This window comes from Hippoglossus hippoglossus, chromosome 10 (assembly GCF_009819705.1).
Source record: "Hippoglossus hippoglossus isolate fHipHip1 chromosome 10, fHipHip1.pri, whole genome shotgun sequence".
Taxonomy (NCBI): domain Eukaryota; kingdom Metazoa; phylum Chordata; class Actinopteri; order Pleuronectiformes; family Pleuronectidae; genus Hippoglossus; species Hippoglossus hippoglossus.
The window spans coordinates 24,027,987-24,092,355 of NC_047160.1; the positions used below are offsets into that span (position 1 = coordinate 24,027,987).

Genomic DNA, 64,369 nt, shown 5'->3' on the forward strand with positions numbered 1-64,369 from the left:
ATTTCCTTTTCTATTGAGGTAGTGGTTTTAAATCTTGCTAGCTGTTTGTCCGACAGCAGGATTACGCAAAAACTGCAGAATGGATTTACAAGAAACTTGGTGGAGCGATGGTAGATCGGACATGATCTAGATCGGTTCCATTTTCACTGGTTTCTCAGGGAATAGTTCGTAGATCTGGGTGATATGGCATATTTAAGGGATTGAAAACTATGAGTTTGGCCAATTTGGTGGAGATTGGTTGAATTTAAGATATGATCTCAATGTTTTCTAGATAGGAAACATTTACTCCATTAACATGAAACAAACGCACGACCACGACAACCAGGAGTCCTGTTGTCACCTTGGACCAGGACTCAACCTGGAAGATTTAAACTTTTACTGCATGATGAGACAAATTCAAATATGAGGACTGATACTTCAGAGCAAAGTCTAGACAAGACTCTGTCACGTCCAACGCACTTGTACGACATATTTAATCCTTGTTTGCTGATCTCCAGAGTCTGCATGTTCCCTTTCAGCGCGGAGCCAGGACTGCTCAGCAAACAAGGACTAAACCAACGTGACTCATTATTCAAAGACGTCATAGCACGAGTCCAGCTGCCTGACGGACGAGTGACAAAAACATCTGATGCAAAACCAAAGATGTTACTTCTAAATAAAAAGCCCAATGAACCCGGGCTGATTGAAAATTAGGTCGTGTTTACTCCAAACAAGACGCGTCCATTGACGAAGAAAAGCCAAACATCGGCGTCATCGTGTCGTCAAGTCTCCCTCAGAATGAGCCTCAAACACACAACACAACGTGGCCTCGGCCGGGCTGCTGAGGGATTTATCCCCAGATCTCCCCCCCATCTCTAAACAAACATTAAAGTGCGCTCGGCAGACTGTTGCCTCTCGCGTGGAGGGAGAGACAAGCCTAAGCACATGGTGGAGGTGAAACACTGGCAACCCAGGGTTTTTTTTATCACGCCGTCTCCTTCTCTTCAAAGAGATAGCACGAAAACGGATATGTTTGAAAGTTCAAAACGTCTGGAGCCCATCTCCACCGAGGACGCTTCCATCTGAGATGCACTTTTTTTCCCTTATCTCCGTCTCACACACACACACACACACACAGACAGACGGGGTTAGACAAACACACAAATAAGGAAGAGACACGCACGTTGGCTGAAGCTAACTTCCATTCGCGGTTAATTTCCTCGTACAATCACAGAGGCATGACATGGAGATAAAGGGCCATTCCGTCATTGTTTTTACTCTGGTGATTAGAGGTGAAACTACTCGGGGGAGCCACATTTTCATTTCTTTTGCCTTTATCTCCAATCTGACTGCACAGTAAACATCCAGATCTCACATATAAAAAACTGAATAAAAACAGGGGCTATCGTTTATCTCCCCACCTCGTGTGTGTGTGTGTGTGTGTGTGTGTGTGTGTGTGTGTGTGTGTGTGTGTGTGTGTGTGTGTGTGTGTGTGTTGGGCCTCGTTCTGCATGAGCTGCATCCTGTCTTACGTGTTTGCAGTGGTCAGTCGACATTATAGCTTTGTCTATGCCAGCTCTTTTGGAATAATCAGAGCAAACACACTTACGTAACATTGCACGTTCCACTTTCTGGAGTTTTTTTTGGGGGGGGGGGGGGGGTTTAATGTTTTGCTTTTTTCTCCCCTGTTCAAAGTTTAGTTTTGGTAGTTTGTTCTGATTCCTGAGAGGATTAAGGGCCGAGGAGGTGCCACCTTGTTCATCCTGATTTGTGAATATGAGCTATTCAAATAGAATTTAATCGATTGATGAATAATGTCGTTAAAATGTGAAAAATGCTTTGGTTATTACTGTTTTATCTGCTGAGCTGATGGTTCCTGCAGGAGAAGGTGAACGTGAAACAAAAGGAAAATAGAAATATGCAACAGATAAAATTATATCTGTCCCCAAAAGGTCAAATCTGTAGCCATCCAGTGGTTTCTGTTAAAAATTATAAATCTTTTTTGTAACCTGTTAAACACACAATACAAATGACTGGTTTGTTTGAGGAAGAGGAGGATGAGAGATGATGCCTCCTCTTCTTCTCTCTCTCGTTTCTCACATCATAACGAGGCTGCTGCGGAATTATTTAAAAATAACCAGCACGTGCATTGTGCGCGGACACGTCATCCCAATAATCAGCTTTTAAGGGCGCAGGAGCGCGCGCACTGCGTCTCATAGGAAATTTTACTGATGAAAATAAAATAATAAACCTGAGTCTTTAAACCTCCAGGATGAAAATATCAGTTTCACAAAAAAACCGAAGCTGCTGCTCGAAGTCCAGATTGAAAACAAACAGGTTTTAATTTGTGTTTTTTCCAGATTGTCTGATTCGGATGAAGATTAATTCAGGAACAAGTGATGCGTCTCAGATTAGTTTCCTCACTTAAGACTTATTTATTGTCCGCATTGAAATCTATTAATGGGATTTAATTAAGATAAGATAAAACTTTATTGATCGGCAGACCGGAGAAATCCCGGGATTGCACTTTCTCCTTTTTTCTTGTCGCTGCAGCGCCTCTGTGATATTAAGGCTGAGAGCTCGAACATTTTTCAGTACAGATTATTTTTAACATGCACGTTTGGTACTTTTCCACATTGTTCATTTCTACATTATTGATTATCGACATCTCCAATAAGTCTTTTGTACTTTTGTTACTGTTTATTTTTCCATTTATGTTCGGTCTAACACATCATGGGCCTTTTTCTGAATAACAAAATGCCTTATTAGCGCGTATTACTATTTATTAATTGAATTAAAGCACGTGGTTTAATATTTTAGAGACCCTGAACACAACCGTCACCCGTCATGAGCACAAAGCTGCACAGTGACACACGTAAAAAAACACTCACATGCACAAAAAGGGAGTAAAACCAAGGAGTAAACATACCTGTAGCTGGAAATAGAGAACCAGAATATGTAAACACCTAAGTGGAGAGAGAAGAGGAGAGAAGGGAGGAGGGGAGTGAATCACACAGGCAATTACATGAAGTATAAACGCAGCCTACCTGAATGACAGCAATGCGCAAATATGAGGCTTTTGGCGACTTCTATTGGTAAGAATGTATGTTTTTATGCGCAAAGAAAGGGCGCAGACGTGGGACACTTACAGGTATATGAACCTCGAAGGCAGCAGAGACATCTTGACTCGCAGAAATACACCTGAAATACACCTGCTTCCACAGATTTAGGGCCCCGGCGAAGGTTGGCGAAATCGCCCCCCTCTCGCTCGCGTTCGCTCCCCTTGCGCGTCCTTTACGCACAAAGCTCCGGGGGTAAGTAGCAGATTGAATCCCAGTGTAAGGATAGATCGCCGGCGTGCAGGAGCAGAGTCACGGAGTGCAACATTAGGTGCTTCCTTGTTGGGTTGGAATTATCCAGAAGATTATTTTTTTTGTGTTCTCCTCCGCTCCTCGGAATCCGTGTCCGTGTGTCGGTGCCAAGCGCGCAGAGGATTCAGAGTTCGACCTCTCCAAAAGAAAAACAAAAAAAAAAGAAACCCTGCGTCCAAAGAAATATCCTCCGGGTTTTGCGCGCACCTATCGAGCTGTGCCGCAATCCTCCAAACCCGCAGCTCCGGAGATCACAAGCCCCTCGGCTCCGTCCGTACCTGCGGGGGACGCACACACCTTGCACGGGTCATTTTTATTCTACGCCAAGTGCTACGGGAGGGTAAATACAAAAAAAAAGAAGTAAATGCGGTGTGGATAAATAAAAAAAAAAGAAACGCCCTTCCACCAGAAACAAGTCGCTAAAAAGTGGACAAACAGACGTATCCAAGCATTTTAAAGAAAAAGTGGTGTTTCTGTGCGGAAATCTCAGCGGCAGCAGCGGATCCCTGGAGAGGCTTTTTGAGGGGGTGCTGCTGGTGATGGCGCAGCAGTGCCTGTCAGTGGTGTTTGTGCGTCTGTGACTTGAGATTTGGGCACAGAGAGGCTTTTTTGTTGTTGGTGGGTGGAAACATGTCAGCGGTTTGCACCTGATAGGGTAATCGTGCAGAGACCATCAGCCCGGAGAGGGTTTGCTCCTCTCGGTGGGCAAAGCGCTGCGCAGAGCAACGAGAAGAGAGAGAGAGAGGAGCTCAAAAGAAAGTTTGGACGAGGATTTAAAAGTTGTTGTCTGACGTGGATGTGAAAGTTCTCGCATCTATTTGGAGACTTTTTATTTGTTCATTCGTTCATTTAAGAGCTTTTTTAAAAAAAATGAATTCAACCTTTGCGTAAAACCATATTTGACTCTCTTTTTTTGTTTAATTGCTCCAGGGGCTTGTTCCACGTCATAATAAATAATACCAATGAAGTCGTAATAATAATTATTATTATGACGTGGTTGCCGTCAGTGGCGAGCAAACGGAGGTGCAGTGTTGTAACAGCCACAGAAACTGCCTCCCTCCGCTGCGCTTGTTAAACTGCACCTGGTTTGTGGATTGGCCCCGGATCTCCCAGACAGCATTCAAATGCAGGTTGTTGTCGACCCCGATTTTTTTTCAATAATGTGCTATAACTTATCCCGCATTTAAATGAAAGAGAGGTGTGAATGTGTTTACGAGCGCTTCAGAGCTGAGGGCAGTAAAGTGAGCCCACATCCCTGCTGCCATTAAAAAAAAAAAAAAAAAAGAGAGAAGAAGGAAAAACAGAAAACCTTTGTGGTTCCTCTTTATTGTGCCATTAAAACGGGATCCTCGACATTCCTGCCCCATTGATATTCAAAATGATCCTAAATGATTACATACATAACTTCCCATGTTGGGGATTTCAAAGGGCCTCCCGCTGGGAGCTGAGTGGGAAATGAAAAGCAATGTTTAAACTAAGAGCCTCCTTGCTCCTGATCAACATCAGGCAAACAGACAAGCAAATAAACAACTAATCAATTGTGCTACGGGGGGAAAATACAAAAAAAAAATCTGCGGCTTTCATTGGGAGCATCTGAGTGTGTGTGATTTAGGACAAGTTGAGTAACAAAGCTTTTATCTCTCCCGCGTGTACAAATGTGGATAAAGTGGGTTGATGTGGGTTTACCCAGTGATTCATGGCTGCCTGCCGAACAAGAAGGCTTGATCCTGTCAACCACAGTGCACTTTAATAATCCCTGCAACACTGCTCACGTATAATATCAGTTAAAGCATGACTAATTTAGCCTTGTCTGCCTCAGGGCGGGAAATCACAGCAAAAAATGGAGCAAATAGTAATTATCCACAAAGATAATTTGAAGATTTCTCTTGCAAGTGCACGGGGCTTTGGGTCTGTTTGATCACGTAAGGCTTACACAAGCCGCTGATAAAGATTTCCCTGAGAGGCCCAAACAGAGGCACCTGACAACTGATTTAAAGAAAAGCAGGACGATAAACAGCAATTACAGCAGCGACTGTGGCAGAGCCAGAGCTGCGGAGTCACTCATCGCCTCTTAAGCACATGTTTGTGTCGAACTTCTCGGAGCATGGCTGTGAATACACAAACTGAAGGGGAAGAGAGAGCAGCAGCAGCAGCAGCAGGTTTGGATGTGGACACCTGTGAGTCAGGAGGAGGAGGAGGAGGAAACCTAGAGCTGCTGGTGGCGAACGGGAAGGCCCCTGTTCTTCTTCTTTTGTCAGTTGATCAGTGTTGAGAGCGAAGGACATAAGTAACGGCTCCGAGGCAACTTAATGATGAGTCTGCCAAAGAAACCAACACCCGGGAGGCAGAGGGGAAAGATTTATTGGAGACGTGCAGAATCATACGACTCTTTCTGTCGTTGCTACACGTGATTTAAAGACACTAAAGGATTCATAACGACCTACTAAGTTCCCCCGTTGAAAATAAAGAGCCGCACTTTATGAATCCATATCTAACTCAAAGGAAACCACCTCTTGCATGTGGAGAATGAAATGATTCCTTAATGGTCATCCATCCCTTCTTGAAACCCTGTCTTTTTAAAGTTATTAATCTTTCTGAGACGCACAACAAAAGTAGTTTCAGTTACATTCATCTGTAATTTAAGGGTGAGGCGGCAAAACCTCATAAATCGGAGCAACCAGGATCCAAAGCAGTCGAGTGCAGACGTCCACCAAGACCCAACAGTTCCCTTAAACTCAATGGAGCTGCACCAAGTGCCATTTATTTAATGTACTGTTGTTATTTAAATTCATAAAGCAGCAGCACAGCTCATCTGTATGCTTCATCAAAAGGCACGTGTTAAACAAAACTCCTGATCTAGATTCATGCCAAAGTTTAAAAGGTTATTTCCCATCCTTCCACCACAGGTTTAGTTGAAATCCATTTCCTAGTTTTTGTGTTATCATGCTGACAAACCCACAAACCAACAAACCAAACAGGCAAGTGTGAACACATAACCTCCCCTGCATGGAAAAATAAAGATAGAAATATAAATACTTATTTTCTTTCTCAATTTGGGTGAAATGACGGATTTTATGTATCTGGCAAAGTCAATTTTCGCACCATCAGTGAAATGAGTTGTTTCTGATATAAATTGCTTCCTGACACTATTGGAACGAAAGTCGCCTGATTAAAAAAAAGTGACAATCTATCAAACGCAGGCCGCCGCTGGTCGAGCGTAACGAGAGCAGCTTTATGAATGGGGAGAGCTGTTTCCTTCCAGTTTCTGTGGCTCGGAGGAGGGTGGGGAAGGGAGGGGTGGGGTGAGAGGGTGGGGGGGGGGGGGTGGGGGGGGGGGGGGGGGGGGGCACTCAAGAGTTGGGATAAGGTTACCCACAGAGATTAGCTGACAAGAGCGAAGGAGTGAGAAAAACAAGCGAGCGAGTTAAAGGTCTTAGTTTACCTGGCTCGCGGTGCCTGGCAGCCAATGAAAGTGCTTTGAAAACCACAGATTCAGATTCTCTCTCTCTCTCTTGCAGCCACGTGAGCGAGATCCATTCGAATTGTGACGGAAAACCAGTTCCACCTTGAAGTCGAGCGCTGCAACGTGGCGAAGGCATTTATTTACACTCTTCTCAGGCCCTTTTTTTTTTAATTCAAGCATGGCCGCCTCCGTGCAGCTTTGCGTGTCTGTCCGCGGCGACGGGACTGTGGGAATGTCACCGGGGATATCTCATTGAAGCCGGAGGAGGAGGCATCTGAAGGCGGGCGAGCGCTCAGCGGTTCAAAGGGCCCTACCAGGCATTTAGGACTCGACAAAGGAACTTGGCAGATCAGTAAGTGAAGCCCAGTGTACTACATTAGTGTCAGGACCCCCTCCGCGTCCCTCCCACTTTGCACTTTCATCTCTGACACGGACATATTGACTTAAAGGAAAGGAGGGGTGCCAGGGCCGCGAGGGAGGGGTGGGCAGTTGTGGTGTGTGTTGAGGGGGGGGGGGGGGGGGGGGGGTACATGTGTCCCATTCAACTCCCAAGGTGAGACGACTGATGCGGAGGGGTGACCGCCGACTCAAACGAGCCACCCAGAAGCCCTTTATTTTAACTGGAAGTCACAGGCCGACAAGCATGTGAGACCTGAACAGGACGGCCCTCTTCCTCTCATCTTACTGAAATCACCCTCACTCCATTAGTGCACGCTGACCCCCCCCCGCCCCCCCACCTCTCCAAACACACACTCACATCCCTTTTCACGCCGCCCAGCCGTGCCCCTCTGAGGGCTACCGAAGTCTAACGGCTAACATGGGCCCCGGGTCGCAACAGGGTCGCGACACCTTGACATTGTGGAAGGTGACAGAGAGAGGAGCCAGAGGAGGGAGGAGGGAGGGGGGGGGTAGCTCCAGCCTGGTTGCTACCTCGCAGACCTTTCAAGTATCACCTGAAGCAGAGGGAGGAGGAGGAGGTGGAGGAGGTGGAGGTGGAGGAGGAGGAGGAGAAGCGGGAAGCGTTTGAGTAATTTGTCCCGCGCCACACGTTGTTTGCATGGAGTCATTAAGGACCATTTAGGGTTTTGCCTTGAAGGGAAGGGTGAAAATTAAAGCGTCGCTCTTCAACAAATCATCGCCGAGCGCCGCGGTACATGCTGGACGTATTAATGACTCCATTAAGTGCAGTCGTCTGTTTGACGCTAATGATGATTTGCCCCGTCGCAGTCCAGCGCGGAGCCCGGGTCCAAAAAACAAAAACAAAAAACTAACGCGGCTCTCTTGTTGCTAGTCGCAAACACATGCAACAACTTTATGTGACTACATGCATCACTGAACGACTCATGCCTGGATGAATTCTTTGGCCGCCGCTCAGTGCGGAGAGAAAAACGCCAGAATGTGTCACAGCGCCGCAGCTGAACAACAATCAGCCGACAGACCCCATGTGTTCCAAGTTTCTGGCCCGTGTCTGACAGATAAACGTCAACTCCCTTGGACGAGCAGAGGTAATCAGAAAGTCTTGTTTCTCTTTTGCTATAAACAATAAGAGAGCCGTAATGACATAATGGAGCTGGGTGGACTTGGTGCTGAAACTTTGAGAAGTAAAATGATGTAAGTCTGGGTTTTTTTTTGTTGTTCTTTCTTCCTCCCTGAATTGTTTGACCCATAATTGTTTTCTTGGACGGACACGATGACCAGAGGAAGGGCCCGGTTGTTCGCAATGTGGCATGAAATTGCAGCGAGACGCACAAACTGTCCCACAAACAAGACGTGTGATTATCAAACGCGCCTATGGGTGCATAGGGTTTCAGTTTATAGATCTCATCAGTGACACAAAGGCTCAGAGCAAATGAACTGAAGTCGGCTTGAAAGCAGCTTTGAGAAGGTGACGCTGTGGAATCAAACGCGAGCCGAGGCCCACCGAGCGTGTGACCCGGACTCACCCACTTAATGTGATGAGGAACTGTGGTTTTGACTTGTTACCTTCATGTTTGGGGTGAGAAGTACTAAGTGAGTGTTCAAAGCGGAAAACCTGTCAGGCTAATGTTCCTCTGATTACTGTGCCGTCTGTAAACGGTTCCCCGGGTGCAAGTGGGCTTTTATGTGCTTGTCGTGGCGACGTGTGACATTTGGACTAGAAACTAAGATCGTTTTCAAAAACAAGGAAATTGAAATGAATCGTTGTGTAAAACAACTATAAACCTCTGCAGCCAGTCCTGTTGTCCTTGATGTTTATTTATATCTAAATCTGTTTTATATTCAAAACAGATTTTCCTCACGCACGTGTTTAAGGTCAGATTTCTGAACGACAGCAGCATGACACAGCTTTCTGGCTGCATCCATACGAATACGTTTTTTGTTTGATCAATTATAATCTCTGCCCAGATTGGCCTACATGTGCGTGCAGGTGCAAACAGGAAGCAGATTTTCCGCTTGGCAGCCAGTTACTAACTTAGAGAAAACACTGTGAACAGGAAACAACAATTGTGAGAAGTAAGATGAGAGATTTCTTATCTTGTAGCAACGACGAGGTGGAACTGTTAGTGCTGGTTGTTTGGGGTTGTTGGCTACTTGCAGGCGAACGTGGGCGTCTCCGAGGCCAAACTTCTCCATGTTAGGTTCTAAAAAACTCCGGAGTTGAGTGGACGGCCGGCGTAAACGTAGCAGCAGTGATGTGTTTTAAATCTAAACCGTAGTCGGAGAAATGCAGGAAACAGCAGCAAAGACCAAACCCGCTGTTACCTCGCATGCAACATAACGTAGCACAGGTGTAATAATAAGTTAGTAGCTAGTATTCCTTACAAAACATTATTACAAACAGAAATACTTTATTTAAGAACAATTTAATTTGCTCTTCTTGGGTTCAAGGCAACAGCTGAAACCGGGAGCCTGCGTTTCATCTTCGCACGACCGAGATCTGGAGCCGAGTTAATCAGTCGGAGTATAAAACTTCCTTTACAATTTAAGTTCAAGACTAAGTTGCAGCGGAGTGCAGCTGCCGCCGACGCGTCCTCCTTTTTTCTTTTTTTTTTTTTTTTCAGTCACGAAAGGTCCCAGTTGGAGTGGAGTCCCTCCTTGATCTGTCTCTGCTCTAGTAAGCTAGCCTGAACCTGCAGTTCCACTCATCCTAATCGCTGAGCCCAATCCATTCCCCTGTCTAGCACCTCTTCAGAGGCCGCTCGCCCCCTTTGTTCTGACAATACACAAACGACCATTCAAATGGAGGGACTCTGTAATCAGTGAAATACTAGCCTCTGGGCTTTGTAGCATAGAGAAGAAAAAAAAAAAGAGGGAGGGAGCGAGGGGAGCGACACAGAAAGAGAAGAGCGAGAGAGAGAGAGAGAGAAAATCCATCCATGACCAATCAACTCTAACTACCTGTCTGGCTTTTAGCTGCAGATGTTATTTGGGAGGAGAAGAGGGGAAAAATGTGCCCATTCCAGATGTAAGATGTTCATACAAAAGGGAAGGCAGGCTGGTACCTCCACCCGCCGAGCGAGAGGCCGGACCCCCCCCCCCCCCCCACACCCCTCCACACCCATCCAGCTTTGATATGGCTGATGTTGTTTTTGCACCGTTTCCTTCAAACAAGTATGCGATGCGTTGCGTCAGCTCGCACTAAATTTAGACAGTACGAGAGATAAAATAAAGTATGATTGATGCAGACTCGCTGTCAAAGCACGCTGAGGTCTCACAGGATCGTGTGCCTCACCTGGGGTTTCTGGATCACGTGTACAGGTCAAAACAACGGGTAGAAATATTCATATCAGTGAGTTTTTTTTATTGGCTATAATCCATCTGTGGAAAATCAAAGAAACTTTAAAAAGCTTGTATATAGACTGTGTGTTGTTTATGTTTGTTTGACTTTATGATAAGAAAATGATGTAAACCAAGGAATTATGTATATTTTTATATATACAGTGCATTTGTATCTGTGAGATGAACGAGACAGTGGAATAATGTGTTACCTTCGCCACGAGGTTATGTTTTCACCCTAATCCATTGGTTTGTCAGCAGGAATACACAAAAACTACTTTATGGATTTCCATCAAACTTGGAGAAAGGACACTGAAGAAATTCTTAAAATTTTTGGGGCAAATCCAGGAAGTTTTTTTTTATGTTTTACCGATTTCTCAGTGAACAAATCATTTATCTTGAGAGACAAAGATCAGGCAAATTCAGTGGACTGATATTTATGATATTATGGAGCCAAATAAGAATCTGGATGGAGTGAGTGGCATTCTAGTTGTGTATTCGGTTTATTTTGTTTCAGGCTACACAACAGTTGTGTTTAGGGACTTTCACCTGCAAGAGAACAGGTTTCTTTCTTTACCACTCCTGTCATTTTCAGTTGTATGATGATTGAACATTGTCTGGTGATGTATAAATGAAATAATAATAAAGTGACATTCATTTAAACCCACCACGATATTGACGATATGATGATATTTCATGAATATCGGTGTTTCTGCTTGTGGACAAACTCCTGAACAGGCTCAGACGGTGTCGATGCATCGAGCTGTCAGAGAACAAACCGAGCTCTCAGTTGAGTTTAAAGTCATTTTCTAACTTGTCACATTAATGACGTGTGCCCCATATCTCTCAGAGTGAGCAAACAGCCAGGACCGGTTCAGTCATCTCCCCAGGGGTGGTGGCCACTTCTCATTACCTGGAAGGATGAATAAAGATAATATGAAATAAAAAAGCCAAACAAGCAGCCAAACTACACTAAAAACAAACAGGTAAATCAGGTTAAATCCAGTGTGTTGTCGGTGGATTTGTGTTGCAGGTCAAGAAAATGCATTGGATCAACCCAAATGAAGAGTGGGATGTTTTGAATCATCAGCTGTGAGTCACTCCTCCTCTGCTCTCCTGAGAAAACTCATTTTGAATCTTACAGGAAAAGTAACAGTGGTTGTGGTTCCTGGTGTTTTCAGAGGCGCAGGGATATCACACTCTTCTTTTCTATACGTGTGTTTTCTATCCCGTCTTTTACCTGCCAACTCTACACTGCACTTCATCAGGTCTATAAATACATTTCACCTGCCTGGCCCGTCCAGACAGACACGTCCTTACTGCCCCGTGTCCCGTGGGCAGAGAGAAAACCTACCAATTGGTATAATTGTAATCTTTCTTTAATTACAATCTGGAAACCGGCTGGAGAAGCACATTGACATGCGAGGGGGGGGGGATGGCGTCTCGGAGCTTGGGGACTAAAGTCGTCACAGATACGAGCTTGTTGAAGTTCAGGGATCTGACAGATTGTCTTGTTAGACTTCAGAGGTTTGAGTGACGCCTGTCTGTCAAACATCTGGTTAGTGAAGTGCAGCGTGAGGAAGCCGTCGCTGATCTTTAAGTGTGACAGAGAGAAATGTGTATTCAGTGACGTGAACTCACCACCAGGTAACTGACTCCATTTTAAAGATATTTTTGTTTTAAACGCAATAAGTGAATACATTATTTGTTTTGTATCTGTATCTTCAACAATCCTGTTACACTTTACTCGCTGCTTGTGTATTGGGCATCTGGGGATGACATCTGTCAGTGTGTGTGGCGCCCCCTGTGGCTGCAGCAGACAAAGGGCTGAATGATCAAACGAGTTTGTTACACATCAGTGATCAATGATTTCTTTGAATTATCGATGTTTTCTTCAGGACAAACTGAGCAGAGCCGACATTCGTTCATCCGACTCCCACTGGCGTCCTCCCTCGGGCTGAGATGTGGTGTCGGTGGCTTCATCGTCTCTTTGAGGAGGGACAAGGAGAAGGGACAAGGAGAAGGGACAAGGAGAAGGGACAAGGAGAAGGGACATACTCGTGTTCATACACCAGACCTGCCTGTATACTTATAACTGTCTATATATGCTTATAGATGTGTATTTGTACTTCAATATCTCCTTATACATAATGCACACATTTCTACACATCCTCATGCAATTTATTCAAGTACATTTCTCTATAGATTCCCATCTGTAGTCCAAGGTGCATTTTATATTATGCAGATATTCTCTATATATTTTATTCTATTTTCACGTGTTCTCTTGCCGTGGGATCAATAAAGTTGATCTCATCTCATCTTATCCCATCAAACTGATAAAGTCAACAGAACAACAGATTCACAGATCAACATTTTGCACCCGAAAAAATATAAGAAAAGAAAACAGAGGCCAGAATCAGCATCACGTAAACTGGAGGTAAGTTGGAAATTAAATTCAAAATGTTCTCATGTTTATTCGGCCTCTGAACGTCCAGTGCCATAGAGAAGCCATATGTATATATTTATAAATGACTGCAGTATCCTTAATGTTTTACACAAACATGGGTAAACACTGTTGTAGCTTCAGACTGGACTTTAAAAGATTTACATCTTTATTTTAGCTTCATAAACTCCTGTCTGAAGGTTTGAATCTAACACCTTTTTGAAAGTCGTTTAGCGTCACTCAAGCGTTGAACAAGAACGAACTCTTGCTGCAGACTATTTGAGATATTTACGAGGTTGCCACGCGCTCCTCTCGGTTCCACTCTCGAGTCAAATGGAATTCACTTGTGCTCCGTATCAGCGTTTCAAAAAGAACACCTCGTGCTGATTGCGATGAGCTTTGTGATGGAGAGACACGTCCGAATGTTGCAGAAACAAACTCAACGTTGAGTCATTTAGAAGCTGGCAACTCACGGGGGAATGTTTGGAATACCATGTCCTCACGTGGAAAAACACTGAGGTGCAAAATGAGATTATTAATCTTAGATGAAATATTAAGGGCTGAGATAGAAACAGATGGTCCAATATACTTTTAAAACAAGTTAAGTGAACATATTTTGCGAGTTTAATCGAACAGAGACGAACACGTGGAGGTGACGCCACCGAATAAAGTCGACATTAGTTCCATTTCACAACGTCTGATTCGTCAAACTCCCCCGGACCTGAGCTGATTCCTCTCAGGAGCCTCTCCTCTGCACCGGGGGAGAGAGGCTGGGAGTTTGTGGGCAGAGGAATGCAGCTCACATCTTTGCCATAGCAGCCGTAGAGGTAATGCGCTCGCGTGTTGGCGCTTGTCGAGGTGAGCGCACCTCCCTCCTTCTGTATTAATAATCGCATGTCCTATTGCTGTACCAACTGGGCTGTGTTTTACTGGGCCAGGGTTTGCTTACGGGAAGATAGATGATGAACTCCCCCACCTCTTCCTCTAATTTGCACAATTACTTCCCCCCCCCCACCCCCTACGTCTGTTTCACTGAAGTGTTCCCGATCCCCGACTGCTCAACCCTCACCACGTATTCCCAAACGTCAGGACTTCAGCTAATAAAGACGTGAATTCAAAAGGGGAAACAAATAAAAACTACAACGTAGAGCGAGGACCTGAGTGAGATATACTGACGTCTTGGAATGTGACTGGAAAAGTTAAAAATAGCCTCGCTCACGATAAAGCCACGGAGTTCACAAATCCTGACAGGAAAAGATTTGACTGTCTTCTCTTTCTTTTTTGTCAAGAAAAATGTTTACATAAGCGCATCATCCACGACAATTGACTTATACATCGAAGGAATTGTTATTAAGATACAGACGACTGTCAAAATCCAGCCGTGAAAGAGAAAATCGCTGGTGATGACAATGATGGCTTCCTTTCCGTCTAATATAAACATACCAGCGTGATCACTTTTTCCCCCAGGGCAAAGTCATTGTTCCATTTTGAAAGCTCCCTGTGAATGCCTGAAATGTTCCCTTGATATTTTTTCCCTCTGCTCGTTTATTTGCTTGTATCCAGGTGATGTGCCAACCTGTCACATCAAGCACAGATGGCCTTATTTCCTCAGAGCAAAGGTCAAAACAATCGTCATGGGAGGGATGGGTGTGTCGGTGTGTGTGTGTGTGTGTGGGGGTGGGGGGGGGGATCGATAAACCTCCCTCAGTAGTTTTACTTTGACGTGTTAAGTACAAACTACCCGAGGAAGCAGATTTTGTCGACAACGTGCTAATTCAAACATGCCTCTGACAAAGAATTTGGCAGAAATGTTCTGAGACGCATCATTTTTACATTTGAAAACACAACATTTTTGTCCGACTACATCACAAACTGTGGCTGCAGAGAAAAGAATCCTCCTTTTTTTCATGTTTTATTTGTGTATCAGATTAAATTCATGTGGACGTGAAGACACTGACCATGACGTCTCTATTCCGTAGATAATAAAGGTTAAAATCCAACTCGACTCTCACTGCTACTTGGGACCACCAAGCTGCAAACTGGACCAGTGCATCTTGTCCCAACACGTCTGCATTACCAGCAGCACTTATCCCCAGTTACACAGTATTGACCACATGCATATTATGAGGTATTATCACATGTTAACAGCACCTGTTGTTGTGTTCTTTCCAAAAACTAGACGCGCAGATGTGTTTAAAATCACACATCCCTTTGGGTCGTGAGAAAAAAAAAAAAAAAGAGGGCGGAAATGTACATGCCTGCAGAGACATGACCTTACATTTCTTTCCACCAGAGAAGAGCCATGAAAATATTATCTTCAATTTGAAGTTCTGCAGGTAAATCCTAGAAAGACAAGGCCAGAGCCTCCGACTCTGTAAATCAACAGCTAACAAATAGTTGTCCACAGTTTAAAAAGAAGCCTGATATTAGAAAGTAATAAGGTTTACATAAAATAAAACTATTAATAACATTCGCTGAGTGTAAAAAGTTGGATAAAGCACAAACAACATCACAAACAAAATATGTTAAAATGCAACTATTACAATTTGTTGTAACTAATATGAGGAATGACTAAAGGTGATAAGATAAGATTTATTGTAATAACTGTTAAGTTAAAGGTAGAATATTAAAGTGAGATCAAGGATTTACAGGAAGCCAATGTAATGAAATAAAATTAATTAATCTTCTCGTCTTGGTTAATATCCTGTGTGCTGCAGTGTTTCATACAAGTTGCAATTTACTATTAGTTGATTTAGTTGAGCCCGAAAAACAAATGAGACGAGATGAAGTGTTTCAGCATCAGCGATGGAAAAGAACGTGACATATCTTGGTCATATTTGTAATATTATGTTTTAAAGAAAAGTCGGATCAAGTATGACACACATCTTAATAATTCTAGGATGTAGCGTAACATTTCTTGTGTTTTTCGAGCTTCACCAGCTGATGAAGGGGGTCACGCTTAACAGAGATGTAAAGCTGAGTATCGTCTGCATAGCAAAGGAAACATAGCTTGTAATAATAGATCACTGTACCAGAGACAACACGTGAATAGAGAAAGGAATAAGACCAAGCACAGATCCCTGTGGCACGCCTGACCTTAGCATGGTCTGATGAATAGATGTTGTGAAATGTAAACTGTCCGAGCAAATGGGTTCAGACGTCCTCTGGAGATTGTCGGAGTCAGACGGGTTGACAAGAGGAAAATGTCTGAGTCATTCAGATGAGGGGAGGAGCTTGTGTAGAGCAGCAGGAGGCGGGACATGACAAATAAAATCAGCTGCAGGAATCACCTTTTTTTTTTGTAAAATTAAAAAATCCCCATTATTAAAACACTATATAAAATGCATATGCAACTTGCATAAGAAGTCAATTGACATAAAAAGATTGGTATTAATCCGGTTTGTGGATTCATGCAGAGCAGCCATGCCCCCACTTATTCTTGATTCATGTGGCACTTGTGTAAACTGGTGCAATTTGGAGCCGATGCCTCATTCGGGATTACAAAATCTTTCGGTTTCAGCCAAGATTTCACATAAGCCCAGAATCAAGACTTATGGTCATTTGTCTTGTCACGGATAAGCAGCGATTTAGCAGAAAGTGATCTAATGTTAAATAAAGACTCAAGTATTCTCAAAGGTGCATTACTTTAAACACACAACAATTAGAGTAGTCGTACTTGCCATCTCTGCTTTTAGCTATCACAACTGGAGCAGGGGAAAAAACGCAGGCTGGGCTCTTACGAGTGGAGTGATATAGTAAGTCTGACAGTAGTGTTAACATTCCCCGAGGGCAGTTTTAAGAACAGTGTAGGATGAGGTTGCATAATCTGCGCCTGAAATTCACGGAAAAGAGTGGCTGGTGTTTGAGAGGGATGTTCTGACACTTCCAAGACGTCTGGAGAGAAGCGTGTGGAGTAACGCTCTTGGCAGCAGCACCAGTGACTGTATCGAGTGAAAATTTGTAGCTTAATTGATACTAGTTGCTACAAGCCGTGCGAACAAAGGCATGATGAAGTGGGGCATACGCACGTCTGAATTCTAATGTGGATTTGAGGGTTTGTGTCCTCGAGCATATCCGAACAAACGTCAAGATTTTTTGAATAATTGATTGAACCACAATGGGCTGTAATCTCCACTCTTTACTCTTGTAGCACGACAGAGCAATGTTTTAATGAGCGTCTCCGCAAATGACAAATGTTTATATACGTTTAGACGACGTCTCCACGTTAGAATATGTCAGTGTTGCCATCTTGCACTGGTCTGTAATGAAATGTATAGCATTAAATAACTAATTAAACCCAAGTTAATGAGAAATGAACACTTTAACATGTATCAATGTGAAAGGAAATACCTAAATATATACCGTGTACCCAAATTGAACCCATGGCCTAGTTAATAAAGGATTTTCTTATCTTAAACCAAACTATATTACTCAGGATTACGTTTCAATTCAAATCACAACATACATTATTACAAGGCATCTACCATAGTAAGGTTGAGACATTCTCATATGGATTCTGTGTGTTATTGACGCAACAGGTGTCAGAGTAAAGTAAGGTGAATTGTTACAACGGTAGTGAAATGCATTAAAGTAATAATAAAGACACCTTCCCAAAACTACACACACACACACTACACACACACAATCCATGACTGCTCTGTCCCATATCGTGTGACAGCTGGATTAGAGAAAAGGGCGAGATTTCCCTAATGGTCTAATGTCGTGTTTGGCTGCTACAGGCCGGGCACTGATACCTGCAGCCTCTCACACAGCTCACCTGCACAGTTTCTGTCTGGTGTCACTACTTCAGTAAAAGGTACTGATTGAATAACAACTGTCAATTGACCCAAATTACAGAATGAACACACAGTATTTTCATTTGCATCTTTTTAACCATAGACTGTAGATTAAATACATCTCCACTTCCTCCTACAATCCAGGAAATGACACCAAAATATCACGGATACGAACTCGGCCATCTTTGCACCACAGATTAGAGTCATATTCACTGTCAATCAAGATGTTTCATCCTGTTTTTATAGCATCAAATAACAAATAAAACCACTTATTAGAAACATGAACACGTGAACATCACATCAGTGTGAGAAGAACTATACCTAAAAAGACAGAGGCCATTATTAAAACAAATTTAGTATTTAATGTTTACTTTGACTTTATGGTTTGGACCATGTCTCATCCAGTTTGACAATGGAGGCAGGGTTTATGTACCTAAACTGCAGCCAGCCACCAGGGGGCGATCCAGATGCTTTGGCTTCACTTTAAGGGAGCTGTCATGTCATCCACAGCCTGTGGTTACAACTGCTGCAGATTTGATTTGTGAGATTTTTAAAGTTTTCTTTGGAGAAAAAACAACATTCCCAGTTCGACCTGTTCAAAATTCAGATTATTGGGAAATTGAATAACAACTTGCAGTAACCAGTTTTTAATGAATCCAGCACCACAAACAAAGTTCCCTGGATTGTATATGGGTCAAAACTAGATACGACTAGAAATGAAAAAACCTGTTTGGGAAAAGTCAGAATCAATCTGTCAGCAGTTTGCTGGTGTTGGATGTTATTTGCTCAAGTGGAATCGTAGGGTTTTCTTTATGTCTTTGTGTGTCTGTGTGCCCTTTAGCATCGTGGTGTGTGTGTGTGTGTGTGTGTGTGTGTGTGCGTGTCAATACCTTGAGGCTCCTTCAGTCAAACCCTGGACTGGAATTCAAGTCAACCACGAAGGGGGGATTTCCACGTGCCTCTCAGACGTCTTGTGTGCAACAATAAATTGTGCGTCATCCCGTCGCTGCATCCGCCAGCGCGCCTCACTTCCTCGTGGCTTTGGGGCAAAAACTGCTCAGCTGGCAGTGAAGTCATGTTTGACTCACACTTCAGGTAAAAGGTTGTTATCGATTTATACCATTATGGAGTCTGGCTTTGAAGTTAAGGCGGGACTTCGCTGCCACCCAGTGGTAACAACAAAGATGGATGGTAATTTACAATTAAGGAGGAAAAGGGGGTAATTGTAAGATTGTGATAATGAGGGAAACATCCAGATTCCTGCTTCTTTGAATCATCTCCACTCAGCAGATGTCAGCTGCTTCAAACCGTCACAATCTGAGCAGGGAGGAAATTTACAGATGTGCATTTGACGGCAAATCAGTTTTCATTTACCGAGTGACAGCGAGGGAGATAAGAAAAAGTCACGTGACTGTAAATTTTGGCGTCTGTCGGTTTGAACCCCGGCGCCTCAAGTTAGCATTTCTCCAAAGTTTCCATGGGCAAGATTCTGGACCATCAGCATGAGTGCGTGTCTGTGTTTGTGTGAAAATGTGCGACTGTTCAATAAGAAAAGTGCTACGTTTTACAAACTGAGATGAGTGACAACATGGAAAACTGACAAACAACAACTTTAACGAGTTTCATGAGTCATAATCAGACCAGGCTCTGTAACATGTAAACAGGAATATGAATGGGATATTCCATAAGCAGATAATGAGCTTCAAAAGTACGACAGGTTATCAACAAAGATCACAATCTTCTTCTTGTTTTTATTTCACATGAACATATTTAGGAACTGGCTTCACAATTATTCAGTTCAGAATCAAAAGGATGACGAACTAAAGACCAAACGCTGAAATGAAACGATAACAAAACACTTCAAACTACAGAACATTTCAAAATAAAGACCAGCACAACAGATCCAAGCTGCAAAACCAGCTATTAGCAAAGGGCGGATTAAGCAAATACGTAAGAAAACATAATTCTTCAGCTGCCATACTTGTAAATAAAAGCAAGAAATAAAAGTTCTTTGAGTTCGATACAAGCAAAGTATAAAAAAAAAAGAGAAATCATTCAGGATTCAGGACGAAGGAAACTCCTCAGACTGACAACCTGCTTCTACTGAAACCTCACCACAAACACCACGTTACAGATACTTAAAATCTAACTCAGATTCATCTAAATTATCAGGGCGACTTTAATCCATCTAATTTATTGGGAGTACTCAACTTGTCACCTAAGGAATTTCATATCTAATTAACAAACGAGGTGGTGGAACCGAGTCACGTGATTGGCTGTGGATCCACCTGCCAGCGTTGGGCTCATAAAAAGCTTTATACAGGATCATAAACACATTATAAGCACAGCGGCTGCTCGTTGTCATCAGAGCGCCGATACACAAGAGAACAAACAATTACCAGGCGGAGTTCTTTACGAGGATCCTGCGAAGCATCGTGTTGCGGCTGATGTCATTTTTTCTGATATGGACCTTATGATTACGTTGTCATAAATAACGCTCATCATAGGCTCGCTATCTGTTTTTAATGAATTGGACGACGCTTAGAATCAATGACAGCGGTGCCAACTCGTAAATAAACTCCTGGGGCTTGTTAACAGCCTTTTTTAAAAAAGACCTTTTGTAGGTAATGTAATGTTACTTTAAAGAAAAACCTGGACATCTGCGTTGGTTTTATAGGGCCTCATAATACTCTGGAGCATTTTTTTGCCGCAGATGATTTTTGGCTGTAATCACTGTAATTATTACCCTCACAGGTTATGAAGGATGTTAAATGGGCTTGATATAAATTTACATTCACGAGAAAACCTCTCTGTAACGTTTACAGGTTAAGATGACACTCAGGAACGTAAGCGTAAAAACGTAGTATATATAAAAAAGGTAAAGAGTAATACTGCTCTCGTCCAGAAGTATCAGGTTTGGAAAAAACACAGGATGGATTATTTTCTTGTTTGCTCAACAGATAAAACTTAAGATATGTGAAAGTAGCAAATTTACAATTGGACCCGTTGCTGCAGACGCGTCAATCTCATGCTTTCTAGTTTGCATCTTTTTAAAGTGAATTGTTTTAGATATTTTGAGATTGATTTGCTTTATCATGGCGGGGGACAGACACATATCTTGGGGTTTTAGGCCAAAAACATATACATTGAGTTACTGCGTGTTGCAGTATACTTTTCATTTGCAATTTGTAAAAACACATCACTGACCGATTTATGCTTTGTAAATCCAGACAGAATCTAAAATAACAAAACATAAAACCATATACAACCACTGGCTGATGACAGAAACTTGTCCCCTTGTCTCAACCTTTCCTGTACAAACTCCTCAGATTCACGCAGAATGGGACTCGGACTCATATCAGCTTACATCACAGATATTTAAAGGCACATTCTGCAATATCTCCTATTGCATTATTGACGTAACAAGGAGACGCGGTGTCTCGGATGCAAAGCACCTGAAACCAGGCTCAGCCGGTATTGTTCATCGAGGCAGAAACAACAACTCTGCACCTGCAGCGCAATGCAACATGCACCACCGACCGGTGAAGGGAGTTAAGAGGCAGATAGGCAGAGTCGCCACCTGCAGGCAAAGAAATGAACTGTTTTTTTCCCCCAAATTCCAATACAAATTATCTTTCATGTCAAATTTGTTTGAAATAGATTTTTGGAAAGAAACTGTCATTTAAATCAGTGTTGCAAACCAAACATACAACTATGTTTGAAAAGGGGTCAAATCAAAGGTGCATATGAAGTAAAGTTTGTTCCGTCAGTCTTAGGCTCTAAATTCTTAAATTTAAAACTTCACTGTTGCCAAATAATTTACATGTCTATCACTTATTGTTGCTATAAAAAGCTGCAGGTGGTAAAAGTGATTTAGTCATAGCAGCTACTTCTGTCCTGTAAGAGACAGACATGTACAGGTCTTTATGGATGATGCCTCTCCTTTCCTGTAGGTGGCGCAGATTGGCAGGTGTAGAAATCATGAACAAGTGAGTTTGTGGGGGGGGACAACAATTGAGCTCCAGGAGGTTCTTCGCATCTAAACAACGATGAATCATTAACAGCGTTTCCTGCGTTCGGTTCCATCCGTTCGCTCCGATTCAAAGTTAACAGGGACGACACAATGAGGCTGAGTGGGAAATCTCGCTGACTGTGCCTTTAAACGTCTTGCAGGATGCGAAACATACGAATGCGTCAGGGTTCGTTACTTCTTCTCGATCTTCAGCGTTTGTACAAAACTCCAGAGGTCCTTGACCACCTGAGGGCGGCGTGCAGAGAGGAGAGAGGGATAACGACAGAATAACAAGGGGAAGAAAGAGAGAGAAATTATAAATCATCCAAATGAAGTGCGATACAGCATGAGACATATGACTCACTTTTACTACAACATGCTTTTGTGTGCGTCTCGCCTGTGGGAACGCTGAGTTTGGACGGGGCTGCCGGGGGAACGACGAGGGGCTGGGCGGGGGCAGCAGCACATACCAGAGTATATGACTAGGTGCTCCAGGTCTGACAGATCTCAGCCTTGGCTGATGAAACCAAAGCACTTCCACAGATGTTTCTACACACTGGGATCAACAAGCGCTCCCCAACCCAACTCCGCCCCCACTCTTTTCCCCGTCCCACCCGGCTCTGCAGAGCTATCACCTGCTCCCACAACTGCACAGCACAACGTTTTTGAAATCACAAATGCACGTTCAAATATTCAATTGTGTGATCTCAAAACTGAAAAGCAACACAGAAGCACAGAGCCCAGATACCTGGCACGCTTTGCAGACTCTGCTCCTAGGAGTTATTATTACGGTGATAATCTACAGGCTTTTCTGTGATTAATTCCTGTTCTGCAAAACAATGTGCAGGAGCTGTTGTTTATCTTCTGAACATGGCAAGCAGCATTAGAGGAGATTTAAGTCCTGCATTTAGAAAGACCCCGTCTCGGGGTTGGTCAAAGGCCTTGAATGTGAAAGAGACTGGTACCATCCACATACCACCGTCCCTTCATTAAGGCTACAAAAGACACACACTTCAGTAAATCACCAAGAAAGAGTTTGCCTTGGCAGGTGTACTCCCCTTCCATCTCGAAAGAGCCCGCTGACACAAAATGGAAATAATTCAGAGGAGAACACGCCGTGCCCGAGAGACGTTTGAGGCAAACTGGACAGTGTAAGGTCAGCGAGGACAGCGTGAGGAACAATAACGCATTCCTGGATATCTATCATGGAAGCGAGCCCTTACAGCTCAAATGAAGATTGATGTGATCGAACCTGCAGCTACTACGGATTCCTAGTAACCTGGGAGCGACTTCTCCCATTGGCTCAATGGTTTACAAAACTCAATGTGTACAGAGCAAAAGCTAAGAAGCAGGAAGTGTATGTAAATTACAAGTGTAATGTCAGAGCTAAAATGTGACTGTGACTTATTTTACAGGACAACGGAGAAAAGATGCACATTTGTTTATTTTCTTCATTTATGTTCTATATATATATATACACGTTTATAATAAAGTTCATTGTTAAACTATAAAATGTCAATCTTCAGTCGGATTTCCTTGTCCCACTAATTTGATGACGAGATGTAAGGAATCATTGCCAATTTTTCTTTTAATATATATATATATATATATATATATATATATATATATATATATATATATATAGGAATTTCTTTACTCCCTAATATTGGTATGTGCTTTAGCCCCAAAAATCCAAATCGGTCCGGCTCTAATAAAGATCAGTCTCAGACTCCTGGTAATCTGGGATCTAGGAACGATACACAATCAATACATATATAAGTAATCAAATGACTCGTGGTTACGTACCTTTTTATCAGAGATTTTAAAAGAACTTTTGACGAAATTCTCAAACTTCTGCTCCGTCTTCGGTAGAGGTTTCCCCTGATGGGAGAAAGCCAGTAAATCGTCAGCTCGACTGTGAATCAGACGTTCAGACTGGTCATTGATCAACAAACTAAAAAAGGACGACCGTCAGTCTTACCTCCTTGGCGGCTGTTGACAACTTGTTCTTGACGTCAGACAGAGACGGAGCTTTCGACGGGCTGGCGTGGGGTTTGTCTTTTCCTGGGGCAGGTGTCTTGGGAAATACATCAGCCAGATAAGAAACACTGATTGATACGACAAATAGAGAGATTTATAGACGTGTAGATAAAGAAAATAGATAGCTCCATATTATAGCACAGTATTTCTTTCTTCTACTCAGGTTCAGCAACTTTTAGCTGTATTAACTCAACACTAAATTGCTAATTCTAACTTATCGGTGATTGATTCACTTGCTGACCCAACATGTCAGTGTGTGCTGCAGCCCTATTGTGACCCATTTATTTGGGTCTGTGTTTACAGACTTGGCGGGGGTAACCAGCTGGAAGAGGATAAAAGCATTAGAAAGGACAGCGAATTCTAGCCTAATTACTCCATCTCTGCTTTTTAACAAATACATCAGGTACAAATTATGGTTTTTATGGTTTGCATGCGAGAGAGGGAAAGCCCCGACTCTCAGATGAGCAAGAGGGATTGTTTATCGAATGGGTTTTTCCACTGAAGGTAAATCCTAACATCTAAAGGGGAGAAAGAGTCAAAGGGCAAATGCTGTTGTGCTTGTTTTTTCAATAAATTTATCCTGACATCAATGTAATGAGTTCCAAGAGATAATATAAGACTCTCTTGTGAGCTGTAAGTGAATCATCGAGTTCATAAGAACCAGGAAGCACCGGGGAACTCTTTGGAAACGTGGAAGACGAGACTTTGACCGACAAAGACGTCTACGTGTCTGTGAAGAAAAGAGCAGGGTGAGCCCTGAGCTGGCGGGCCCCCACAGGTGTGTCCAGACTGGGGCAGCGGAGGCCCCAGAGGTCCTCAATTAGGAAGTGTCTGAATGTGACACAACAACACACAAGTCGTACAACATGAATGCACGTTACACAAGCCCCGGAGCTTGTCCCTACACGCAAAGCCGGTGTGGAATCCAGCGAAATTGCAGGGTTTCATTGATAGCCAGAGACGCATTTGAAAGAACAGAGAGAGCAACTCATAGAACAACCTTCTACAAATCAACAAGTGGACAGTTTGTAGTTCTGGTCGGTTTGTGGATAAAAACACCAACGGTTCTTCAGTTTACTGGGTCAGAGGATGGTGCTGATAATTTCAAGTTTGGTGTCTTTATTCCTACGAGACTGAATTATACATTTGAGTGTTTCAGCTATTTCTGTTTTTCTGCGTAAGATAATAAACAAAAATATGCTGGTTTAGCATGAACTACTCTAATTTTCAGCACATTTAAGCCATTACAATATTAATTTTCATTTATGACCTCATATGGTCTAATTTATTGTATTTAGAATTATCTTGCCAGGCACAAGTTACCTGTGTAGTTTATAACACTCCTTTGTTAATATCTACAGTTTATACCACAGGTCTTGAAATGCAGGCAGAAATGCTGCGGTTCAAAATGTTGCATTAAGAAAAAAAGAAAAAAATATTCTTGATAAAATCCCAGTTTTCCTTCTTTACGAACTGGTTCAACTTCAGAAATTCTCCAAATCCAAATACCTCCAGCAACTAGAGGCGACGCAGTTTAGTTAAAAACAGGTGGAATGATCTAAAGAGAACAAATGATCTCTCTCATTTAAAAAAAATGCAGTAATCTGTCCCTGTCCCTAAGAGATCTTCATTTTATAGCATAGATCAAAAGGTATTAGGTAAAAAAAAAAGACTTTGACGCACATGCCACGCTACAAAAGAAGAGCACATATGCTGCTGGCTCCGGGCCAGACAAATGCACCACGCATTTATTATTTACGGGCAGCTCTCTACTTCCAAAGGACAGCTGTGGACCTGAAACAGCTGATAAACACACAAAGCAAGCACGCTGTTTCATCTGGGCCAGACACTGATTACAGATGCCACGAGACATGGAACTTAATCACAAGCACGCCATCATCTGATGCGATCCCTTGTCTTCAATCCAGTGCGAACACATGGTTGTGACACCTTTGCTCATCAGCTCCGTCTGGGATGGTAGTTGTCATTTCGTTGGAATCTGTGCTTTGGGGGCCTGTTTTCTGGGGGGGGGGGGGGAACCGTCAGGTCACTGGGAACCGTGGCTCCACAGACTTCATGCACAGCAGGTACATTATTCGGTAGAGTGAGACAAAGAAGCATACGTTACATTAACAGGTCAAATAAACGAGCGCTAACAAGGGTAGGCACCTGCTGCAACACATGTCAATCAGTCGTTAAAACAATGACTCACACCCTTTGGGATAAGCCTGAGTGAAGTGGTTAACAACTTTACGACTGTGACGTGTGCTTGAAAGCATCGACGTCTCCAAAGCCATCAATCAAAAGACACCAGCTGCAAGATAAAGTTACTCCAGATTACAACGACTCGAGTTAGCTTGTTCTCATGACAAGCTTGTTACGCAAGAAGGTGCAGTTTACACGCCGGGCCGAGAGCGGTGCGAATCGCGGCGCTGGCAACAGATCTGACGAAGCCAATCTAATGACCAGTCACCTGCATTTAGGACCGAAAAAAACAGACACCCACGCCCGCTTCCTCGCTCCTCAGGGGCATCTGGAAGCGCAAGCTGCACCAGACATCAAACGCAAGTAATGAGAGCAATTGGGAGAAGGTGTGTCCAGGAAGTGAGGGGTGTGAAGAGGTTGCAGAGAGGGAACAGTTGTTGTGTGGAGGTGGAGAGGGGAAGGGGGCAGTCTAAGCATCACAGGCCACAGAGTTAAACTGTTGGGATGGTTTCGGCCATCGGCTAATCCCTCGGAGCATTTTAAGAGCCAGTGTGTTATGTCTGGACAACGGACACTACTGAATTCACCGCACTTTCCCCTGCAGCTAGATCGCTGACCCCTGGGGGGGGGAATTGCTTTGGGACCATGGGAGTTAAGCAATCTTGTGGCTTAGGGTTTAACGTGATAAAAATCTGAGCTCTCTATCAAAGTGTCACGGGAGAAATGACGATTTTCTCACGTGCACCAGGCTTGATGGTGAAAACTTATCTTAACTGAGCCTCAATCGGTCATTTGTGTCACAGCAACGTGCTTCGAGAACTTCATATACTATCAAACTATGTGTTTTCTGATCTGTATGTGTGCTACAAAGAGTTGGGGGGGGGGGGGGGGGGGGGGGGACCATCAAAAGTGGCTGCAACTCAAGACAGAGGTGTCAGGCCAAAGGGTCACGGGTTTAAACCTTGCCCCAGGGAACCTGTTTAGAGGTCAGGTATGTTTGCTTAAAAGAGAGGCAGAGTTCAAATGTTGGGTTTTGAGAGTCCCAAGATTTTCCATTCAAGAAATTAACTATCAGGTTGGACTAATTGCAGTGTGTATTTATCACATTCCTCGGGGTCGGAGTGGGAGGAAGTCTTCATGTTTCTCTCTTTCTTTTTGGAACAGTTTTAATTGTGAATACACATAAATACAAACAATTACTCTAAGTTATAGGCACACCGTGTTTTTCCAGACTCACGTATAAGCAGAAGTCTTCTAACACAACAAGGTCATGTTGTTGGTACAGGATTTTTTGGGGGTTTATTATCTTCGGGAAGGAAGTTATGTTTTCACCCCTGTTCTCTTTTATTTGTTTGCGTATTCTCAGAAGGATTATGCAAAAACTACTTTACAGATCTCCACGAAAGAAAAGAACTCATTCAGTTCTGGAGCGTGTCTGGACACATTTTCACTGTGGTTTACAGAGGACATTTGTTTTGTTTGCTCTTCACTGCTTCATTTCTAGGAGAGTTAATTTCTTTGCTGCGAAGAGTTTGCTGTTACAAGTTGAGCAACACAGCACCCATAAATCAAAGTGTGTCTAAGTGTCACAGTAGATCTTTGCATACTTCTTTGTCAACTCTTTTCTGAAACTACCACTTCCATTACCCATCGTTATTTGCCTACACTTAAAGCGAGACATGACGCATTTCATTCAACTTCACAAATCGAGCTGTATTATGTCTAACTAATTCAAAACGTATTTAAACTCACAAAAGAAACAAGCCTAGGATGGGGAGTAAAAGGGGAATTTTATAGGGAGGGGTGTAATTTAGATGCTTTCATTTCTTGACTTGCTCACCAAACTTGGAACCCTATCCCATTATTTTGCTTAAATATGAACAACAATATAAAAGAAAAACCACAGGTCTGTCTTTAATGCATGTATAAGTCTGCACCCCCCCCCCCCCCCCCCCCCCCTTTCTGATAAACAGTGCTGGAAAAAACCTGGCTCTTAGTTGAACCTTACACCTGATCCTCGTTCTGCAGCCCAGCAGCTGTCAGCCACCTAATTCAATAACAACAAGCACAACCACAAGTTAGCAAAAGCCGAGCAGGTGATTCAGTCTTTCCATACCTTAATCTGTGGTTTGACCGCAGAGCCCGACGCTTTCCCTGCAGGGCCGTTCTGTTTCACCGGAGTCTTGTTGGGCTTCTTTGCCGAAAACTCTCGACTCTGACAAAGCAAAAGACACAAAGCAAAAACAAATTCCTCAATGAGACATCCACCGTTCTGGACGATATCCTGCTGTTTACAGGGGCTTTAATCAGCCGAAATGTACCAGTCTGCTTTGCAGAAATTCCCATAAAAATGTGAAAGAGAAAACAAGCAGAGCCTTGTCTCAATAGCAGAAGCATAATGAAAACATGTAAACTAAATAATAAATCCTAGTTAATAAGTGATGATAAACCTGTGCCTTTTATTAACACTTCCTGAAAAAGAACAACCCTCAACATAACGTGTTTATATATTTGTTATATCTTGTTGGATATCTGCCTCTCTGGGGATCTGGTGGTGCAGCCTTGTTGTTTTGAACACTCCCATATCAAAGCACTAATTGCCAGCCCTCTTTTATAGCTGACAAATTATAATTGGCATTTTAAAACGTAATGCAAACCACATTTGTTGAAGTGTTTGCATTTGTGGTTAATTTTCTTCAGTCTTTCGCCATGAGGCATTCACATCGTTTCCTTTCATCCCTGCAACATCATAACAATATCAACGCTGCACATGTAGACGCCTTTTAAAATGGATCACAGCACAAAGTCATAAACAAAAAACTGAAGCAGCAGTTGCGGCTAATTCTTGAGAATTAACAATTTATTCTGAATAAGTATCTCAGTAAATAAATAAAAGGTTATTCCAGCCTGTGCTAAAAACATAACTGCAGCTAAATCAGGGAGGATACGTAACCAAAACTATCTCCAAGCACCATCGCCACCATCAAATTACAGAGGAAACTCGAGACACACTGGGTAATTTCTCACTGATCAGACACTTAGTGCCCCAATAACCCGTCATTGTTCTCCTCCACACTGGAGGCCTTCCCGTCGGGTTTCCATTGCTCTCAGGCACCTGTGTAATTACCTTGTAATAGCCGAGGCAAGTACCTGCATTTCCTGAGCACCAACCCTTTCCTTGCAATCACTGGTATTCACCTTGGAATGGGCTAGAAGTGTAATTGCCTGTGTTGACATAACTGCTACAAGGCAATTACACATGTAATGTCCTGGAGCGGTAACACAAGATGCTGGGAGGTTGTTTCACTGAGGCTTCAAAAGTGTTTTCTGGATTTTGTTTTTCAAATTAAATTGTTGACAACGCTCTTACGTGGATGCAGCCGTGAATGTGTCCTAAGTTTACACTGGTTTTAGATTTAATGTTTTTCCATTGTGTGGCTGTATCTCTTGTTCTTATTTTAAAAGTTTTTCAACGATTACTTTCTTCATTTTGTTTTAACTAAGTGCAGTTTTTCTATTCAGGAAAGGTTTACAACTTTTTAGCATTTGCATGATAAAATGTCAGACAGCCCATCCCACACTCAATGTGGATGCTTGACTTGGTTGGCAGTGTGCAGGTTAAATGATAGAGACACATAGAGGAGCAGTAAATCACTGACAGAGCAGGTAAAAACCGTAAAAAAAAACTTTTTTTTTTACGGTCCAAACAAGTATGAAAAGACCCCAAATTAACTCTCAGGTGGACTTAGTGGAGCTGTGCATGGCCCCCATGGTGTCTGCCCCGGGGCTGGGTACTAAAGTGCTTGGTACTTGGTGCTAAAACTTCAAATTAAAATACATTTCTGTCTCGAGTCCCAGTATTAACACTTGTGATCAGTCTACATTACTCCAGTATAAAAAGTGTAGGGTTAATAAGCGATGTGTTGGAGAAGTCACAGAAGTTCAGCACTGCAAACTCATCTTTCAGTTCATCACAAAGTTCTACCACGGGAGCAAAGGAGGCATGAGATATGCTCTAAGAGAAATAATTATTATTGTGACTGACTGAGATGTAACGTTCATGAGTTCCCACAATGATTCCCTGGTTCCGGGGGGTTCAGATCCTGCAGTAGGAAGTCATCCTTTCTGTTTAAGTATACTTTGCCACTTGTTTTTTAATTGGTGTGTTGTTGTCAATGCCAACACTGGCACGACCAGACGGTTCTGCTGCCAGAAATAAGATAATTGTATAATCTGAACTAATGATGTATGATTTACTTGTCATGGCAATACTCTCAAACTGCACTTTCAATGTCTATTTACAAGTCAGTCGCAGGACACACGTGCCTCGGGGTCTTATTTTGAAAACACATATCAAACAAACGCAGAAGAAAACATAATCGCAACGATCAATATTCACACAATTTCACCAACACCCATTTTCACATTGATAATCAAAAGAGGACTAAGTTAGAATAGCACAAAAAAAAAGACAGAAAAAGTATTAAAATCTGGATGAATTTCTGGTGAACCTTAATTACCGAAGACAAGACAGGACAGCTACGGAGAAGAAGGGTGAAGAAAGGGATTAAGGTCGTAGAAGGGAGGAATGGTGGGGGCAGGAGGTGGTGGTGGTGGGGGGGGGGGGGCAGAAGGTGGAGGAATTGGAAGAGAAGACAACAGAATAAATCAACAGGTGACAGAAATGCTCAGCTGTCATCTGACCCTGAGGCGAGGATCGGCGCTCACGTCGCAGGTATGTGCATCTGCCCGGCTTTGATGTTTTGCCTGGCACAGTTTGCACTTGGACAGTGTTTTTAAAAAAAAAACACACACACATGCACCCACACACTTGCAAGTGATTGTGCTAACACGCAAAACAAGTGTTCAAAGGCAAAGGCCAGGTGCAAAGCTGAAATGGCATGAGAGACGATAAAAAGGAGCAATCATATTAACAGTGGGATGACAGAGGGACAAAGATATGCAGCGTTTCAGAAAAATGGGGGGAAGATTTCTCCCACCAGTGTACGCGTGTGCGTGTGTGTGTGTGTGTGTGTGTGTCTATTAAACTGTGAGTAATGAGTTTCCCTGCATATGTACTGTAGATATATGTTATTAAAGTTTGCATTTTCACAAAAGTTAGGAGTTAAACATTTGAGTGTACATGTCTACAGTGAGTTTCTGCATGTCTGACTCTGTGAGTGTGAGTGTGTGTGTGTGTGTGTATGTGTGTGTGTGTGCAGGATAACACAGTGCTGTCGTGTTGGTGAGACGGTGAGAATTCAAGCAGATTACAGAGGAGAAATCCGATCATTACGCCACACAGACCCTGTGTTTTACTCGCAGAAAACAGGTGGGTGCATGAGCCAACAGGATGAAAAAGTTCCATGTTTTCTATCATACAAAGAAGGTGGACGGTCAGCGGGTTCAGGGATGGGTAGGGCCCGCTGAGATGAAATGCTACTATAGGACACCGTCTGTGGGAGTTTAAATGATGTGGTTGAAACAGAAGGGGAGTGGGCAGAAATTCCTTTCACACACGAGAGATCTGAGGGCAAGCCCTTGGCTACCCTGACACCTGGTGGACAACCGAGGATTGAAGACACTCAAGTCTGTTTGGATTAAAGCTTGGTGATTCCACAAGGACGTTTAGTTTGGTCTGAGCAGTGATGGAAGTCACAGAACCATAATGTTAAATTAAATATAATTCCCACTTGATAATATTGAAACGTGCAGATGGTTTAAAAACACATCTCATGACTAAAGAAAAAAGTAATACCTGTCTACTTGATCTACTTTGAAGAACAGGTGAAGAAACAACTGTTACATAGTCATTATACATTATAATAAAAGGTATTTGTTAGTCAAAAGAGATAATGTTCTAAAAATCGACCTTATTTAAAGACCAGTGTTGGGTACAGGTATATTTTCTATTTAAATGTGTTGGTCTGAAACTAAAAACACTTTAGAAACCTATTTGCAGCAGGTGTAAGATGGGGCCTCATGCGGTGAATATAAAATATAATGAACCATTATCTTATATTCATAACCGTTCAAAGTTATTTTGACAGTTTTGGCTCACATATGTTGGAAAAGATAAAAGGGAGGCTAATATTCCAGGCAGCTGAATGGTCACGTGATGCTGCTCAAGTTTAAATACAAATTGTCTGATGTGAATCAAAACTGAGTAAATAAACAGAGCATCAATAAACGGTTCCACAGGAGTTCTGGTTTGGCAAGTTTAACGTTTAATAAATGAAAAGTGTTTCATAGGGATTTATCCTGGCTTCTAAATGTGATGTAAAGTATATAATGGCAGGTGTTTTTTCACAGGTAACATCTTAGTTTCCATTCCTTACCTTTTCAAGCTCCTTTCCCACTTTTTTCTGAGGCTTCACAACATCATCATCACTGTCGTCATCTTCATCGTCACTAGAAAAAAGCAGCAAGCAAAAGACTTGTTAGGTAAAGTCAAAAGCAGAATGACAGACGTCTCAGCACAAACGCTTGAGTAAAGAATGGTGAGTTATGTTTTAATCATAAGTGACAGCAAAAAAAAAAAACATACTCATCGTCATCTTCGTCACTGTCTTCTTCATCATCGTCATCAGAATCCATCTTTAGTTTTTTCTACAAGGAAATAGAATCATCAGTTTGTTGGCGACGCCTTCAGAGTTTCAAATAACAATAACAAATCACCAGCGCTGCCTAAATACCGTTCAAACACGATTCAGTCTTGCTCATATCTAAAGCTAGAAATAAATAAACCCTGTAACTGTTGCAAAATGAGCTCAAAGAACAAACGGAGGTAACTACCAACAGAGGCTTCTTCCCCGACATCAGGCCCGCAGGTCGTTTCACCGGCGAAGAGTTGTTCTCCTCTTCCTCATCCTCGGAATCCTTCACACCTACGGAGCAAACGCTCGTTACTGCTTCGTTTTAACGATGTGGTAACGTGTGAGTTGAGTCATGTGATGTGATATGTCTGTAATTGTAGAAGAAGGAAAAGTGACTCGAGCAGAAACAGCTGCTGGAGTGATACTCACTAACAAAGTGCTGCCCGCTGATGTGAACTGGTCCAGAGCCGGACTGGAGACGGAAGGTAACGGGAGGCGTGATCTCAAATCCACCTAAACTCATCTGGACAACATAATTAAAAAAAATGTTTTATTCATTTACCATTTACATCAAGCAAATGCAGACATGTAAACGTTTACTAACATAATAAACAATGCAGAAAACATGTGCATTACTGTTTAAAAGTTTATGTTCTCTATTACACTTCATTGTCTTAAGGGTTTGATAACGACATCTCAAGAAGCATTGCAAAAAAATCAGTTTTTACTCCATAATGTTGGCATCAGCGTGTGTATGAGATAATTTAAAGCCCCTTTAAAGCTTGACAAATTGCTGTCAGTGCTGATATTGACTCACAGACGGCAGGACGGACGGCTTCAGGGCCACCAGTGGCACTTTGGTGGTTTTCCCATCATAGGTGAGGCCCTCGACTTCCACCATGTGGAACTTGTCCTCGGCTTCAGCTCCCAGACACACCTGCAACAGCAGAGTGGTGCAAAAATAATACTTAGATTAATAAAAAAAAATGAATCGTTAGATTAATAGATAAAAAAAAATGAAGAGCCCTAATATTAAACCCTGGTGTCTTCCAGCTGCAGAGATTATTAAGATGTGACAGAAACAGTAAAAACTAACCACACTGATGTTTACATATTTTAACTCTGCATTATTGACAGTGTGTGTGTGTGTGTGTGTGTGTGTGTGTGTGTGTGTGTCTCTCTCTCTCTCTCACCGCTTTGAGTGACAGCTGCTGCTCCGTGTCATCGTCCTCTACGTCAACTCTGAACTCGCGTTTGTCGGATTTCAGGGTGCAACCTTGGGACAAAGAAAAAACACACACAACAACACACGTGAAACTAACTCAAGCTCAACGCACAAATCATACAAACACACAACAAGGCGGTGGGGGGGCAGCTTAGCCGAGCTAGCTAACAATAGAGCTGAATTGGCGCCGAGTGCGCGGGGGGCGGGGGGGGCAGGCAGGTTAGCATGCTACTTGGCTAACTTCCGCTAGCTCCAGATGTTGAATGGCCACATGTGCGTGATGCCGAGGCGCAGCGGCCGAAGGGGAGACGGGTGAGACGCGAGGTGAGTGGGGGGGGGGGGGAAGGAGCTCACCGAACAAATACATCTGTGGTCGGCTCCCATCCGAGATGTCGTCCTCCATCTTTGTAGTGGGCGGCCAAACTTCCGGGAAGAGGTGTGAGCGACACGCGACGGAGCCAATGGGGAAGCGGGAACGTCGGCGACGGAGGGGGGAAAGGTCTGAGCCAATGGGATTTAGAGAAGGGGGCGGGACGATGGGAGATGGATGTTCTAATGGGTGAACACTAGATGGCGCTGTCATTATATAGATAGATGATAGAGAGATGGATGGATAGAGAGAGAGAGAGAGAGAGAGAGAGAGAGAGAGAGAGAGAGAGAGAGAGAGAGAGATGGATGGATAGATGGATAGACTGATAGATAGATAGATAGATAGATAGATAGATAGATGGATAGATAGATGGATAGACTGATAGATAGATAGATAGATAGATAGATAGATAGATAGATAGATGGATAGACTGATAGATAGATAGATAGATAGATAGATAGATAGATAGATAGATAGATAGATAGATAGATGGATAGATAGATAGATGGATAGATAGATAGATAGATAGATAGATAGATAGATAGACAGACAGATAGATAGATAGATAGATAGATAGATAGATAGAGAGATATATTAAGATATTCTCCCTCATGTCTGTCACTTAATGTTTGGACTAAATAAAGAGGCCTTTGGTCAGTTGTATTAAAATATTAAAGGTGCAGCCCAGGGACCAGTTGATCTGTGAAGACTCTTCTGTGGTTGTTTAAATATACTGATAATAAAAACACACAACCACTGCAGGCAAATTACACAAAATCATTTTATCTGTGGGAGGAAAAGACGGTTTTAAGGACAATTTAATGTGTATAAACACATTCCTCTTTATTTAGTCAGGGATTTAATTAAGACTACAGATTCTATTCATTCACAAAAGATCCTGGAGCAACATTTAACTGAAACGACTGTATTTTTATTTAATTTAATGAATTCATGTATTTCTTTGTTTTGATGGAATCAAATCGGACCATGTATTCTCTTTTAATTTGAAGAACAACATAATACAAATAGAAAGCTTTAATGAAATTACTTTATATTTATTTCATTGAATTAATACATTTATTTTTCTGATGGACAGTTTTGCGTCATGCAGAGCTTCACCCCAGGCAAAGGAACCTCAAACCAAAATGTCCTGTAATCTAATTGCGAAGCAGCAGCTGAGTTTGTAACCTTCATAAACTCCTCCTCGCGTGTCACCATCAGGCCGCTGCGGAGTCGGTGTTGAGACACTGAGAACCACAGAAGCAGCATCCAGAAGAAATGAGTGGTCTTCACGCCTGAAAGCTTAAAAAAACTTGAATGCATCCCTCGGTGCCAGGACACGTCTTTGTCAGGGCTGTTGCTCACTGATGGACACGTCTTACTCAACATGTTTGTTTTGCAATGTGGTTTGGATTCCTGAAGGTGCACGGATATAAGAAGTGTTTATATATTCACTCACTGCATCATAAACTCTTCATCTTATGACCAATTTATATTCTTTATCAAAACTTTAGGAATTTGTTTCCAGATACATCAGAATTTAACATAGTAGTTTACATATTTGCTACTGAAGCACTAATGGTAATGGAAGATGCTGGTATTTGTGCATGTGTGTGTGCATGCTCGCGTGCAGACGTGCACCCAAAACTCTGAGACTGCACTTTTCCCCTCCTCAGTCTGTTGGACCCCCACTTTATACCCACTTGTTCCTGCATGTGTGAGCGGCTGCACGAACACACGTCATGTCAGCAGGTTGACTTTCCTCTGAAGTCTCTGTCATGGCGTCGCGGCGCTGAGAGACACTTTCGCTCCTCACCTCACTCGGCTGGAAGTGACTCGACGCTCCTGGACTTTTACAACAACCAGCGTTTGTTCAATAATCGTCGCACTGAAAAACGAGCAGCCATTAGCTGAGTTTACAGCCGAGAGACGAGCGGCCACGTGTTGGAGGTCACCCGATGCTTCGGTTCTGACGTACCTGCACGTTGTATCTTTTAGATTTGGATTGAATGAGTCAGTTATAGGGGATTGGCATTTGTTAACCTTCTGCAGGTTTGTTTTCCTGCATATCATAAACACACAACAGTATTATCTGTAAGCTGAAAACATTATTTCATCATTTTTTTTATCAGTGTATGTTTCGCAATCAAACCTTGAGCCTCTCAGCAGCTGCCTTGTACAGACTTAACTATTTACTGCGTTTCTCAACACCTGACAAGAGCAGACGGAGCGTGACGCAGGGAACAACATTGACTACGTGGTGAAAAGGTTTGTCTTTGGCACCACTGCTCCAAACAGAGCGCTTGATAGGAAGTCTGATAGAGGCCGAGCCTCTTGCTCTTGTTCATCTTGTGTGGTGACATTTTATTGGATAAGGACGGAAAAGGGGTTGAGAAGAAAAAACTCTGCAGAGCCATGACAGGAGAGGAGAGGAAAACATCTTTAAGCACCTGTAGAAAAACACAATGCACGGTTTGAAAACAAGAAAAGGGAGGAATTTTTCTAAAATGGGCCAAGTCACGTCTTCAAGGCGTCCGAGACAGAGAGATGAAAGAAGCGGCAGGCAGCGGAGGAAATGGGGGTTGAGGAGGCGTCACCTGGAGAACTGTCGGCTACTGACAGGATCCCAACCAGGCAGGGCGCCCTGAGAAACCCACTGAACACAGGCGCTGTGTTTGAGGGAAAGCTGGGGGTGGTTGAGGTTGGATGCAGCTGCAGACAGCTGTTTCCAACCAGATCATCGACTTGCTGTGAGCGGAGAGGCAGATATCCAAACACAAAGGCACAAGATGTTTCATTCTGGAGTTTGAGAAACGCAGATCTGTCATAAAGGCCTGTTCGCCAAGATGAACAACGTTATGCTCACAGGTCAAAGAAATGTTGTGAGTGGATGTTGAGTTCAGGGCTCGTGCGTTTAAGAACCATTCATGGTGTTGGAGGCTCATTCACGAGCGAGGACACTGAACGATGTGTTCACTGAGCTTCTAGATGCCGTGTTTCTGTTATGACTTGGGTGATAAGCATTTGTGTGATAGGGCCGATATGGCGATAACAGTGTTTACGACTGTCTGGTGCGTAGGTGGCCGTCATTCACACAGAAAACCAGAGAAGTCAGTGCTGAATAAATTGTTCCAACCTTAAAACAACATCCAGCTAAATAAATGTGTTGACGGAGGTTATGTGTTCACCCTTGTCTGTTTGATTTTTTGGGGGTTGTAGGTTTGTTTGTGAGCTTGATTAGACAAAAGCAACTGAACGATATGATCACATAAACCTGGTGGAAGGATGTGGAATGAGTCAGAGAAGAACCCGTCAGATGTTGATGCATATCCCGATCAGGTAATTCAGGAATTCTTCTCTTTGTCTTTGACATTGAGAGATTTCACCATTTCCCCCGGGAATAATTCAAGGATCTTGATATTTAAAAAATCTGGTATATTTAGGCAACTGATATCAATAAGTGTGTAGCATTTGGTGCAGCTTTATTGTATTTCTCAGGTAATAGATGGTGACGGCCCTCATTTTGAAAATGTTTTTAGCCTGGAACCAGACTGACCAGCTACAAGATGAATCGTGACCAAGAAACATTTGATTCAGAGCGAAAGGTAATATTGGAAAACGGAAAAAAAGGTAAAGGTACAAGACTGGGTACATAATTATTTTAAGAGGGAAGGATCCACACATCCCATAAATCGTGTTTTCCTCATCTATAAAAAAACGTTGGATTTTAGAAACAAGTATCATGGTTACTCTGTGGTAGACAGCATCACATTTACAGTTGTGGTAAACATTTCCATGGTAACACCAACTCCACAAACCATATAAGTCGCTGTTACACCTGAGGATTATGGGTAGTGTTGCACTTCTCCTTGGCATCGTGGTTAAAACATGTTTGTCTGAAAATAAAGTTGACAGCGGACTTGTGGCCTCTTGAGATCATAACATTGTTTCACAATCTCGTAGCTTGTTGTACGTCTACCTCGGATGGTTAAAATATTATGGCTGATAATTGAAATCTCTATTCAGAAAATGAACAGGATTTTTACTTCTTGGACTCGACTGCCGAACTGTCCTCCTGCAGCTGTCAGCTACCGAATCAAACTGCAGCGTCTTGTTTGCTGTGACCGATCATGTCAGTCTCGCTCAAGTTGTTGTTCACGTTGTGCAAGAATGAAGCAGCTTGAGTCCTCGGTGAAGGTGTTCCACTGAAATCGCTGGAACAAAAACATAAACACAACTTGTGTTTCACTTGGCGTCTGCACAACTTGTACTTTCTCCAGCGCTCTCATTCTAATTTGAGCTGGCATCGCTCTCCGTACCTTTATTTATCCAGAGAGGGTTTTTTGCTGAGCACAATTGCAGTTTTTCGGCGACGCCTCGCTTCACGTTCACACATGGGAGCTGCAGTCATCAGTTTTTATGTATAAAGAGAAATGAAGGTATTGCTCTGTCCTTTTGATACACTCTGATGCTATCTTACCTTTGGGTGGTTATGAAACGTTCATGTGTAATCATCGCTAAATCCCACGAGGCTAACTACCTCTCTAAAATCATAAAGCATTATTGCATAGTTTCATAACGGTGACAAACACTGTGAGGAAAGAGAGGCAAGAAAAAAAACCCAGAAAGGTCTGTCATCTTTTCAAAAAGTCACAATATCATTTAATATAAAACACCTTTAAATTGAACATAATGAGGAATCTTTGATCAGCAGTTCCACCAATCCACTACCACGTGACCGCTGCGGTCGGCGAGGAGCTCGGCCTCGACGGCAGCCGACTCCAGCGGTACTTTCCGAGTGCACACAGAAAAGGGTTGAAACATGCATTTACTACATTGTACAAAGTCGAAAAGCGAAAAAACAGGAGGTCTCTTTTTTATTTTTTGCCATTCGTGGCAGAAACGTCTCTGCCGCCTCGTGAGGGATCCAGAGGCAAAAGAGGGGACAGTCTTGATAGGTGGGCATGTACAGAGGTGTCCATTTGTTTCCCGGCACTTAGGGGTAAAGTGCCCTCCTCTCTTTTAGACCGTCAGCTGAAGGGAAAGCGGAAACTTGGTGTAAGGCAGGAGAATGACTCAACACATTTTAGAAAGTTAAGGTAACAGCTGTTTAATCTGTGACAACCAGCGATGCCAGTGCGGCTGCGGAGCTGTGAGGTCCACAGACAGTGTTTTGTAGCTCTGGGCAGAAACAGATAGCTGCTCTCTCTCTCTCTCTCTCTCTCTCTCTCTCTCTCTCTCTCTCTCTCTCTCTCTCTCTCTCTCTCTCTCTCTCTCTCTCTCTCTCTCTCCCTCTCTCTCTCTCTCTCTCTCTCTCTCTCTCTCTCTCTCTCTCTCTCTCTCTCTCTCTCTCCCTCTCTCTCTCCCTCTCTCTACACCATGTTGCTGGTAACGATCAATGACTGAGGAAGCACGACGTCCATTCAAATACTTTCCTGTATCTATAACAATCCCATAATGCTGCTGTGCTATTTTGTCCATTCTTACTGCTGTCAACTTGATACAGACATTTCATTCCCTGCTTCTTTCCCCTCTCTCTTTTTCTCTGTGTCCTACACACACACACACACACACACACACACAGACACACACACACGCACACACACATGCTCACACTACAGATGCCACGGAGGTGAGGGAGGTCACCTTATTGTCATCTGCCCAGGGCTGCAGGTTCTGCAGGGCGTAGAGCGAGGAGTTGTGCAGGCAGAGTGGGTCCGGCTGCAGAGGCTGGCTCAACGTCTTCTGGAAGGCTTCCTGCTGAAGCTGCAGCATCAGCCGGTTGGCCTGCTGCCGTTCTGCCTCTCGCTCCTCTGCAGTCTGTCTCCTGGGCGGGAGGGGGGGGGGGGGAGGGACAAAAAGAGAGACGAACATTTAGGACCTGTGTGGTGTTCATTTTCATGGGGGGAATCAATTATTGCTACATCCAGCAGAACTGTTTTCAGAGTTTGTCTCATATCATTTCATTTCTTTTCCCAGTAGATGAGTGGTTCCTGACCTGGAGTTCAGGACCCAGTGTCAACCGGCTAGTCTCTAGTTTGGCATTTTGTCCAGCGCCATTTTGGTTTTATAAAACCTTAAGTAACCGTGTTTGGAGGAGTGGGGGGGGGGGGGTGGACATTGGACGGGATAAGCTGTCAATCACAAACATCAAGCTGTGATGAAGACTTTAAACTATCGACACCATGAACTCATGGTGTTATTTGACGTTATAAATCAAATGAGAGGTTGAATAATTTTCAGTGTAGTCACCCGCTGGTCATTTGAGAGAATACAGGGTTCAGGGGTTTCCACATCGGCTTCTGAGGGTCAGAGGCTTTGACATTTTCGGAGAAGAAGTAGTAGAGTAGAGAAGAAACAGTAGAGAAGAAACATGTTTTTCTTGCAAATTAGTGAATAGTTTTACTCCATCACGCCTTTAAACAACCGGTGAACACATGCCGCCAGTAACAGGGAGTCCTAATTATAAATCATTTACTTTTTAATGAGCCACAAGGAGACTGTCCTCAAAAACGAGCTTCTGGGAGAAGCTTGTTATGACCCATAGTTACATTTTATTGTATGACCTCTAGTGTCCATTGTAATCATGGCCCCAGAAGTGAAGCCGAATCATCTTGATAGCCCCCTGGTGGCTGGCTGCAGTATAGGTCATAAATCACGGACCAAACAAAAAAAGTAAAATTTCACGTTGAAATACATTTTTTCAAATCTGGTTTGTGTCATTTGAGGCAAAGTGTTCATTTGTCCCTGTAAGTTTGGTTTACATGAGTTATTTGATGCTATAAAAACAGACTGAGACGTCATGATTGACAGCTGAGACTGACTCGTGATTGGTCAAGTGCTTGTGTCTGCAGGGCCTCATTATCGGGGCTTCACTCCACGATCACCGCTGCAGAGACTCAGGCTTCATGTTACGTGAAAAGGACAAGATGGCAGCACCTGTATCTGGGATAATTGGGCTTTGTTTTTGTAAAATGGAGGAAGAGGAGACGCGTCGTCCGTCTTTATTCACAGTCGATGGCTTTAAACATGTTATTTCAACCAGATCTTTTACACAACCTGACCAAACTGTGACCATTTCTTAAGCTTAACCACATGTTAATGATTGTAACCATGACGATAAAGGAGGCACTCCTGCATTATATTGGAGCAAAGGGTGAAATGTCCTGTATGGACGTTGAGGTCGGAGATTTTTTAGACGACAAACCAAAAAGAGGACAGGTTGTTAATCTCTGCATTTGAGTATGAGACTGATATGAGACTTTGTTTTACTGAATCAATCTTTATTAAGTAAAAATGCTGACAGTAAAATATCTTAACATAGATTTTAAACGCTATGATAAAGTCCAACTGTCAATATAAATAACTAACAGCACAATAATGTTTAAAGCTGCAACGTGCAGCTGTTTAGAGTAAAAAATAACAAGAAATAAAAAGGATGTTGTGTTTTTTAATGGTTATTAATGGAAGCACAGAAACCAATAAAGAAATCAAACAAATAGAAGCGGATCAAAAAGCTAAATCTCAAACAGAATCCACAATGAAACCTGTTCCTGTGTAAATGCTCTGTGTTTACTGCGTGTTTATTGAACACCTGCGCCGCTTCACTTCGGCCCCGGGGCTATGTGACAGCTGATCAGCTTGAGTGACAGGTGCTGGCGAGGGAACGTGACTAACGCAGGGGGAGGAGGAACGGGACACTTCCTGCCTCAAGGTGAAAAGTTACATCTGTTTGTTTTTTCTTTTCTTCTCGGCGCTCGCAGCACATGTTAACAGTAACGTACACCCTGTGTGTGGTGTCAGCGAAAAAAGAGAAGCACAGATGGGTGATTTTCCCAAGATGCAAAAGGTATAAATAAAGAACTGAGATAATAATCGTAGGAGAGAAAAGGAAAAACACGTCAAACTGTGCTTCTATTGTGATTAGAAGCAGATGAAATGCCTCTATTGTACATAAATAGTTTTTCTAATTTACTTTCTTCCCGCTAATTACATTGTTCTCTGTTTTGCGTGACAAGAAAAAATCTGCGTCAACATCATAGAACGAACATATATATTATAAATTAGCCCCTTTTTGAAATTATGTCGACGTCGCTATAATAAAACAAATCGCAATAAGCAAACAGCTGCTGTCAAAGTCAACAACAACGTACAAATTGGCAGGAAAGAAATCGCAGGCGAGCACACCTTCTCAAACAAGTCTTTCATACACGCCGACCTCGCATCCATTAGCCACACATTATTGTTAACAGCATTATCATAATCTCATTGGCTGCCTGTTGATTCGATCATCCTCTTGTTACTAGCGTAGTCGTCACGCAAAGACATCCCTCATGCTCGTCCTATCAGGTGCACACCGCAGGGAGAGGCATAAATCTCTGCTAAACTGGAGGGGGATCTGAAAAGCGTGTTAAACCGATTCCCTGGTTACTCATGCGACATGTCATTCAGTCCCGGATCCAGAGAAATCATAACTAATACGTCTCGTAGAGGAAAATCTTGTTTTTTTAAAAACACTACAGGCTGGGATTGGTGTTATTTTACGTTTTTTAGAGGAGTTACCAAACCAAATCTCAATGTTACTGTGTATTTAAGACAATGAATTAACCTCTAAATGTTAAATAGACAAAAACACAGTTCGGTTTTAAGTGATTTCTGTCCGCATGAGATTCAAAACTAATTATAAAAAGCTTTAGGATCATTTAAGCATTAAAACCCTTTATGTAATTTAGTTGGTAATGTGCCTTTGAATCATGCGTCCTGGTCCTTTAACTAAGGGCAGGGCATCGTAATCTGATTTCCTCCTCATTTACGTCCAAATGGCCATAAACAAGAGTTAGAATGGAGTTAAGCAGTGTGTGTGTGTGTGTGTGTGTGTGTGTGTGTGTGTGTGTGTGTGTGTGTGTGTGTGGTTGTGTGTGTGTCTATGGACTTGGCAGTCAATTCCTCCTGTGAGTGTTCCAGTATTGCTTTGGACAGCAGTTTTCTAAAAGGCCTTTCAGGAGGCTCACAAGTGATTGTGCTTGGTCAAGCGAACTGGCCTCGACTGGCAGCTACGCTAAGCAAAATAGGTGTCGTGTTGGTGCGACGCCCCGGATGCTTCAGCTGTCGACCATCTTACTCCATTGAGCGTTTTGGGACCGCGAGCAAAACAGTGACACTTTCACTGCTGTCGATTTATGGCACAAGAAAAAACTCTGAAGAATCCACCGAAGCCTGTTTGTTGTGCTTAAGTCAAACATGTGGGGAGACACACAAAAATGCGCTTTTGAATTGATCCTTACCGCCATTTTGTCCGTCTGTTCTGAAACCAGGTCTTGACTTGTGCGTCTGTCATCTTCAGGGCCTTGGCCAAGGTGGCGCGCTCGGCCGACGCCAGGTACTTCTGGCGGTGGAAGCGTTTCTCCAGCTCGCAGATCTGCACCCGGCTGAAGGAGGTGCGAGGCTTTTTCCTCTTGGGCGGCGTCCGGTTCTGGTAAGGGTGGCCGATACGACGGGTCACGGAGAAAGGCGAGAGGGCAGCTGAAAAACAGGGGATTTATTAGACTAATAGACAGTTTGGTTTAGTTATTCATTAAACACTGTGTATGTGGTGGATTAGAGCTTTAAACATTATTCATATACGTTAGTATCATCAATAATGTCACTGAAAGTAATTGAGGTGTTTGGACCTAAAAGGTTGAAGATTAATGTCCGTTCATGTTCCTGGTTATTTCCATTTCTAGCCTGCAATGATCTGTGCTTCTGGAGAATAAACTTATTTCCCCTGAGCCTTTCTATGTAAACGCTCCTGTGATAAACACCCTTTCCGTTTTGTCCAGGCCCTTGTTTGGATAAAATTATTGTCCAGTTCGTCTTAATTTCTGGAAAAAGCCAGCAGTGGTTTGTTTGTAAGAGAAGAAGGTCAATGTGATTACAACTACAAATCTCCTGCCAGGGTTTGAGAACCAAACACCACGATGAGTTGTACAGTCAGGACGTCAAAGGAAAAGACAAGAGGGACGTTTAGAAAGCTGGAACATCTGAGATAGGTTCAACTCAGAGTTAGATGATAAATCGACCTCTTATACTTTAAAAATCATTATTAAAGTCGCAATAAACGAGAGGGATGCAGTCAAAAATCATGTGTGACACAAATGGGTGAGGTGAGGGAGGTGGTTGAGAGGGGGAAGGGAAGCGGGGGGGGGGGGGGTTGACTCACCTGGGCAAGCCCCCTTTGGGAAAGGATAGTCTGCTAGGAGGCCACTGCCGTCTCGCAGGTGAGCGAGCTCGGGGTAATAGCATTTAGCTAACGTCTCCACAGTGCTCCAGACAGGGACCCTGCCGATGTCTCCCTTGGGGAGATGACAGAGGGACCCGACCCCCGGCCCCCCTGTGGCCTCTCCAATTCGGCTCTCCTCTGCCTGCTCCCCTAAAGGAAAGGGACACACAGTAAGGTCCCACATCTGGAGCACAACAGCAGCAGCAGCAGCAGCAGCAGCAGCAGCGGCGGCCGCCACCGCCGCCGCCGCCGCCGCCGGGCAGGCACCGACGCTAAGCAGCTAATCACATGAAGGAGGCCTGAATGATGAACAGAGTCGGCTTTAATGTTATTTACCGCTGGTCTCTTAAGTTAGCATTTGGAGAGGCTAGGCTACAAAATGAGATATCGTCCATTTGGAAAGAATAAGTGACAACTGCAGGGTTACAAAGATGAATAATCAGAAACAGGCAGTGAGGGTCATCTGATGACAATGTGATGAAGGTCAAAACATGATTTAAACCCACTGCGATGATGTTAAACCTCTGGAAACAACGTCAATAGTAATATCACAGACTTTCATCCTCACAACGTGAACAGTAAAGAGTATTTTGTTATTCAGGGGGAATTAAATTCAAACACACAACGGTCAGACATTTGTTATTAAAGCTTGTTCATGTATTATTATAACTGCTGCTTTGTCATTGTGTCTTTTCAAAATGAGATATCGTCATTTGGAAGTGACAACTAGCACAGTTACAAAGATAAATCAAGCACATACAAGTCGGCCAATCAGAAACAGGCAATAAGGGTCATCTGATGATGATTTAAAAGTCGCTGCAATGATGTAAACGCTCTGAAAACAAAGTCAATAAGAGTCGTTTTCTGTGATTTAGGAGGAATTAAATTCAAACATTTAAAATTTTTGCACAAAATATCTTCCATACAACATCAAACATTTATTATTAAAGTTTGCAGCAATAATCCAGATAGTTACTGGTCTTATATAACAATTGCTGCTTTGTCATTGTGCCTTTTCAGAACGTATTAATTGCACACAGACACAGTATGAATCCACGTTTATGGTTTTCTCCTCTCTGAGCCTCGCCTGCCCGGTGGTTCACTTTCACATATCACTGTATCTGGGTATTAATAACAACTTATCTTCTGCATCATAAAATATCTATGAATCCTGTCTATTTTGTCAGCCATGGGTAAACAGAAGATCGATAAGTGTAACCAGATCGTTTTTGGCCATAGATCCACTCCCCGGCCACATTCTCAACTTGAAGCCGAATGGAAATCCACCAAAGAAAAAAAACGGTTCCTCTCTGTCTGTGTGTGTCTCTGTGTTGTTCCTCCCCAGCAAGCTGTCGAGCCTGCTGTCTTACAGGGTGTTGATTTGTTTTGGTTTTGTCAGAAAAGCTCACCAGGAGCCAAAATGAATATGAAAAACATCTGCATAGGTGTCCCCTGAGGGCCACGTGCTGCTGCTGCCTCTGCTGCTGCTGCTCTCAGAGTTTCAGCGATCTGAAAATTCATTTGCCACCACGACGATGACAATTTGGATGGGAAATGGAACACGAGGCTATTATGCGCTCGGCGGTCGTTTCCAGGGAGCTGCCGACATCCCCGGATGGTGCTGAACGCGAGCGGCAAATTGAGGCGTACACAAGCAAATGATTTGTGTCGTAAAGACAAATAGCTGCAATGTGCTGTTTACAGTAGAGGTCACATTACGTTACCTGATTGGAAATAAGCAACGTGGATTTAATTTTAATTGTCTTTTGTCTTCTGCTGCTCATTAATATTATTACTCTCCTAATAGTGTTATTACATTATTATCAGATTTCACATTATATGTTGCTCTAAAGCTCATTAATAGTAAAAAAAATGCATATTAACAGACATCTATGACAGATCCAATTCATTGGCTGGCCCATATGTTTGTGGATATGCATCAATATGAAAACTTATATTTTAAGGAATAATCAACATGTCAAAAATATGTTTATTTTCTATATTATTTTGAATATATTCTGTTAATTATAATAAACTGTAAAATACCAAACCTTGTCATTTGGTTTGATCTTAGGAATCCTTGCCAATTCTTTTATGTACAGTATATAATGCCCAAATTCATCAGTATTGGTATATTTTCACTCCCTAATATCTGTATCGGCACTGGAACCTAAAAATTCACATCGGTCAGACTTGAATCTATATTTACACATAAGTTTATAAAGTGACAACAGCTGTATAACTGCAGCAGCTCTCCAGCCCTCAGTCGTGACCTTTCTGCTCTGCACGTTTTCAAATCTCCTGCTCAGATTCTTGTGGCGACCTCTCTATGGTGTTCCTGTCATGTATATATATATATATACATTTAAACACAGTCATAGTTATTTTCGGATGACTTCTCATTGCCCCAAACACGATGTGCAGCCTCACGGGTTCCGTGCTGAGAGCCAGCAGGCCTGCTGTGGCTCCCAGCGGCAGGTCGAGTGGAATAAATACTGCATTACACGGCTATTTCAGGCCATCTGCAGGCGGACTAATGGACCAGGCACATACGAGCACGTTCAGAGGCAACATGCAGCAGGAACCTGCAGCTGCAGCTTCACTTTATGTGCAAAACTCTGATCGATATCCAGAGGACAGTACGGATACTGCAGCAGTCACGTTTAATGTTGTGACTTGAGGTGTAAGACTGAGACTGTCCATTCAGGAATCATGCATCAGGTTTACTTCTTGCCATTATTACTGTAAACTGCTGTTTGTGTATATACCTGTATATAGAACCACAATGATTTAAATACTGAGCTTGATTTTAAAGCAGCATCCAAATTAAAACCCTGCTCCTGCATCAGACCATATTTCTGCATATACATGTGTTGTAATTGTATTTTCAGCTGCTTTGTCATTAGACCTTTTCAAAAAGAGATATTCTCCATTTGTCACCACATCAGTCATTGAACAGTATGAATCATAGTCAAATATAGTATTCTTATAATATATAATATATTTATATAAAGGACTCTTCTGTCTTTACCTTCCACTATAAAAAAAATACCCAGCAACACATTATTATATAGGTATAATAAAATACTACAATACTAGAGGTACAGAGGAGAATTAAGAAAAACACCAAAAAGGTCAGACCTCTTTAAATTTCATAATAAAAGTCCACATTAAAATATCACAGGCAGCTTATGGAGCACATGTGTCATTGCAAGGATGATAAATTACATATTGTTCCTGCAGACACTAAATCCAGCTAAATAAAGAAACTGCTTCTTACATCAGCCCTGAGTATTTTCTGTAAAATGCCCATAATGAAATAACACTTAAATATGTTTCTTGACTATTAATAGTTTTCCTGAGCAGCGTGGAAAACAGTTAAACAGCTAATGGAGGAGAGGAGACATTCACAGGCTACCGGACAATTAAATGTGTTTAAAAAATAAATGACAAATAAAGTGGAAAATAATAAAAAAAACTGCCAAAAATGCTGCAAATAAAAAAAACATCACCTGAGTTTTTCTTCACCTCCACGAATTGAAGAAGGTAAAAGTGCTGTAATACTAAATCTGCTGCCCGGATAATACAATTTAACATAAGCATATCAAAAAAAATAAAATGCCACCGTGGAGAATATGTTTCCCATAATAAAACCACTTATACTTAATAACACTTCTCGGTGACAGCGCCTCCCTTCCCCTCTGCGGATATTACCTCGGTAGCAATCTAATAAATATATCCGTGAAGGATTCTAAAGGGGATATTGAAATATAACATGAACATATATTGCTATTTATTACACTATACGGGACACACGGGCGGGCACGCGCAGTGTGGTGTCACAGCAGGGGGAGCAGGGGCACGTGCCGGCGCGAGGGCACGAGCGGAAATAAAATCGCGTTGTTCTGCTTCCGACGCCATAAAAACTCAAACTGAGATTTAATGCGCAAAACCACAGCTTTAATTAGGTTTTTATCGCTGCTGGGCGACATGATGCCAAGATTATTACATTAAACTTCGACATTATCGTCATCATTATTAGACCATAATGATATAAATGATATTATTATTATTATTAGTCGTATTATTATAATTAATAATGGTACTTTGAATAAAGTCCAGCTGAATGAAACAGCCTCCTATCACTAAAGTTGCTAATGGCCTCTCTGATATGACCTAGTTTATCATTAATAAATATAAATACGTGCTTCTCCTCACCACGACTTCATTATTTAAAACATTTTATGAACGTTTCTTTTTTATTGATTGATATATTAGAATTGTAAATCATAATAAAACCGACTTCATCTTTTCCTTTCATTTTATTCAAAGTCCTTACCGAGCACAGAGCTCTGCTTTGAAATAGGACTATAGCCAAAACTTTAGTAATAATAACTACACTGTGGTGGATTGGAAATTATTACAAAAGTCATAATAAATTCCAAAGTAAAAGATAAAGTCACATTTATTTATCTTTAAAACACGGAGAGCAAACGTGGCAAAAAAGAAAAATCATGCAAATCAATTAAGTTGAATGGAAATACATCTTTTAAATGATATTTTTGCTTTATTTGCTTTAGTTAAATATTCTAAGGTTAATCAGTTGCAATAAACATTTTGAGTGTTGAATGATACTACTACTTCTATTACTATACTACTACTAATACTACTACTACTACTACTACTTATTATTATTATTATTAATAATAATAATAATAATAATAATAATAATAATAATAATTAGCAGCGACGTTTGGGATAATAATAAATAAAATAAAATTTAAATTAATGCATTTAAGTCCATGCGTAAAAACAGAGGGGAGTTACTGAACATGAGCTCTGTGGAAAACATGTCCTATTTTTAGTTGTGGATCAAAGTGATGCCATTAACGCCAAAATCTAAATCCGCCGATAAAACCTCCTGTGATGTAAAACATGAATTCAGGCCATAAGCACCAGAGAGAGGATAAGAAAAATGTAAAATAACATAAAAACTAAGAACACGTGCATGTTCGCTGAGATCTTTCAGAAACGTGCTCAGCTGTTTTATTCTCCTCTGGTTTCACGAAGAGAAAAACAAGAAGCAGAGACAAACGGTTCAAATGTTCCTCTGCCCATCAGGACAGATGAGAGTCGATTTGATTTACGGCCTTTTATAGAAAACAGAGCAGGCTAATTCTGGACTGAGTGTGTGCATGAGTGTGCGTGTGTGTGTGTGTGCGTGAGAGAGAGAGAGTGTGTGTGTGTGTGTCTGTGTGTGTGTGTGTGAGAGAGTGTGTGTGTGTGTGTGTGTGTGTGTGTGTGTGTGTGTGTGTGTGTGTGTGTGTGTGTGTGTGTGTGTGAGCTGCAGATCTTTGGCTGATCAATACAGTGGAAAGATATAAGCTGCGAAATAATTACAGCGACACAAAGCTGAGAGAAATTAAACGAGAGGCCCTCGGTGACTATGAGTAAAATTGATAAGCCTATTTACACTGTATCTTTTTGCAGTTGACATATCGTCCCCCAGTATTTAATAATTAATCGGTTAGAAGGAACGGAATAGTGAATATTTAATGTGTACAGAGGGTGGGGGAGGAGTGTGTGTGTGTGTGTGTGAAGTGTGTGTACCGTGGAGTGTGTGTTCGTGAAGTGTGTGTGTGAGGTAGAGTGTGTACGTGTATGTGAAGTGTGTGCAGTGTGGAGTGTGTATGTGAAGTGTGTGTCTGTGGAGTGTGTGCACATGAAGTGTGTGTGTGCATCTTCAAAACGATGAGGTCATGAGAATATAAAAATGTGGAGCACCCCCCCCCCCCCCCCCCCCCCCCTTCTCCTCCAAAATATGAATAAATAAAACCAAACATTGTGGTCCAACTTAAAATAAAGACAACAATAATATAATATAATATAATAATATGTCTGATAACATTGTACTGTTATGTTCTAAGTTATTTCACCACAGGTCTTTATTTGAATTGATGCCTTCTGAGGGAAATATGATGAGGTTGTGTTGCCAGGGACAACAGATGGAAATGTGCATTTGGGGCTTTTGGGCCACAGAAACAAATTATTAATAATCTACATTAAAATCAATGTGTTCTGTCCCCATAAAAATACAAAATTATTGAACAAAGATGTTTTTTATATGTATTTTTTGTGTTTGTTTGGTTTTACAGCAAAGACACAAAAGCACATGTATAATAATAATTGATAAAAATACTATGAATGAGTTTATACAAAACATTATGCATGTAACTAATTAAAGTGGGATTATGTGACGACAGTAGAAACATACTGTTTTGTGAAAATATCTAACTATGCAAATTTCTGTAGTTATGTTTATTTCTAATTTGTCATGTTTTTGTTATTTCTTTACATAAAAATAGTAAATAAAAATCTGAAGTTGATTTAAAGGAATTAAATTAAGTATATTTACAGTCTATGAAGCCATTGCTTTTTATTATTGTTTTAATACAGTTAATTTATTAACTAATATATGCTGCTGGTGGTTTTTTGCAACCTTTTCAAATTTACAGAGAAATAATGACTTATTTTACACAATATAGAAAAAAAACCTAAACTAAAATGTATTTAACAAGCTGTGTAATTGTCCACTATAATAATAATAATAACAATAACAATAGACTTGAACGTGTCATTCGCTGTTACAGTTATGACTCATCTTCCTCTTTCTCGATTGCTTCACAGAAGAAAAGAAAAACCATTCATCCTCATGAAAAAAAAAAAGAAACCAGGGGAACGTCGTTATCCGTCATCTGCTGTAAATGGAGAGTGATGGTCCAATACTGATTCATCAGCATGTCCATGTCAATTTCTGCACTCGTTCATCAGGCTGCCCTTCCAGCATAACACAAGTGACTCTGTTGTGTGTGTGTGTGTGTGTGTGTTTGTGTGTCTGTGCATGAAGCATTCGTTCTAGATTACAAACCCTACATGTGAAATCACCACGCTCCAGTCTGTCCCGTTCAGGCCCCAAGTTCAACTCAACCGTCCAGGAGCCACTTTTCAAAAGCAAACGTCAGGAGGATCAGAATATCACAAATTGAACCTGCTCTGTCACGAGGAACATTTCACTCTAATCACTCATCGTCGTTCTAATCTGTGCGTAATCTGTGCGTAAAACGCATGAAGAAGGTTACTCCTCTGGCCAACATCTGTATTAAGGACAAACACTGATCATGCAGCTGTTGCAGGAGGAAACTTTCACTGTACCTGTTAGTCTGTCCTTGGCGAACCTCCTGCTGCTCTCCATCCACGGGAAGGTGAAGTTGGCCGCATTCCCCATCCCCATCCCGGGCACCGAGGGGATGCCGGGTCCGATGCCCGGCGGATGCCCTGAGGGGGGCGGATGCGGCGCGGCAGCCACGGAGGGCGGCGGCGGCGGCATGGGTCTGTGCGCCGGCACCCGGATCACCCCGCCGGCGCCACCGCCCGAGTTCACGTTAACGTTCATGTTCATGTTCATGCTGACGTTCATGTTCATGTTGACGTTGTAGGAGCCGGCCAGACCCGCCGCCGCCGCCATGGAGCAGGCCGGGTTGTAGACGCTGTTGTACCCGTTGCTGTAGACGTTGGGGGCCAGCGCGTAATCCGGGTCGCCGTTGGTCCGGTTGGGCAGCATGCAGCCGCTGGACTGGTCCGAGCTGTTCAGGATCTGGTCGATCCCGAAGCTGATGGGCTCATGCTGCTGCTGGTGCGTCTGGTTCACCTCCTCGATCCCGGTGTGCTCCATAGTTCTGTCGGTTTTACGCGCGTGTCAGTATATTCACAGATGTGTGTTTGTAATCTGGCAATGCACGCCTTGGAGGGGAAAGAAATCACTGTTTGTGTGTTTGCTGCAGAACTGTGCCGTTGTTTCTGTTTTCAAGCATCGAACACAGGCCTCTTCTACTCCCAGGAAACCAATAACGAGTCCGGCGCGGTCCAAAATCTGCCCATTACTTCTGTCCAGCAGCAGCATCGGGTGTTCCCTAAATTAAATGCCTATCCGTCGGGCTAAAAAAGAGCGTATCCATCTTTCACAGCGCGTTCTCTCCCCGTGAACTACACACAAGGAAACCTAACAACAAGGGGGTGGGGGGGGGGGGGAACAACAGAGGATTATCCGGAGTACTTACAGACAACAAACATCCCTGCTGTGGGTTTTTTTTTTAGGAGGGGGACGCGGTTCTCTGGAGAGACTCGACGCGCTTTGTTCGCTTTGCTCTGGCTGAGACCATCCGTGCGCAGGGGCCACGGCAGGATGCCCGCGGGCTCGTCGCATCAGAGGCAGAAAACCAGAGAAACCAGGAGACGCTGGGAAACGCGGCGCTGACCTCGCAGGGCTGGATGTTAATTGGAGGTGAGAGCGTTGTGCCGAATGGAGGAGCGCGATTCAGCAGGTGAGACAACCCTCTGCGTAAAAGCTGCCATTCGGTCATCCAGCCAAACCTCCCTCCCTCTCTCTCTCTCCCCCTCCCTCCCTCCCTCCCTCCCTGCTGGTAGGACAGTTGTTTTGCTCCGATGTCTTAAAGAAACAGCAGCTTCTTTTTTTCTCTCTCGTTCTTTTCTGCAGCTTTTCAGGAGGTTTCGTGCGTTTTAGTGGATCTGAGGCCTGAGACCAATCTTTTTATAACGCGTTTCACCTCAATGCATCATCTCGGTTATCGACAAATCTCACTTTTATATCAATTTCACAGTTTTGGTCTCGTGTTGAAATCGTATATTCATTAAAGTTGTATGTTCATAGGCTACATGATTTATTAATGGACTTATTACCACTAATGTACATGTGACTTGGCCTCTGTCGTTTGCTGTGGGATTATTAGAAAGCCAGATATTGACTCTGTAGGAAAAACCGATTAGCCTTCACACACTGCCCATTGAAAAACTGACCATTGAAGAATATATATTCATACATGTATAATGATAATAAGTCATGAATAAATTATATATATAGTGTTGTATATTAAAATAACGTGGTTTCATGTGCAGGACCATTTACTAAAAACATTAAAAACTAATTTACACCATTCCTCGTGTCAGTTGTGACATATTTGTACTGAAAAGACACAAATCTATTATTATTATTATTATTGGTATTATTATTATTATTATTATTATTATTATTATTATTATTATTAGTATTAGTAGTATTAGTAGTAATAGTAGTAGTAGTAGTAGTAGTATTTTTATTAATATATTTATTGGGATTGTTGTTATTACTATTATTATAATTAGAAGTAGTAGTAGTAGTAGTAGTAGTAGTAGTAGTAGTAGTAGTAGTAGTATGAGTAGAAGTATTTTGTGTTTAGCAAGTTTATGATTGAAATAATGACTGATTTTGATATTTGTGTGATATTTATTTTATTCTCCATCTGGTCTGACTCTTGCTGAGTTTCTGTATTTTTTGTCTTGTTGTTTTCTGGGGGTTTTCTTGGTGTAAAGCACAGACCCGGTGCGGTGTTCTGGTTCGGAGCCTCACGTGCAGGCCTCCGGAGAACCCTCCACTTGATGAGCTCCGGTTTGGGATCCCTCTGCCGCACAAGATGAAGGCTCCGTGCTGCTGGACGTGGTTCGGTTCAGAGCCTGACAGCAGGTGAGGCACCTGAAGGCAGCGAAGCCCAGTGTCTGTGCAATTAAAGGATGCCACACACTCGCCCTGCACACCAGGGGCCCCCACGGAGCTCGAGCGAGGTGGCCCCCGGAGTCTCGTGGCACCCGAGACCACGCACCGATATCTCGGATGGAGACGATCCCGCAGGAGGATGAACGGTTTCCCCTTGTTCTTAAAGGCGGGTTACGTCAGTAGTACAGTACAGATAATACCAGACATGATCCAGGCGTGCGTGTGCGTATCCGCGTGTGTGCGCGCGCCAGACTGAAGCAATAAGCTGTTGCACTGTTACGCACAATGAAGCAATAAATCCAGTGATATTGACGGGAAGTGTGCAGCGTATAAAGGCCTGATTTAAACCCACTGGATAGATAGAGAGAGAGATAGATAGAGAGATAGATAGATAGATAGATAGATAGATAGATAGATAGATAGATAGAGAGATAGATAGATAGATAGATAGATAGATAGATAGATAGATAGATAGATGGATGGATGGATGGATGGATGGATGGATGGATGGATGGATAATTAAACAGATGGACAGCAACTGGAGTCAGATCCAGATGTGAACCACGGATTGTTTAACCTCTTCGCGCCCGGAGCGACGACGCGCGTCGCCGGGGTCTCAATTCAATAAAGGTGAAAAATGGCTCATAATAAAAGCGCGACACGGGGAAAAACGAATTTAATATATCACCGTTTTATTACGCACTTATTTCACTTTCTGTGCGAATAAAGATATCTCTCAACTGCACGAGGTGGCTAGAGGGAAGCATAAAAATCAATTGTGTGAATTCAGGGCCATATCAATAACGGTGCGGGGACGGGAGTGTGCGCGGCTGCTATTAAGGCCTGTTTATATTTGCGCGTTGCAGGGAAATGAATAGGGACGAGAGGACGCGCCGAGCCGCGGATCAGTTTACTGACAACGTAATTGGCCGTTTATGCAAAACCGTGAAGATGTACGAGCAGGAAGCGGAGACACAACGCGAGGGAGGCTCTGCAGGGCAGCACGTCTCTGAGAGGGAGATGTCAGCTGCTCGGCTGCTGCACATAACCACTGTAACCTGTTTACACCGGGACAGGCAGGGAGCACACACCGGGTCTACACACGTGCACACCAACAGGAATATGAGTCTATAGATGGTTGTGTTGATGTGTTGTGTTGTTATATTCTGTCGTGCTCCCAAAATCTGGGAGGTTTCATGGGTTTCTGGTTTTTATTTTTGCTCTTGGAAAAAACACTGTGTGGTACAGTTTGAAAAGTGCTATGTAATAAAATGGTATTATTCTATTTATTATTAATAATAAGAAATAACTGCAGGGTTTTAGTATAACACAACACACAGCTATCTGTCTTATTGTACTGAGCTGCACTTTCCACCATAACTTATATTTATATTTGTCATAATCCTACTTGTTGATGACATTATGTATTCCCTTTGTATTCCCCAACATGGAAGACATTACATTAATTTGCTTATTACTATTTTATTTATTTAAAGGTCAAAAGAAAACTGGTTTAAGTTTTAAATTGTGTGTTTAAAGTTTATTTATGTATGTGAATAGTTTGGAGTCACATGGTTTTAAAAAGTGTCCTGAGCTGCAGCTTCAAACCAACTGTGCATTAATTCACTATAAGCAGGTAAAGTGTTTATTATGTATAAATATATATACTTCTATAGATGTGAAAGTAAAATATTCCTTTGCCAACACAATCTGAATGTGTCTTTACCAGTTTTCACTTCAACAGTTTTATTACTATTTTAGATTTGCTCAATTTGCTGTTTCAGGTTATTTCTTATATTTGTACCCAGGACTGGAAACATTGTTTTTTAAATTACCCAACATGTGATATTTCTCTTTAAAATGTCCGTGTTGAATTTTGGTCTAAACTAAAAATAACTCTTCCAGGTCACATCGCGAGGCACATGTCGTGCTCGTGCGAGGCGAGGCCCTGCATGTGCATGATGGGAGGATCTCTGGCAACAATGCTGTTCAGCTGAAAACCTCCAATCATCAGGAGCAATATCCCAGTTGTCTTCATCGAGACTGACAACCGGAGCTTCGACTCACTGACGCGCAGAGTTTCTCGTTTCATTATTCTCAACAGTTGAGGATGTTCACAGCGACGAGCCTCTGTTATCCTGCAGCATCGTGAGGATTAGAATTAGTTTGGAGGAGTTATCTGATTTCTAACGTGCAGACTCCTTCAATGGATCTAAAAAAAAACTACAACAGTGTAGTTTGGAGTTTTGGTGCAAGTGATGTTCAATTAATTCAATTTCTGATCAGAAAAAAATCCCATTGTTCAATGATTTCTCATCAGATATATCCTTTTTTCAAAATAAAAGTATTTATTTCCCTTTTCCACCAGCAGATAGAGCCACCAAAAATTATTTAGTCACATAATATTCAGCTAAAATGTGATTTAAACAGCCTAATGCACCAGTTAAATGCACATTCACATCATTCTGATAAGAGAGACACTATTTCTACATGTAATGAGACGACTCAGTTTGAACCACCACTCTTCCTCTTGCTCTAAACGCTTGTTGAAGTGTCTTCATTAGCTTTTTGCTCGGTTTCCCCACATCCCTCTGTCTGCTGCCGCGGCTGCAATCACCCGCTTCTCCCATCAGGATCATTAAGATTTTATCTGATGAGCTAAAGCTGCAGAATGGAGGAGGATTTAAATTGTTATTATTTTTTAAATAAAGATCTCTGACTTACTCTGGGCTGCTACAATAAAACCGGTTATAATAACGGAGCGACGAGAGGTCCATACATACTGTATGTGCGGGATTTAAACGCAAACATGACACGAGGCTGTGCTGGATCGTAATCAGCAATTTTACTAATGCAATAAAAAGCCATTGCCAATTAAGGTAGAAGAGGGGGGTACACACACACACACACACACACACACGCACACACACACGCACTGTCTCAATATGAAAGCCCCTCGCTGACTTTGCCCAAAGGCGTTGTCTATGGTTGCCGGCTGTGCGTGATGAATCGTTATCTCCAGGCAACGCTGCTCGTCTGGGTAATAAAGTACCAGCAAAGCGGGGACAAAAGGAATTTGTCACAGTTGCCTCCCCGATATATTAGTGACCTACCGGTCGCTTTAGCTTTCATTGGGGGCGAGAGGGTGGTGGTGAGGGGGGGGGGGGGGGGGGAGCCTGCACACCAGATTAAAATGAAAAGAGAAAAAAATCACAGAGGGAGAAAATGGAAAGGTGCGGATGTAATGTTAAGTAATGAGCCAGGAGAGGTTCGGTTCAGAGGCAATTTAAAAACAAAAAGAAGCGTGCAGACCTCCTGCAGGGCCGACGAATGCATCACACTACTTCTTAAAAAAGGCCCAACACTCAGTGCTTGCTGCCACGTAACACACAGTTAATGGTCGCGCAGAGCTACTGGCGATTTGGATCCGTTTTACGCACAGCTTTTACGCACGGTGCGCAAAGCCAATAGGAACCGTGACTACAGACAACTTGAATTAATCAAACATATAATCAGTCATGTCTTCACTGGTTTATAAGCCTATTACAGGATGTTTATGTTATCCTAAGGATTTTAATTGTTCTTCCCAAAAGTGTAGGATAATGTAAAATTAATAAACATATTAAAGATTACTTACAGACACAATTTCTACATAGTATTATACAGTTATGTGTATATATGTATTAACCTACAGGGGATTGGAGAGCTAGATTGTTTCCACAAATTAGTAAATACCACAAATTAAAGTAGTTTTCTTGACTTAAGCAAAACTACAACATCATCATTAATAAACTTGTAGTATAAGAAGTAAAACTCTCCTTATGTAAAACGCCCCCTTTCCAAATACATGTGTAGTATTATTTATAAAGTGTGAAAATAGTAAGTACCTGAAAATGAAGTACAGTGTTTAGGTTTGTTGTGTCATCAGCTTGTGTTAAACCTGTTATTGGTCACTGGGGTTTTTCCACATTCACGCTCAGTTACTGTTTCTGCTCGAAGACGTGACGATGCAAAAATCCATCAATCAATCAATGTTACTTTCGATTTCCCCCACAAGTTGTCGACAGGAGCTCTGGCCTGAATCTGACTCGTAGACTAAACATTTCACTGATTCACGCGCATCGACAGAAACATCCTCACGCGGTTAAACTCCCGCAGAAGCTGTCATCTCGCTGTGCGCGGACTCGTTCACGTGCTTTCCTTTGAAAAACACTTCTGACAGCAGGGGCGTCCGATAATGGATGTCTACCCGCTAAGTTGTCCGATAACGGACTCGTTTGCATTGGCAGCTGAACTGATCCCAGATCCTGCAGGAGAGAGGAAAACTGCTGGTGCCATCCAGGATGTGGAAGTTTATTGTGACGAGGCCTGTCATCGATGAACCCCTGACCTCCCCCACCTCACCCACAACCTCACCCCCCTGTTTGACTCTCCTGCCATAATGTTGAATGTCACAAAATACACCCAGAAAACATCCAACCCACAAACAAAACCCATATGTTTCTGTCTTATGCTTTATTATACGTTCATTTATTCTCCAACATCTCTTTTCAGGGATTTCAGAAACACTCCAGCTCCATCTTCCCCCTGAAAAATGTGTCTGCAGGTCTATTTTTTCCTCACTTTATTCATCCCCTGCTCGATAAACACTTTTAATTTAATATTTTCTGAGCAGTTTTATGTCCCGACATAAAAGTCTAAACACTACCTGAACGAAAATAATAATAATAATGGGGCTTTTAAATGAGATTCACTCCAGGGCCGGACGATACGACCGAGAACAGAATCTAAATAAAGATTTATTTCATGTTTGAAGACAGATTTTGGCTCCTGAGTGAAGCTCGTGGTTTTAAACTCTTCTTCATGAGCAGAGAACGACAAACACTTGACAAACAACAAACCATTCTGAGGTAGAACAATTATGCACAATGCACAATATATTGATTCATACTGAGCCTGTCATATATTTGCTATTCATGAAAATTATACTATGATAAGTACCGATGTTGATATAATCTATAAAATGTGGTGTAATTTTCTTAACGTCAATGGTTCCCAGAGACATGACCTGTACGTGCACGTCCTTTAATCCATTAGAAATCAATGGTGTAAACCAAACAACCCATTTTGCGATGTATAAAATCAGTTATTGACCATTTAAGTTATTCTACGGTCACGTGACCTCTTACTGAAGCAGATAGAGTCACTGACACACTCTTCTCGTAAAATAACCCTGTGTTGATGCAGTCACCACAATTTCATGGTACTGACGTAAAAATATCTTTATCGAGCTGCCAGCTTGAAGACTCACGTTATGATCTTGTAGACGTGGTTTTGGTTTTTAATGGTTCAAGTGCATCAGATCAATTTTCAGAGCGTGGCTGTGATGCAGGAAGCGTTCCGAGGCACAAGCTTTTTACTTAAAATAAGTGTTTTCTGGTTCTGTAAACAGAAATAAGTACATTTCACGGTTATGCAGCTGTTTTCCCGCATGTTTACTCGACACCTTCATAACCCTGATGAGGGCACAGAGGCCAAAAACTGTTAGGAAACAACCAGGAGAGAAACAGACGTTAACTCGGCTTCTGTCTCGACACGTTTACGCTCGCTGGCGTTTACACTCGTTGAATTCACCATCATAATCGGAACGAGGTCCTGTGAAGGTATAAAAACAATTTGGTGGTTTGACAGACACAGTTAAAAGGAGTCACACATGTAGTTTAATCAAACCACAATCTAGAGATATTGATCAAGACAAATAAATTTGATATAAAACTGAGAATCTCCTCCTCAGTTCTTAAATAAATCCTTGAACCGCCGTTTCCAGCCAGTAACTCTGGAAAATGTCCAACACTTTCCGTTTGTCCTGATAAGACACGTTCACAACAACAGGAACATGTCGGGAACATTCAGTTGAGGCGTGGAGCCTGCAGGGGGCAGGACATGACGTATAAATTCTTCGGGGGGGGGACACTGGTTGCTATCGCCAAGAACTCTTGAATCTTGTTGTCCTCTTCCGGGTCAACATCTTCATCCTCTATGTGTCTGGCTCCTGTTTTTAATTCCTGAGACATTTGCATTATTCCAATTTGGCATCAACACACCCACTCGCTCGATTTTCATTTTCCTGATTTTTGTCCGGCCTTCCAGGTCATGGCCACCACACATTTGCGAATGTAACAGAAGTGAACCCTTGAATCTTGTTCTTTGGTGAACTTTGACATTTACGACTCTCGTCTGAATTCACATGTAAACTCACGGAAAGGTCCGGAGCAGCTGACTGGGACATTTGTGTTCTCACATAGAACCCCTCCAGAAAAATTCAGGAAAATACCTTGGAGCTCAGTGCAGGTCTGACAGCAGCTACATCCTGCAGAACCAATTTTCTTGAGAGTGTGAACAACCACCAGGGTTCTGTGTTTTAAGGAAGCACCACTTTATATTGTTGAACCTTTGTATTCTCAGAGTGTGGATCCTCCACATGCACCACAGAAACCCTTTAGAAGAACCTTTGTGCTGGCCCGGGACCCTTTTTACTCAGAGTGTGGAATTACATTATTCTGCATTTGGAGGGTTCAGTCCTTGACTCTTCGCTTCGCCCCGGGGGAAAACCTGGCGCCTCCTGCCCGGATCAGACGACTCGCAACTGGACGGAGAGGAGGAGGAGGAGGAGGCGGAGAGGGTGAGAGGGAGGAAGAGAGGGAGGAAGAGAGGAGGAGGAGGGGGGGGGGGGGGAGCAAAAAGAGTGAAAAAAGAAAAGGAGAAATCTCTGAAATGCAGGCGAAGGACTGGGATGGATGGAGGGATGGAGTCATGCACAGGCCTCACAGGCTACACAGGTAATTTCTAATGATATTTATCTTTTCTTTATCATCATTAATTATATAATTGTTGTTTTTTCACATGTAATTTGCAGCAATTTTTGTTTTTTCAAAAGTGTCTTTTCCCCTCTTGACTTCGGTCTATTCGAGAATAAAAAAAAATAAATCAAACGGTGCAAAAGGTAAAAATAAAAACCATCATTTCATTACTTCCCCGTCAGATTTCTCTCACTTCATCTTTTCCTCCTCTTTTCCCCCTCAATGCAAACCGATTCATTTGTCTCTCTGCAGCTGTCGGCCTCGGATAAACCCATCGATTACACATCAGTTAGATTCTTAGCTCAGGCTTTTATTGAGTAAGTTGGTGAACCTTAAAGTGAATTACAGGAACTGCTCTGGCCCTCCGGTGAACTATTTAGGTGAATCTAATTTACTTTGATAAAGCCCATCTATTTTATTTTCTCTGATCGCCATTTTCATCCAGACTCCAAGACTGTGAGTGGAGAGAGAGAACATTTAGAAAAGAACCATTTACCGTGTGTTCAGCTTCTGGCAATTTAGTTTTTATATTATTATTATTATTCATATTATTATTGTTATTGATCCCTGTCATTAGTGGCCATTAGGCTTTTGGGATTTTTTTTGCAACAGATGCTGAGTCAATCCTGCAATAAGGACCTTCGTATTTTCTCGATCAATACTCTTTAGCAGAAATCAATCAATAACATCTGCAAACACACGAGTATAGATTTTAATATGCATTCTTCTTCTTCTTCTTTTGTCTTTTGCAGGTTCCACAGAAACTTCGTCCGGAGCTGCAGACCCAGAGGCACCTTTTGAGAAATGTTCATTATTTTGAAATGTCAGAATAATTTTTAAATAGACTTCAAGGCTGTAATTATTATTATTTAATTAAATACTATATTACTATAATAATTTAAAAACATTTTAAAGGGTTAATTTTACCATTAAAAACACCATTGCATGTATTTTCTTTTGTCAAGGATTATTTGACACATCCACTGAAATGCATATAATGAAAATACTATTGCATGAATTCAGAACAAATACATTTTAAAGGTTTGGTGATGATCATATTGTTTAATTCATGTTGTTTTTGTTATTTTTAATTTTAAAACACATTATTGTCTGTGAAATGTGCACGTTTCCTTATCAACCACAAACAAAACAAGCACAAATAAACCTTATTTCTTTGCATCAAACTGTGACAAATCTCCACTGACGACACTAAACACAAGTGGCTCTATTTACTGTTTTATCCTCCATCAGCTCCGAGCGCCTGTCGTACACATGCGTCGTATTCAAGTGTAATTGGCCGTATCATTGGCTTTTGTCTTGTTTACAAAGCGGCCAACAGGAGCGGTAATTTAATTTCCTCCGCCGCGTTTGAGGAGCCACCAGCCGCCTGTCAGGCCGAGCTCAGCCTCCCCGGCCCCGGGCAGCGGCCAGCAGAGAGGCCCGGGGCGATGCTGGAGAGAGGGGGGGAGGGATGGAGGAGGAAGAGGAGGAGGAGGAGGAGGAGGAGGTGAACATCTGCCTCCAAATAAAAGTGCACTAGTGATCCAGGGGAGGAGGGGGAGAGTCACTCGTGTCCCCGAGGCTCAGCTGACACAACCTATAATTTATCAGTATTTATTACAGCAATAATGGGCCGAGAAGCAGCTTCATTAATAAAGAGGCAAACTGAAGAAAGGACGTGTCTTTCTCCAAATTTAATTTTCACGTTTTCTCATCAGCATCAAATTCTCCTCGTGTATTTTCATAATTACATTCAAATGTGTGTAATGCCTGCGCTTTATTATGCAGCAAAAATACTAATGTAATAATCTCATATAAATACTTCCTTTATTTGCTAAGTTTTTTTTATTTTAATATAAATACTAGTTCTCATTTATTTATTTATTTATTGTAATTACAGAGTTTGTTATGATTTCTTGCAGCAATAATTCTCAGTGTAAGCAGATAAATAATATTCTGGAATACTTCATAGCTGCTGGTGATTTAGGTGACGATGATTATTAAGGCTCATATTGCATCCTTCCATCTCTAAAGGGTTAATATAAGAGTTTATATTTATCGAAAGTTATAGAATATCTCTCTAAAGGATTTTGGGTTTCTGTTTTGAACTATTTGATTAACACTGATCATGTCCTTTCTAAAATAAAAGAATGAATAGTCATTTGGAAACGTGACAAATGAGATTCAGTCATCAGGTTGAATCCAAAGGGAAAAGATGCACAGACGCCACAGTGTGACCCACAACTGCTGATATCACAAAACACTTGATCACATTTTCAGAAAGGTACAAATTCGTGCATGAAAGAAAAATGTAAAAAGACTTCAGTCGATTTGAGCTTCATTCAATTCTGCAGTTGGAAAAAAGAAAGAAAGAAGAATTAAAACCCTTTTCTGAACAGGATCCTTGTTTATGTTCCAACAAATGAAATTATGAGGGGTTGTTTTTTTTATGGTTAAATTTATTTTCCAACATGAAGAAGAAACAGGGTTTTGTAAATGAACTCTTTATTGACATTGTGCACATCTAAGGGAGCATGAACCATGTGTGTGTGTGTGTGTGAACCGTGTGTGTGTGTGTGTGTGTGTGTTTACTATAGAGCAGCAGAGAAAGAAAGAGAGAGCTGGCACATTAGGCCTGAGGGCACATTATTATTAGAGAGCCTGGCTTCCCTCTCTCTCTCTCTCTCTCTCTCCCTCCGTCTCCCCCCCCACTCTCTTTCACCAGGCTGTCTCCATCCAATCACAGCAGAGGCGGTCGCAGGACGGACAGAGTGCCGGGGCCGTGGCAGCAGCAGCAGCTTCCGTGCAGGGCAGCACAGTTCCTGCTCTCTAATTACGCCATGATACAATGCAATATTCCTCCGCAAACATTCCCACATAAATTCATTTCACAATCCATTAAAGATACAGCGGGTGAGATCATTTACGTCGCCCGCGTCCCAGCACGACGCCGAGGTTTGCTGCCGCACGCCGAATGTGCCAAGTCCCCCCGGTTGGACGGCAACCTGGTAGGCATTAACTCAACATAATGTCTCACAAATTAAAGTATTGCTGGGGCTACCACCGCGGCGTCAGATAAATGTGCTCTATTAGGGGGCCCCAAGCTGTGCGCAAAACAATTGATTGCTTGTTTGTGTTTTCATATGGCGTCCGCGAACACGCAGAGTGATGGATGAGCGCCCGCCATCTCAAGTTGCTGTTAGTTGATTGCTGTTGGTGTTTTCCTCTTTTTCTCTTCCTCTAATAGGAGAGTGGGTCAGTCCACACACACACAGAAACACACAGCGTATATTCTCTGTTATTGAGGCTGTATAAAGGCTGAGAGGGAGAGACAGTGCAGCAGGGGCTGATGGGAGCTGAACCCGGGACAATAAGGGCAGATGTG

At 42.4% G+C, this 64,369-nt stretch overlaps 3 protein-coding genes across 7 annotated transcripts in view; all 3 read right to left on the minus strand.

Moving 5' to 3' along the window:
• The window catches only part of fgf24 (fibroblast growth factor 24), an 11,083-nt gene extending 7,009 nt beyond the window's left edge, over positions 1–4,074 (minus strand). The window contains exons 1-2 of one of the 2 annotated variants that reach the window (XM_034598717.1): positions 3,129–4,074; positions 2,909–2,945 (exon numbers count right to left, since the gene is read on the minus strand). In XM_034598717.1, the coding sequence (XP_034454608.1) occupies positions 2,909–2,945; positions 3,129–3,160 (69 nt within the window). In that variant the 5' untranslated portion in view covers positions 3,161–4,074. The remainder of the gene's footprint in view (positions 1–2,908; positions 2,946–3,128) is intronic. The other variant, XM_034598716.1, reaches the window with a different exon arrangement.
• A 15,452-nt stretch (positions 4,075–19,526) lies between these two features.
• npm1b (nucleophosmin 1b) lies at positions 19,527–34,333 on the minus strand. Of its 2 annotated transcripts, none has more exons than XM_034598339.1 (11): positions 34,241–34,333; positions 33,855–33,937; positions 33,479–33,598; positions 33,091–33,184; positions 32,861–32,952; positions 32,613–32,674; positions 32,404–32,476; positions 28,182–28,280; positions 23,802–23,897; positions 23,627–23,701; positions 19,527–22,066 (listed from the first exon to the last, which is right to left on the minus strand). In XM_034598339.1, exons 1-11 carry the CDS (start codon positions 34,287–34,289, stop codon positions 22,013–22,015), a joined length of 897 nt encoding a protein of 298 aa, XP_034454230.1. In that variant the 5' UTR covers positions 34,290–34,333; the 3' UTR covers positions 19,527–22,012. The 2 variants fall into 2 exon arrangements, with proteins under 2 accessions (XP_034454230.1, XP_034454231.1); XM_034598340.1 differs by having other exon boundaries at positions 28,182–28,271; positions 32,858–32,952.
• A 4,560-nt stretch (positions 34,334–38,893) lies between these two features.
• On the minus strand, positions 38,894–52,999 carry tlx2 (T cell leukemia homeobox 2). Of its 3 annotated transcripts, XM_034598576.1 has the most exons (5): positions 51,730–52,988; positions 44,458–44,667; positions 43,541–43,778; positions 39,903–40,083; positions 38,894–39,290 (listed from the first exon to the last, which is right to left on the minus strand). In XM_034598576.1, exons 1-5 carry the CDS (start codon positions 52,247–52,249, stop codon positions 39,279–39,281), a joined length of 1,161 nt encoding a protein of 386 aa, XP_034454467.1. In that variant the 5' UTR covers positions 52,250–52,988; the 3' UTR covers positions 38,894–39,278. The 3 variants fall into 3 exon arrangements, with proteins under 3 accessions (XP_034454467.1, XP_034454468.1, XP_034454466.1); XM_034598575.1 differs by lacking the exon at positions 38,894–39,290 and having other exon boundaries at positions 39,568–40,083; positions 51,730–52,991; XM_034598577.1 differs by lacking the exons at positions 38,894–39,290; positions 44,458–44,667 and having other exon boundaries at positions 39,566–40,083; positions 51,730–52,999.
• Between the last annotated feature and the right edge of the window lie 11,370 nt (positions 53,000–64,369).

What these genes read in the sequence shown, in the direction of transcription:
- npm1b (XM_034598339.1), bottom strand. Translation starts at nt 34,289, where the DNA reads ATGGAGGACGACATCTCGGATGGGAGCCGACCACAGATGTATTTGTTC. An exon ending in AGCCGTCCGTCCTGCCGTCT is followed by an intron (nt 33,185 to 33,478) that starts GTGAGTCAATAT and finishes TATGTTGTCCAG; the next exon opens with ATGAGTTTAGGTGGATTTGA. An exon ending in CAGCGGGCAGCACTTTGTTA is followed by an intron (nt 32,953 to 33,090) that starts GTGAGTATCACT and finishes TTTGCTCCGTAG; the next exon opens with GTGTGAAGGATTCCGAGGAT.
- tlx2 (XM_034598575.1), bottom strand. Translation starts at nt 52,249, where the DNA reads ATGGAGCACACCGGGATCGAGGAGGTGAACCAGACGCACCAGCAGCAG. An exon ending in CGCCAAGGACAGACTAACAG is followed by an intron (nt 44,668 to 51,729) that starts GTACAGTGAAAG and finishes CCTTTCCTTTAG; the next exon opens with GGGAGCAGGCAGAGGAGAGC. An exon ending in AACAGACGGACAAAATGGCG is followed by an intron (nt 40,084 to 43,540) that starts GTAAGGATCAAT and finishes CCTCCCGCCCAG; the next exon opens with GAGACAGACTGCAGAGGAGC.